The following is a 72,089-nucleotide window of genomic DNA, read 5'->3' as shown; positions in this document are numbered from 1 at the left end:
ATGTTAAGACCAAACAAGCAAATCACATTATGACTCACATGTGGTCTCAGTCTAGTTCCCTTCTTGTTCTAATCTTGATGCAATTTGCTTAATTTTGATTTGGTATGTTGGGGTTTGTAAAACCATATTTTATGGCTAATCCTTAGGTGCCTAAAAGCATAGTTTATGGCCCAGCACAATATTTGAATGCAGTCTTTTCTGGCTTATTCAATAAACTATGCAAATAACTTAAGCAAGGTAAATCACTAGCCAGTGAAACTACTGTGGAGTTAAGAAGTCTGAATTTTATTCTCAGCTAGAAGAAAATAAGAAATTGATTCCTTCTGTTTTAATATAGTATTGTTATCATGTAACACAAGTAACAATTAATGCAGAATGCTTTCTGATGCTGCAACTAACCAAAGTTAATCCCGAGGCAAGAAATGTGTAGCAAGGACACTTTACTGAAATAAACAGAATGTTCAGTCAGAAACAAAATTACCTTCGCTGATATATGGTGCAGATTAGAGAAAACAAAAAAACAAACATCAGTCACAAGGTTCTGATCTAAGAATTTGCCTCATTAGTGACATAAGAGGTAAGCCTTTACACAATTAATTATGCACTATGGATTAGCATAATTTCTCTCTGTTTCTAGATACTTCTCACTGACCTAAATTCAGGCCTCTCAGTTCATTTTGGCTGAGGCCCAGAAATCATTATACAGATATCTTAATAAAATCAAACTGAGATGGCAATTGCTCTGATTCTCATTTTAGTGATTTTTTTCCCCACACTACTTTAACAAGGAAAAAAAAAAGATCCATGATATTGTATTACTTCATATCACATGTTGGCACTAATTCACACTTGCATGATAATTGGACAATAACTTATCACTCAATAATTTATGACTGAAGGCATGAACTAGTCCAGTGTTTCCCAAACTTGACAATTTTAAGGCATGAGGACTTCAACTCCCAGAATTCCACAGCAACGCTGGCTGTGGAATTCTGGGAGTTGAAGTCCACATGCCTTAAAATTGTCAAGTTTGGGAAACACTGAACTAGTCCTATGGTGCTGAAGAGAGAGTTAGATGATGACTGGCTGGTTGGGACTATTTCAAATATGCAAATTGATGGATGCTATAATAATCCAACTGATGAATAGTTAAATGTGAACTCGTCCCAACTTGCAGTGCTCTGTATTACACTTAAATGCACCAAAAATTATAAATTACATTTATAATAATGTAATCCAAATTAGTCAGAGAGAAGCTGACTAATGTTGTGACAATAATGTTGGCCCAGCTGATTCTATTGCATGCATCCTCCTTATCTATGTTGCCCCCAGCTGTTTTCTGTCAGTAGGTATATCTGAGTTGTTGAGAACATGTTATAGAAATTCTGTGCAAAATGGACACTATGCTTGATTACAATCAGAAAGAAAACATGAAATGGCAAATTGGTATGGCTGCTTTCTGTCACCCTCTCTTTTTTCAATGAATGCTATCTATTAAAGTTTTGTCCTTTTTGAGAAGCCAAGAAGACAAACTGGTAGATTAGTTTTATTTTCTGTGAATTCCTGAAGAGTCTACCCAGCAGCATTCCTAAAGATAAAGAAGCCTGAGTTAGTGTTTTCTTTGCAGTGTGCCAACTTTCTACTTGATTATGTTAATTAAAATCCATTTTAAAATAATATAATCAGATAGGACATGGAACAGATGTGATAAAGCAGAGTGAAAAATGTGATTTTCCAAATGTTGCTAGTGTGCAATTTTCCTAAGTAATGACCTTAGTGACTAGAGGTGGCCATATCTTGTCATTCCAAAATAAAGGAAAATTGATTTTATTCCATATAAAATATTTATATAGAGGCTCCAAAGTGCTATCTGAGAAAATCTGTAAAGATTTTCAAATATTTTCCATTTTAAACCTGTTTTATTGACTGATTTTTTGTTTCTTTGTTTATTTTGGTCGTGATATTGAAAAGGACCAGAGTCCCTAGTTTGAGAAAATGGTATCTGGAAAGTTCATGAAAGCCAGATGTGTAAATGTTACTTGTAAAAATGATCATTATCAGTAGCCTGGCTACAAATACTGGGAGATAGACTTGTTCTTGCCAGCATTTTGCTTAAGCATATTATGAGATAAGCAGATAATAGTTTGTTTTGGCCGTTACTTGTGCCCTAGTATTGGCTCTGCATCTCAGGCAAATGATCGCCTAATTTTTTTTTTTTGTCAGATTGCCTGCATTTTTTGTTTCCCTTTTTGTTATCAAAATACTTAAAAGGGTTGTAAAGATTTTTGGCATTTATGTTATGAAAATGTTTGTTTAGTGGTTCATGGATTTAGTTCACAATTTAGTTCACAGTGAGATTTTCAGTTTGAGTTTGATTTACATCATACCAACCTCCTGTCAAGCAAATTACTGCATATAGAAACTGAGATTTTAGAATTATCAAGGGTTGTGGAGCAAAGTGCCATATCTACATAGATGAGACCCAAGCCTATTGTTTTCCATCCTCAACAGATGAGATAGCCTCAAGGTTAGCTTCTGCATGGGCCAGATTGTATCCTGGATGATGTGCAACACATTGGAGCTGAATCCAGAAAAGCTTCAGTATCTGGTGATCAAGGGAGAATTTGTCCAATGGAAAAGGAATGGTCTGATTAATAAATTTGTATGGCTAGGTAAAAAAAGCACGAATAAATGTTAAAGCGTTACAGGATAGTAGAAGTAGAGGTGGCCTTGGACTCCCAAAATGGGAAATGTACTACCAAGCAGTGGGATTGCTTTGGATCAGTGACTGGATAAACCTAGAAAACAAAAGGGTCTTAACAATTGAAAGTCATGATTTACAGGCTGGATGGCATGCTTTCCTATGGGGAAAAGATAAGAAAACTCATACATATTTCCTCCAACATCAAATAAGGGATGCATTAACTTGGATATGGGAAAAAGTAAAAAAAAAAATACTATACTAAAATCCCAATTTGGATCTCACCAATGGAGGCAATGATTCATCCAAACACATTAGATAAAACTACTGTATGGCAGCATCTCCAGTGGAAGTTGTCAGACTTGATGGTAATAATCTTTTGGATTGTTACTGACTACCCCACAGTTATATGCTTTAGAAAACTTTCTAAGGCAGAAGAAACTTCCTTGGGGAAAGGGGAAGATCTGGAAATTAACCCTTTTGCTTCCCCAGACAACTGGGTGCTCTCAGATAGCTTCTGGAAAAGAGGAAGTGATCAGGTGAGTCTCTGGCTGGGGGCTGAGCAACCAAGAAACAAGTTCACTGTGGAGGAACCAGCCATTCTTAAATGGACATTAAAGTCAGTCACTGCATCTTAGATACTAGCTGTTCCATATTTACTTTTCCTTCTTAAAAGAGGCTTCCTCTGGCTGCAGCCTGCCTTTTACTTTTTGTGGAATCGTCATCATTTCTGAGGCTTTGGGACTTTAAGATGGCGAGAGGGAGGAGTTGTTTTATCTGAGTCAAATTAAAGAAGTTGGTAAACAGTGTGGAAACTATTTTTGAAACTTTTGGATTTAAATTTCTTAGAGGACTTTGTATTCTCAACAGACTCTGCTGAACTTTTTTTATTCTTCAATCAAAGCTTCCATGAACAGTGCTTTGTTTTGGCTGGAAGGAGGGGGAGAAACAGTTTCAGTTTCTTTTACTTCTGATTGGTCTAGCACAGTGGTGGCGAACCTATGGCATGGGTGCCAGAGGCGATACTCGGAGCCCTCTTTGTGGGCACATGTGCCATTGCCCCAGCCTCACCTCCCCCTGCGGCCCCCTCCTCTCCAGTAGTCCCCCTGAAGGAGAGTCGCCCCTGAGCGTGACCCACGCAAAGCAGCACAGCCAAGGACATGGCAGCCAGGCAGCATAGAGAAGACTCTGCCTTCACACCCCATTGCGCGCAGTTGATGCTGCAGGGCGTGGGCAGAGGGTGTGACCGCCATAGCACTGCTGGGCTGCCTAAACAATCTGCGGCAGGCCCTGGAGGTGGTATGTGGCCCTGCGGGCAGGCAGGACAGGAGATGGGTGGCGAAGTGGGGACAGAGCAGGGAGTGGAGTGGGGGCGGGGCCAATTTATGGGCACTCTGTCTCTAAAAGGTTCTCCATCACTGGTCTAGCAGCAGAGAAAAGGGACATAGACTAGGTCTTTTCTATTATAGTGGTGCTGTTTGACCACACGAGGGAGCCAAAGACTGCAGAATTGTGATTCCCCTTTCAATTTTTTAGTGGCACTATTCAAGCTATGGGACTTAATGTTACAAATTAACTAACTTAAAATTTTGACTTTAAATTTAAATTTTAGTCATATTCTGAAGGCATGGCTACCTGTAAGAGAACAGAGAAGATACTGGAAGATGCAGAATCCTTAAGATCCAAAAACATAAAGTTATATAGGCTATGAGAGCTAAACTTGAATTAAAAATTGACACATTGGCAAAGGAACTTCGTGAGGAGATACAATGTTTGACAAGAGACATTAAATAGGTGAAGGACAGAATTGATTTTTTGGAGCATAAACAGGGAAAACAAGACAATTTGTTTGAAGCTGAGCTGGATGAGAGGACGCTCTTGGAAGCCCAAGATAAAGCGTTTCAATTAAGATTTAAAGCAATTCCTGAATGAACTGGAGAGAATAGTAGATTAAGGATGATTAAAGCTTTGGCTCTGTTAATTAATTGTGAAGAAAAATTCCTCAATCTTGAGGTGGATAAGATTTACAGAGTAAACTCAAGATTTGCCACTATGAGGAAATTACCAAGGGATGTCCTAGTTCACTTCATAAGAAAAATAATGAGAGACCGTGTTCTGAATTGCCACTTCAAATCCAAATTATGAATGAAAAATGTAGACACAATTATTTTGAAGGAAATTCCTGTAAGAATTCTGAGAAAAAGAAAAGGTTACTCATTCTTTACAGATATTTTGAAGAAGAGAAAAATTCCCTTCCATTGGGATAAGCTTGAGGGAATGATACTCAGAAACAATGAGCAAAGATTTTGGTTGAATTCTATAGATAAAGCCAAGGATTTCTTGTCCAGACATAAATTAATTTCAGAGCCAGTTGAAGAGATGGAAATATATAAGACTTTGGAGGTAGACCAACTTTAAAAAACTGACACTGCAGAAGAAGAGACGGCTGAGGTGTCCATACAGGAATTTGCCATTTCATCCAACGATGGAAAGTAAATTTATTACATGGAACATTAGTGGGGCCAATGCCCCATCTAAACGTAAAAAAGTATTTCATTATTTGAGAAAACTTAATGCTGATATAATTTGCCTTCAAGAAACACATATCAAGAAACAAGATGAGAAATATTTAATAAATAAAAGATATGAGGAGGAATTTATATCTGCTGGGCTAAAAAAGATTAATGGAGTGGTTTTATATATAAAATCCCAATTTAAACCCAAGCTACTATTATTAGATGAATGGGGCAGATTTGTAATAGTGTGAATTGAATTTAATGGAATAAAACCAATAATAATTGATCTCTATATGCCAAATGAGGGAAAAAGCAGTTTTTTTGAGTACCTTATGGGCCAACTCCTGCCTTTTCCATATGAAAATTAGTTTATGTTGGAGGATTGGAATGGAGTGACTTTGTCACCTTGGGATAGAACATCTATTAAGGGGATCAAACCCTCCCGGGGTAAATTACCGAAGACATTTTTTGAGATAATGGAACTATTTAATGTTAATAGACTCATGGAGACAAAAAAAAATGGCTCTACAAGAGAATATACTTTATTTTCAGAAAGACAAATCTTTTTCAAGGATTGGCATGATATGGACCTCTAAAAATTTAGAAAATAGAATTTTGGAAGCTCATATCCAAATCTTTTTCTGACCATAATCCAGTTGTTCTGGCATTTACAAAAAAAGAGTTTGCATTATAGATGGTGATTAAATGAATCTATTTTGCAAAAGGATACAATTATAAAGGACTGTAAAAAGAAATTACACAAATATTTTCATAATAATTCAGCTAAAGGGGCAGATCTAACAACTGTGTTGGAGGCCAGTAAAGCAGTTGTGACGGGTTATTTTATACAATAAAACTCTCTAGAAAAGAAAAAAATCTTTGAAAAAGACTCAAAAGATACTGGATGCAATCAGACAGAAAGAAATTAAATTTCAAAAGACACCTACGAACTCTAAAATTCTACATCAAATTAATTTGTTACACCATCAATTGTCTATGTCAACAGTTCAAGAAATAGAAACAAAATTGAATTATGTGAAGCAAAGATATTTTGAGTTTGCAGATAAGGCAGGAAGATGGTTGGCATATAGACTAAGAAAGGAAAGGAAAAAGAGAATGATTGAAAAAAAATGTGAATGCAACAATGTAATAACAGATAATGAGCAGATTAAAAAGTCTTTTCACAATTTTAACTGGGCATGCTGTAATTTGAGTGTGTGTCTTACATCAGAGTATAGTTCTTTCTTACTTCCTTTCTGTGTTCCATCGCACGTATCCCTTTCACTAATCTTGAAATTGGCCGGAGTTCCTTCACTTCCCTCGTGGGTAGTGATTGTCTCCCTCCCACCAACCTTCTGTCCATAGTTCTGCTTGCTGGGGTGTGTGTATGTTATCCCCCATTTCTTTTTGCTTCCTCCGGTTGTCCTAGTCAAGTTACGGTTCAATCCCCCCATCTTTTGCAATTGCGATTCAAGTATTCCATTCCGTTTTATACTGTTCTCCTTCCCATCCCTTTCTATAGGTGTCATTTCAATTTTTGCTTTACCGGGTCCATCGCTATTCTCCCTCCCTCGTTCCTGGGAGCAACTGCTTGGGGGTGCCTGAGTGATGGTCCATTGCTGCCTAGTTCATGACTGGGCAGACCCCCATTCACGTTCTCCGCATCCAGATCTTCCATCCTCACCCCCCACTGGGAGGTCTTTTCTGCTCGCAATTCCATGACACTGAGAACCATTTCAGAAACAATTTGGAATTCAGTTAGGAGTCCAAATAAGCATAGATGGAATTGAGGTCTTAGTGGATCTAGAGCAAGGGTTCCCAACTGGAGGTATGAGATAATATTCCAAGGGGTGTGAAAACTTGGGTTTTCAAAATTATAGTGTATATGCATAATTTGTTGCCATCACTTTGAACTTTTGCGAGAATATATTAAAAGTGTTCTAGGAGTATGAGGTATAGAAAAGGTTGGGAACCATTGACCTAGAGCAGACATGTCAAACTTATGACATCACGTGACATCACGCAACGTATCGGGACTGTTTTGCCATTGCCGGCAATGGGGTGGATGCAGTTTCCACATAACGCGTCCGGCCCTCAGGCTGGCAGTTTGACATCCCTGATCTAGAGAGTACCAAGTTGGAGAAGGCAGATCAAATAAGGAGGAAAGATTGTCTTTGTACTGCTTTTGGACTGTTCAGATACATCTGGTTGACCATTGTAAGAAGCTAGGCACTAGACTATTAGACTACTCTAATAGAAAATTGTTATTTATACCTAGGTGGTTATGTCCTGTTGCTACATTAATCAAATATCTCCCTTCAGATTTCTTCCAGTGGTTTTATACTAAAACAGTACAAAAACCTTTATACTTCTCTCAGCCTTTTTCTGAGATGAAAGTCAGCAGCAATTAGAGTCCGTTTTTTAATCCCCCACCACCCAAATGCCACTTTCACATTTTAAAGAAGTATTTTTAAAGGAATCCTTAGCTTTCTACAACAATAGTAATAAGTTTAATTTTTCCCTGATTGCTTAAAGACAATTTCATGCTAACTTATTTCCAATTGCAACGTGTCCCTGGGAAGAAACACTTAGCTTTATACCTCAATAAAGCCTATTGCATGCAAATTAGCAGGGATCTTTCTAGAAAAACAAAATTTGTTTATAAGGGATACAATTTATTATTGTAAAATAAACTCTCTTAGAAGAAAGAGCTATCCAAACACATTATTTCTGCAACTAGACCATTTGAAATTGTCCCATTCAGTGCTGGGAAACATTATTTAAAATCTTTAATGTAACATTAATTTAAAATTTAAACTTCTGTTACATTTACATATCTTTTTCATTTCAAAAATGTTTTATTCTTTATACTAGTTCTTAACTAGATCAACTGAAAAATCAGAATACTTGACTATAACCTGACAATGAATTTTAGTTACAAGAAAAAAAAATCCTGTCCTAACAGCTTTTCAAGAGAACTGAAGATCTGAATCCAATGTCCACTAAATTTTCAAGATGAGTTTTGGAATTTATTAGGCTCCAGAATGTTCCAAGTTCTGAAATGGAACTACCTGCTGCTAGGTATCATCTTGCATGTGGATTGGTAGTAATATTGTCAGGAGCCCACATGATGTGGGCTAAAGCCTAAAAGCTCCTGGGGATGTTCTCAGCCAGTGGTGGGATTCAAATAGGTCAACAACTGGTTCTGTGTGGATGCCGCTTCCGGAAGTCCATTCTGGGCCTAGGCAACAAAAAATTAGCTACCGGTTCTGCTGAAGTGGTGTGAACCAGTTGAATCCTACCACTGTCCTCAGCCCTTCCTTTTTGAAGTAATACAACAAAACTGCCAGATTTGAGATAGCTACACATATCTTTAGGTACACAGAATTGTCAGTGAATTAGTATTGGTATGTAAATAACTTGAATACCAACTTCTAACAGGAACCGCCTGTATATCTGACATCACCAATATGACATCTATTGGAATTACTGTTTCTGTTAGGACATGCTAAGGTCCTCATCATACATTTGCTTCCCTGTGCAAATAACTGTAGTACTAGGCAACCATTTTCCCAGCATGAAAGTATTTTGCTCTATTGAAAATGAAGTGAACAACTTTCTCAGTTTCCTTGAATTAAGAGAAAATTTGAGCTCTAAAACAAATTGAAGGAACTCAAATCTCACCACCATAAGGGACAAGGCTTTAGGACAAGCCTCTTTTTTGGACAAAAAGATTGGAATTTCAATCAAAAATATTGGGGCGGGGGTGAGGAATATCTGTCATTAAAGAGGAAAAAAAAGAAGTTTTTTTACTCATCCTGCATTCCTTTTTCTCCTTGTTCTCTTTGTCCTTTTGTCCAATCCTACAGTGTTTTTTCTTCCCTTCCTCCTCTGTTTTCCCCATTTTTTAATCCTTTTCCCTGTTTTTTTCTCTCACTTCATTGTTTTTAGTTCACTGTCCTACAACCCTCTATTTTTAATCTATTTCTTATCCATCTCTATATGAGAAAAAGCACATCAAGAAAGCATACTCCTAAATGATTAGCTATTCTCCAATTTGTGATTATAACCTCACCATATTTAAATCTCCAGATCACACTCAATTGTTTAAAAAAACATTAGCAATCTATGCATGAAAACTGGCATTATTAGAAAGATTGCACACAAAAGCCAAAGCAAAGTGAGTCACCTAATCTGGACATAATATTAACTGGAATGTGAAAATGTGTCCAATATGCTAAAAGAAACAGGGCTTAATACTGAGGATGGATGCCTCATAATATTTAAAGAGAATAGGCTATCCCTCACGTGAGTTTTTTTTCTGGACATTTTTTCAGGTTGTATATTTCCTGCAATGGCAGTCTTGATAGTTGAGATATTTTATAATATTTTTGTATCCATCTTTTATTCTTTCTGTGGTGTGTATGGAAGGAAAAACTACTTTTCTTATTCCCTTTGTCCTCTTTGCTTTGACACCTGATATATAGCCCTTTTTTTTCAGGACAACAACAATATCAAACTATTTTCCTCATTTCACCTTCATACTACCAGTAGCACTGCATCCAATGAAAGAGAGAAAGAGAGGGAAAGGGAGAGAGAGGAGGGGGGGATGTTGGTAGTATAAATACCAGAGTCACTAGTTTGAGATGGCTTTATAAATTGAAAATAATAAATAATAAAATAAAATAAAATAATAAAAAACAAAACAAAATAAAACTTCCAAAAAATTAACATGAAAATAACTTGGTCTATTACTATGTCAAGATTTGTAAGGTGTTCTGAAGAACATGTGAAATGAAAGACATATTTCTCAACACAAGTTGACCGAGTTGGTTTGGAAAAAAGCAACAATCACGTTTAGCTGAATACTGATTAAATTAATGTGCATGTCTTCTTGATTATGCAACCTAGACTTTTGGATTTCTTATTGCTGCCATCATGTGATAATGTGGACTTCCACAATTCAAAATGTAGTGCTGCTTTAACCATACTAAGATGTTTCTTCTGCAATTATTAAAAATTACAAGATAAAACCTTGAAATGCATTTAGTTCAGATTTTTTTAAGACAAACTTGATTGATACAAGAGAGTATATGTACAACATTAAGTAGAGCCTTATGCAGAAGAGAACAAGAGCAGGATTTAGAGCAGGGGTGTCAAACTGCCTGCCAGTGGGCTGGATGCATCACGTCAAAATCACGCCCACCCCATTGCCGACAATGGAAAAAAAATCGCAATATGACACAACACGTCATATGATGTCATGGGTTTGACACGTTATTTAGAGGAACCATTCTATTCATACATTGGACCATAACTCTTAAAATTCTTGGTTCTTGGAGTTGTAGTTTGTCAAGAAAGCACTTGATGAGAAAAAGCTGATTTAGAGCTTTTCCTCATAATATGTACCACATTGTATGCTTGATTTGATTCTTTAAGCATATAGAATCTCCACATATTGTATAATTGTCCTACTTCAACCTAGTTCCTAATGGAGACTTTTCTGCACCATGGCGTCCACACTATTAGACAATCTAAGTTTCTAAGGAAAGATTGGGCCACTCCTCTATACATGCAGCCCCTCCCAGAGCATCCATTATCCCCGTAGAACACCTTTAGGTTGAATACAGCCAAACCTTGGGTTGTTTGGGGAAGTTTCAGGCAGGGCTAAGGTGAATGATATCACACACACACACACACACACACACACACACACACACACACACACTGCAGGCAATATCCTGACATCATCAGCACATTCACAATGGCCCTAAAACACCAATTTTTTAAAAATGCCTCTGACTACAAGAAAGTTATCTTCGTCTACCTTAAGAATGCATTAAACTTTAATTTGGTCTTTGGGATGCTACTGAGCATTACTATTCCAATATGAGTGTCCTTTACCAGTCAGTGTTTTGGTTGAGTTAACCAAATGATGTTATTTTTTATTTTCTTTCATTTTCAGGTCTCTAAAATCAGGTATCTGAATTTTTACATTTTCTTTTTAAGTTAAGCAATAATATATGTTACCCCCTTGAGAGAACATACCATATCAAACCTATATTTTTAACATGTGAAGCAGATTGTCAACATGGGGTGGGGTATGCAGTGCAGTGCCATGTATAGAGATCTAGTCTGGGTATGGCAAAAAAAATCAAGGTGGAAGTTGCAATTGTGTGTTAAGTTCCCCTGTTTTTTAGGTCCATCACACATAAAATGCACCTAAAAAGCAGCTAGAATTTTGATTGTACAGGCTAGCATCCTTTAACATGGGAAGGAAATTAAACTAGATCTTCCTTAAGGATATTGATGAAAAACTTTTCCTTGTATTCATATATTTATTGTCCAAAGTCTCTGAGATTTGCAATATCCAATCGCAACTGGGTCGGTCACTGGGACCAGAGGCTTTGTCTTCCGAGCTCTTGGACTCATGCTGGAGCCCATCTTCAGGGAAGACTAAACCTCTGGTCCCTGTGATCAACCCAGATTGGATCCTGCAACATTATCCAGGGACACGTATATCCACCTTCCTTTGTCTCTGAGATTTGTTGCAGCCTTTCAGAAGCAATATTCAAATAGGCAATACTTTGAATATAGTAAGGGTGTATCTGGCTCAGACTTTTCCTTAGAACAGTGGCTACACTTGTTGGACAGTTGAAATAAGACTTGTAATTTGAGATCCAGACATCTGTGCTGCAAATATGTGAAGTCTTTTCAGAGTTTCTTGTGCATAAACAGGAAGAAGGAAAAGCTGGTGGGAAGAATACAATATCACAGCAATTGGGATAATTTGATATCTATCCAGGGACACTGGATGCTAATGCTACTGGAAGGATTTATAAGCTCAAATAAATTTGTATCTCTGTTATACACATATATACATAAAGACACATACACAGAGATGAATTCCATTGACAACTAAAAACATTATAGTCTGAAATTGAATTTCTGAATGTCTGTTACAAAATAGCCCCACAGTTTATCAGAATTTTTCAGTTATTACATGGAACTTTAAAGACAAAAGAGTTATCAGCTTTTAGGTGGCAGTGCTTAACTTAAAGTGGACTAACACATTTTTTTATTTTTTATTTTTTGGGATAAACATAATTAATCTTGATGTCTCCACTGGCAGCAACCTCAATGCTTTACTCATTTCCCAGCAAGAAAAAATTTTGGTTGAGTAAGTATTGAATTCTCCTAAGAACTGGGGACTTTGCATCCAGACTAATATGCAAAGATTCTTCCTGGAGATTTGCCAAGTTCATGTAGAAAGGTCTAAAACCACAATTTCATGAAGACAAGTGTCTTGAAGATGGAGCTGACTTCTGGTCCAATACCTTTTCCCGCACATCAATGGAGAATATTTGAACAGAGCTCTTAAAACCCACATAATCATTTCACTTGCTATCCCCCCCTCCCAAGCTTACATTATGATACCATTGTATAATTCTTTTTTTACCCTTGGATACTGCAAGGTTGGCAACAATGGGAGAAGTCTATTTCTTTCATCACTGCTTGTGATTTTCATGTAAACATGTTGGTGTGTGTGAAAAATAATAAAAATAAATGAACTTCAGGTATGAGCCATCAGATTTACATTTAAAAAAGAGGATATTTTATGACTACTACACAGAGCTCAGCAAACTGATCTTTCATACAAGCTAATGGCTTCCATGCCTAATAAAATTGTTAGAGAAAATACATTTTTATTTAGTGCAAAAAGCAACTAATTTTTTGTTTTGTTTGACTGTTACTTTTTATTGAATGTCCTTTGTAATCATAATTATTTTAATTATTTTAGTCTAACTAAAAAGTAAGTTTATGTTTTTCCATTCTAATTATCTTTCTATTCACTCCTTTGCTGCTGAAATAGACATCAAGCCAAGCCATATAGCATCTGCAAGTAGAATCCATTTAACTTGTATGTAATAGACTTGTCTGTACTTCATATACAAAACTCATTTCTATAGGCACAGATGACACAGCTCTGTGATGCAGTACAAGGTTTTGGACACAGGGTGGAGATACATATTCACATAAACAATTTTAAATTCTACTTTAAAAAAAAGGTCTGTAGCTTGTAACTAATCTAAAACATGATTGGAACTAGCATAACAATCAGATCAGTTCACATAAATATTTTTATTGACCTTTATTTGGGAGTAACTAATTATTACATTTAAAAGTGAGGGCACAGGTAGGAAATCTCTACTTAAACTTGAGGATTTTTTTTTTTTTTGCCATATCTAATTATTTGTTAGAAAAGCATCAGGTATACAGTACAAAGCTCTGAAACACTGAAACAATATTCATGAGAATTACTATTTCTTTCAACATTTGGTCCAAGAAATTATTCTCTCTGGGGATAAAGCACACTAAGGAAAGGCCCCATTCATAACCCATCCCATAAATGCTTGGTTTCATATTCCAGTAAAATTTGCTGGCTAGAATCCTTTCTAGGTGTCAAAAAGAATAAATATAAAATAGAAGAGCAATAAATATGATTTTATTCCAGCCACTATAACTATTACTGAATAAAGAAATATTACATTTCACATTTTTTGTTCCCATGAGGGCCAAACCGATGCTTGTGGAGGAGGTCCACTGAAATGTTCTCTCTCATTCTTTCTCTCTCATACACACTCAGACAAACCCCACAACTGGTGTGATAGATTTATACAATATAGACTACCTTCAGTATCAAAGTTGAAGCATTAAATTGGCATTATGAAGGTACTGCTTCCACTCCACAATCAAGTACCGTGCTTCCGATAGATGAGACCAGTAAAAGCAGAACTCCAAGGTAAGAGGTTTCCTTAAAGAACATGTTTATTGGCTACAAAGTACCAGCACAGACAAAAGTGAAACCAAGTCTGGAGTTCCCTCCCAAGCGTTACAATGTTACAAAGTTAAATTTCCTACCCCAGCACTATGTAATTATCCACATTCCCCAATAGAATACTTTGGCAGGCTTGCTAACGGAAGGCTCAACCTGTCAAAAGTCAGGCAGCTATGATCTTGGTTCCCACGGGACAAATTATTGTTTAGTCTAACCTTAAAACCACTCATCCTCCCTCCCAGTACTGTGGCATCCAAAAACGAAGAAAAAATGGCTTCAACCAAAATTGTTGCAGTGTTGACATCAAGTTTAGGATTTATCAGGTGAACTTGGATAAGTCTGTACCTCTGTATTCCTCCCACATTGTGGTATATTAAGTGATCCAATTATGTTGATTTGACATTCATGGACTAAAGGCAAAATAGTAAGATTAATTCATGTTTATCAGATATTTTATTAATTATATATAACATCTTAAAAACTAATTGATATTAGCTGGCATTCGTTTGTAACAAAATAAGCTGAAGTAAGAAAAATTGCCAATGTCTAAAATAAGCTAGTATAGCTAAAAGACTTTGTAATGAAGAAGTAAAATGGCTCATTCATAAGAATCTCTCTGGTGTGGTTCTTACTTGACAATGAGGAGGTGTGGTCATGGAAACACCCAAAAAATACATGAGTCACAGATTATTATCAATGGTCAGCTTGAGCAACATTAGACAAATGTGCCTAGCAACAGGCAAACATTCAATAAATATACAGCAAAGGAAATTCAAAAACTACCCAACAACTTTTCAGTCTTTGGTTGGATACTGACTGAGTCCTTACCTCATGAGCTTCTCTTAATGAAATCTCTTTGGTACGACCAGTGATAGGTTATATTTTAAACACTAGGATTGGGATCTATTTTTAGATTGATAGTAGGCCTTCCTGCCTACTTTGCTGATTAGTACCCTGAACCTCTGCTATAAATATTATCCATCTCCTTTTAAGGAGAGAGGGGGAAATAGTCCTATTTGTCTAAATAGCACTTTTAGCAAAAACAACTCATCTCATGAGTCAAAGGAGGAAATGTTGATGGGAGTAAAGGATTAAACTCCTCCCTACATGCTTCTATTATAATTTATGACTTCCTTATTTAAGAAAAAAGCCTCAATATATTTAAAAATGGGTGCTGAAAGTATGCAATGCTGCTAGAAGAGTTCTCATGGCACATAGCTTGAATGCTTTGCATTGTTGATTACAGTTGCTGAAAATGTATTAAGTCCATTTCATGCTTTAACCTGCCATGATTATTTAGGAATTCACTTGTACAAAAAACAATGCATCATTAAAAAAGAAGTAAAAAGATGTGTGCAAAAAACTGTTTGCATTATAAAATTAAAACATAGGAACAACAACAGTAGTTTAAATAGTAATTCATTATCTCTGATGGGAAAGATTTTTGTTTGCTTGTTTGCCTCTTGATCAATCTATTAACAGGTTCAAAAGTTGATAAAAAGCTTCAGGTCCCCTGTTTTCCTTTCTTATACTTATTGAACAATAAATTGGTCTTGGCCTGGTCAATTTTTCATACAGAGGACTACCTTCCATAACAAAGGATCCAAGGCCACCCACCTCCTATTTTTTTCTTACTCTTCTTCCTTTCGTTCACTTCAAAGATTATTGTTCTGTTTTAGGCTAAATATGCCTGCAGAGTTGAGTTACTAATAGTTTATTTCAAGCTGCAAATAGTTAAGGCTAGCCAAATTAGCAACCTATGCAACCGCACTACACCACACACTAGTAATACAGGTAAGCAAAGTTTTACCTGAGTAACCTTAGTCCAAAGTCAAATCAGCATACAAGTAGAATAGTCCAAAAACAACCTATCATTCATATCTCAGGAAAAAATAAGTCATTCTGGGATCAAAAAGACCAGGTTCAGGAAGTGTAAAGGAATAATGGTCCTGAGAATAATGAAAGCAAGGTTGGAGTGTTGTTCCTAACAGAGGAACTAGCCATGGGTTGTTCTTCTCATATAGACTTGTCTGAGTATGGCTCTGTTAAGGTCATCAACACTTCTGTTTCTCAAGGAGCCTAGCAAAGCATCTCTACTCAACCCTTCACAATTTTTAATGCATTCTTGGACTCAGTTGTCATTCTGAATTTGGACCATTGTCATCTGATTTATCCTACATCTGCTTTGGATTATTGCTAATGAAGTCAGGCTCAGATAGCTGTTTGCACACCCCCACTAAATAAATAACTAATTTCAGCTTAAAGTTGGAAATAGGAGATGAATGAAATCAAAAGAAAAAAGGAAGGTTATTGATTAGCATGACTGGAAGCCAACTCAATCCTCTGACACAAAGATTACTTTATGAGCAGAAGATAAAGGAAAGAAGGCAAGAGATGTTATATAAGGAATTCCAGATAAGTGATTGGCAGCTGAGTCAAAGTGGTATGAAGAGCTTCATTTTCACAACTGAGGAAAACTTCAGAAGCAATTTGGAGGGGCGGAGAAGGAGAAAATTACTCAGACAAAGGAGCATGAAAAAAACCCCCACATTGAACATTTACAATACCTATGAAAGCAACAGTAAACAGTCAGCAACACGAAATGGGCAGACCAAATTAGAGTGAGTGCTTTATGGAAAGCAAAAGAGAAGAAAGATTTGGTTCATTCAACAGTGCAATACTTTTAAAAATTCCTGTGGTACCAGGTCGTATACTGTTTCTAATGATGTAAGTCCATCTTTATGTATGTGTGGATTTGAGAGCAATTGTTGAAAGTATATAGAAAGTTTCATTCTATGTGCAAGCACACGAATTCCAATCCATGTTTGTAAAAGGTGTGTGTGTATACATATATACACCCACATGTATTGTTATTATTCCATGTTTGTAATTGCCAATCACATTAGGGAGAGTTTATTCATGACTGTGTGTTCTTCTAAAAATCTGCATGAGATTCTTTTAAGAAATCTCCACATTTAAAACAAATACTAAGTGTTCAGTTTGTCATGTAGCAAATACTTTTTTAAACTGAATGCAATAAAGGCTTTAGAAAGCGACCCTGTTCAAAGCTAAAGCATTCCCTGATAATCTCCCATCTAAATTCTAATGAGGCCAGTACTGCTTAGCTCCAGAAAAGGATATTGTACTTATCCATAACCTTTTGTAATCCAATATATATTTATCAATGCTATTACTTTGTCCTATCTGCACTTCATCAACTTTTTCAGATTTCTTTTATTCCTCTTATTCTTTCTACTCCCTCTGGAAAAACACAAAAATAACTCTTATTTTTTCTTTCTGATACTTGCCTGTTACTGTCTTTACAATTAAATTAGTATATGTAAGATAGTGTGCCTTCTATTAGCCTATTACTAATAGTAGACTCTTTAGATGGTTGTAATAATACTATCAGTCTAAGCCCAAATGACCAAGCTCAAATTATCATACTTCAGACATATTATGTAAAGATCAAATTCTCTGGAGGAAGCTCTGATGCTGGGAAAAGTGGAAGAAAAGAGAAGACAACCAGAAGCAATGTGGATGGACTCAGTTGCAATGGCAATGGAAGACCCGAGAGACCAGATTAGAGACAGGCCATCATTGTGAAGATCTATCTATGTAGTTGCTAAGTCAACTTGATGGAACATTATAATAATACATTATTCATTATCCATGGCATCACATCAAAATACAAATACAAGACAAAGTATCATACAGAGCAAAATATAATAAAAGCCAAAGCTAGATGAAAGTACAATTCAGATTGCTGTATCACCCCTACAATTTACCCCAATCAGATCCGTATGTGCAACTTTCACTTTTACTTTTTATTCACATAAAGGGTGATATGGTTTGTAATAAATGGATTCTGACCAACCCAAAAAAATATGCTGTTCTAATGTAAGGATCCCAATAGGCTATTCACAATCTCCCTTTATCATACAGTTGGCATTCATTTAGTGTGCTTTGTCCTCAATCTCTGGAGCATCTAAAATACATGTACATTAATGATCGGGAACTTGGTTAAACTTTCCATATTTAATCATTATATTTACAGTAACTGCTAAAATCTCATTCAAATGTCTACCCTCTTGAGCCATTTAGACGTTTTTATATTTAGATGTTTTTTCAGTTTGAAAGTGCATTTATAATGGCTCGTCCATTTCATCATGTCAGTCCTACTGAGGATAGCTATATTAATTTGCGCTTCTAAGATTCTTTGTGCAGATGTCTTTTCACTTGTTGTCCAGAGACAGTTGAGCAACAGACAAGGTGGCCACAACTCCTAAAATAACTTATACAATCCAAGAGATCTCTAATTGAAATTTAGTCTGTTCTATCAAATGCAATTTTGAGTGTCTATCAGTTTCTACATAATTATTTCTGCACTAATAATTCCATTCCATAATTTGCTAAGTACATAAATAAAAATATACTAGCCAAGTATTGAAATGCATGCTGAGTGCCTTAGGCATGTGTACTTCAAGATCCTTCATCTGTCCTGGTAAGGCATTGATTTGTAAATTAAATAGCAAAAATGCAAATATGCATCTGTCTTAAACCTTTGTAAGTATTAATGTCATGGCTCCACTGATCCCCATAATGCACCCTGAAGCAGGTATTTGTATAAAGCAGGGGTGTCAAACTGCCAGCCCATGGGCTGGATGCATCATGGTGAAACCGCACCCACCCCATTACCGGCAATGGAAAAAAAGTCACAATACGTTGCGACACATCACATGACATTGCGAGTTTGACACCCCTGGCATAAAGGGCTTTGATCAGTGCAAGTATTAAGAATACACGAATGAAGGTGAATAGAAATAAGAGTATAAATACTCAATTTCTTACATACTATTCTCTGGTTAACTACTTCAAATACCCCACTATGATTTATAAAGACAGAAAACAATTGCTTCCCTTTGCTGACCTATTTAGTAATTAGTTGATTCAGGAGAAAACAATTATCAATAATAGATTCAGGCTATCTAAATCCAGATTGCTTCTGCTAAAATGCATGTTTCACTTATTCAGCTCTCAACTTTGCTGAAGAGAAATCTGACCTGTATTTTAGCTATTATATGCATTAGATTACCAAGCCTGTAATTACTAAGATTCTTTTTATTCTCTTTTTTATATATAAGAAATACAATTGCCATCTTTCCCTTAACTGGGATATAGCAGGTATTGTTTATATGTGTAAATAACTCCACCAAAAGAGGGAGAATATCAGTAAGAGTATCTTTTAAAAAGCTTAAATAGTAGAAAATCATCCATTACAAGAGGCTTTATTGTTCTTTGGACTTTTTATAATAGATTAAATCTTAGTTTCTAAAACTTGTTGCTAGTGGCGTACGCCTCCTATAGGTGGTAAATCACTGTTTAATAACTGTTTCTCAACAGGTTCGGAGTAAACAAATTGTGATAATAATTTTCCCAACCCACAGATGAAATTATATAGCAAATGCAGATCTTCATTCTTTCAGAATTCCAGTTACAGACTGCCAAAATTTAGCCAAATTATGACTTCTTGCTAATAGATCAAGTCCTGATCAAATTGAAGTAATATAACTTTGTTATTTAATATGTTTCTTATATTCTAAGAGATAGCCTGTTAGTGTTAGATATGCTCGCCATCTGGAGTTATTTGTAGATAATTCAGGAAAATAATTCAGTTGTAAAAAAATATCAGTAGACTGATCTTCCAAATACTTATGTGAGATTTATTACATGGCCCAACAGAATGGTGGTTTTTTTAAAAAATATAAACGCCTTTTTATTTATTGGGGATTTTATCATTGGATATTCTCTACACAATAATACACACCTCTCATGCTATTCTTTGTTAATTGTCAAGCAGTACATAATAAATATTTATTCCCAAGATAAGCTAATCTTGCTAATGAGGTACCTAGTACAGTGGTTAGGATGCTTTTTCTCCCTTATGAGATGTGGATGAAGGTGCAACAAACAGAGGAATTGCCTGTCATTTAGGAATTACAGTGAGAGGTTGTTGAGTTGAAGTATCTCAGGACACACCTTGGAAGATTTCATATGAGTTTAGTTTCCTTCAGAGAATTTATTGGACTGTTAAGCGTATACATACCCCATGTACAATTTATGCATCCATGATTGACTGCAAATATTGTAAACAATCAATAAGATTTCATTGAGCTCCTTTCAAATAAAATAAAAACTGTAGTAACTACAGATTATGCACTCCGCATTATTTAAGGAATTCAGCTGCTTTAATAATTACTATTATGCATCCTCAGACTTCCAGGTTTAGGTAGAAATTGCATTAAAAATCAGTTTCTGGTAGAAAGGCTACAATTTCTACCACAGAGGAGAAATTATTAATACACTGTCCTGTTTTGCCCCCTTCGCAGATTATTGCAGGAATATACATTAACAGCCTCATAACTAAACAAAGTGAATCTGCTGAGAATTCTAGCTGATTTTTTTTTTCTTTCCTTCTTTTGTTCTTTGCACGAGCACTATATAGATTGGTGCCATTGTCAGGTTCTTTTTATTTCTATTATTACTGCTCTGGGTTCAATTATCTAAAAGCTGTCTACTTGGCAAATAACTACAGGGTTGTATTTTGCTGACATTTGAGAAGAAAAGTAGATTGTTCAAAGCACAATCAGTTTGTCAGTTTGATTACCAGAAATGCTTTTGAAACTGATAGGCTTGAAAATTTCATTTAATAAAAAGAAATGGTGCATGTGCGCCACTTCAGGAAGGAGGGAATCAGCAATACTAATTGCAATGCAATTTATTCCTATGCATATACTTATACCATGAAAGGAAGACTGGTCCAGAAAATAGAGGGATTTACCTCCAGTAAGCATCCTGAAAATTATGCTACGTATATGACCATCTGTGATTTAAGTGTTTACTACAGCTTTCTGGATCTGAAGTTGAGCCCTTCAGACCTTAAAAAATGCATATTAAAGAGTATCTTTCATATTGTAGCATAAGGCAATCATTGTGTTTTTAAATTATAAAACTCATGTCAAATACAAATGGATATCTTTTGAAGTATGCTTTCAGGTAAGACAAGTTTACTGACTGAATAACTGAACTGAATGATTCCAAGAAATTGAACATCTGGAGTTTTCTAATTTCATCTACACAACCACCTTTCAAGTCTATCATCGGAAAGGTGTAGTTGCAAAGAAATATGAAACACTGAAAAGAGAGAGTTTGGAATATGTCCTATTAAATTATTAGTAAAATCATTTAAATGATGAACAATATGCTCACTCTATAGCAAGTTGCACACATTGGGTTTAGCGGTTGATCCAATAAGTTAGTAATGTGCTTTGAAAGTACTACTTATATCTGGCATAAAAGTAGTAACACTTTAAACTTAACTCTTATGTGACTATGTTATATGGATTGTTTCACAAAGTAAACGTCCCCTTCAGAGCTTTGCACAATCCAGTTGTTCATTACAATTCCACTTCAAAAATTAACAAAAGATTTGAAGTAGCTCATCAACCATTAGCATGTGAGTGCCAAATAGAATACAGAGATAACCTGCTGACAGCCCCCATATAGCAAAATGTATTTCAATATAAATTGCACTAAATATGTATCTTTATTCATTCATTCATTCATTCATTCAATTTTTATAGCTACCCATCTCAGTCAACGACTCAGTTAAAAAAATACATTGTAATCAAAAATACTAAAATCATTTTAAAACAATAAAAACATCCAAATTAAATATACATAGAAGCCGAGATACTTGGCCAGTTGGCAATACAACCAGGAAATGGGCCCCTTAATACATTCAGTGCCCAACCTCAGGAACATAGGCAGGTTTTTAGATCCTTACAAAAGGCTAATGGGGATGGGACCATTCTAATATCCAAAAGAAGGATGTTCCCTAGAGCAAGGGCCACTGTGGAAAAAGCCGTGCTTCTATTCCTCACCAGCCAACACTCTTTGGCTGATTTGCATAATTCACAGAATATTTGCACATATTTTAGATATCTATACATATCTACACAAGGCAATGTTAATTTTATTCCCTTTATGAATACTGTATTTTCTATTTTGTGATGGTATTCCTTCTGTTCTTTGCATCATTTCTGCCATATTGCAGGATCCACAGTTTAGCATCTCATCCGTCACTTTGTCAGGCCTGCAGCATCTCCCATGTTGGCATTTCAAGTGTTCTGTTGGGTTTGATGCATAATGATGCAATGTTGAAATCTCAGCTGACTTGTCAGAGTCTGATGCCTACCCTCCTTTCTCCTCCAGGCTTTGGACTGGCAATGGTGGAATTATTTTGTAAAGGTATTAAGAATATTTTATTTCTAAATTGGTTTATATAGGATTTCACTTTCCATTTGGATATAACCTAAATATATAAATACAAGCCAAACATCTATCATTTGGAAAAATGGTAGTTCAGTAGAAATGCACACATTTATTCAGACTTTGACATTTCCAGGTGATGCAATGAAATCTGAAACATCACTAATGCCCCAAGAACAAAGTGTCCCAACATAGAATAAAACAACTTCTTATGCATGATTACTATAAATGTTGGGTATAAAAACTGAACTTAAAAAAATGATGCACTTATCCAGAGAATATTATTTCTTCTAGACACATTTCTAATCCATGATTAAGGTACCTTGAAACTCTTTTTAGCTCGAACTCAAACCAGTATCTTTATAGAAATTAAGGTCTCTAAACTTGATTAAGAACCTAATATTCATGCCAATGACATATTTGCTTTTGAACTTGTTTTCATCACTTGAAAGAAATTAAGTCAAAGGGCCTTGGAAGGAATACATTGCTAGCAATAATGAAACCACACATTCATATGAAATAATTTTAAGAAAATTAATTATTGTTTTATTTTTATAATTTGGACAGCAGCAGTGACTTCAGAATATGAAATCATACTTCTGCACATTCTGGAAGATTTCTAATTTCAAAACATCCATTTGTTATGAGTGAAGGATTATATGTTATCATGGCTAAATCCTCAACCTTTCTATCTCAGCTACACGGGCAATAATATTCTTAACTGCATTCTGCTAACAAGTACGTTTTCTTAGAAGCCATAACAAGAATTAAGTCAGGTTCCACACCTTTCTACAGCCCATAGCCAGACATTAATATTCTGACTACTTCTAACTAATCAAATAAATGGCAATGGCAAACCACTTCTGAAAAACTTGCCAAGAAAATTGAAGGGGCTTATCCAGGCAATTTCCAAGAATTGGACAGGGATGAACAGAAGAAAAAAAAATCAAATATAAATATTGGTCTTGAAGAATGTTATCCCCACCCATAATTCAAGAGGGCAGGAGAATGATAAAAACATACAAATAAGTGTGAAATATGAACAGTGTATGCTGTCTATCAGGATATACCAGTCACACTGTTGTGCAAGGGCCTAAGTATCACAAACTAAAAAGCTCCTGACAGCTACAAGCATGCCTGAAAAAGACCTCACTTTAACTATCCTACCATACTCTTAACAAACCATGTTGTTATAGGCAAATCTGGTATCAGGACATTAATACTTAAGGGTGGAGTTTGTGTCATGATATCACTATGACATCATTGGTTTCATTCTGATGCAATTATCATTGGCTGCAAATGTGCATGCTTTTCAATCACAAAAATATTTGACACCTATGATCCTATTATATATGAGTAGATTCATATTTCATACTAAGTTATGGTTTCTTTTTACTATGGCTTCTTAAAAATATAATTGGGTTTACTTTCTTTTTCTTTTTTCTTTTCTTTCTTTCCTTCTTTTTTTCTTCTTTTTCAAGCTTATATCCATCTCATATATGACTCTGGGTGGCTCACAATTAAAACAAATCTAAAAACAAAACAGAAAAACAGTGCAACAATTTAAAAACAAAAGAAACCAATATGTAAGTGCAAAAAAAGAACAACAAAAACATAAAACTCACATCCAAGGTAATCCCATTCATCAAAACAATTAGTACAGTAACTGTACCAATTGTATCTCATTCCTGGATCCCAAATCCTATTAGCAAAACCATATCTTCAGGGCCGTGCAAAAAGTCAGCAGAGTTAAGGTCAATCTAATCTCCAGGGGATGTGGCTCTCAATGTGGGTACCATAACAAAAAAGGTCATCTTTCCGAGCCTCACCAGATGATACTCCGTTTGATGGAACTGAAACATACCACTTGGGTTCCACCTGATAGAATGGGTAGATATAACTGGAGAGAGGTGGTCCCTCAAGTAACTAACTCCCATACCTTAATCAAGAGTTTACTTTTAATAAAAAATAATAGTAATATTTTTAAAAAAATATTTTGATAGAAGAAGAAGAAGAAGAAGAAGAAGAAGAAGAAGAAGAAGAAGAAGAAGAAGAAGAAGAAGAAGAAGAAGAAGAAGAAGAAGAAGATTTGTGAAGTGGCATAATTTCTGAATTTATCCAATGTCCAGCTGGAGGCACAGTTAACTCTGCCTCATTCACTAACTTATTCAGTGGTTACAATAATACCACATGCTGTTTGCACAAGCCCTACATTTGTATATTCAGTTTATCTAGAATTATATTTATTTCACACTAATGATTACTTCTGTTTGATGTCATTTGTATATGTCATTTGTACACAGATGCCTTTTTATTTTGGCATCCAATATATGTCAAAGAAGAAGAAGAAGTTGGAAGGGCCTTTGGAGGTCATCTAGTCCAACCCCCTGCTCAGGCAGGAAACCCTATACCATTTCAGACAAATGGCTGTCCAGTCTCTTCTTAAAAATTTCCAGGGTTGGAGCATTCACAGCTTCTAGAGGCAGGTTGTTCCTCTGATTAACTGTTGTAATTGTCAGGAAATTTCTCCTTCGTTCTAGGTTGCTTCTCTCTTTGGTTAGTTTCCATCCATTGCTTCTTGTCTTGCCTTCAGGTGCTTTGGAGAATAGCGTGACTCCCTCTCCTTTGTGTATTATTATTAATAATAATAATAATAAACCTCAATTTACAAATTGCAAGAGCTAGTGTTAAATGAAAGTTCTGAGTTCAGAACCAGGCTGGGTCATCCAAAGAATACACAGGCAAGTTGCTTGGAGCAGAACCAAAGTTTATTCAAGAGCATAAGTAGAGGGATCAAAGGTTGCAACAGAGTTAGAGTTATCAAATGATTACCTTTATACTTTTTCTTTTGTTCCTCCCAGAAACAGATCCCGCCCACTAGGAATTATTGGAAGCTATAATTAACTGGATGGCACCTTGCTGAGCTTGTGAGATTTTACCATATCAACTGGTTTCCTGATTACTTTACATTGCAGCTGGAGGAGAGAGTCACACAGAGGTATTAATAATTTAATATCTGATGTCCGAAAAGGAATGTTTACCTGGATGGGCTGTCACCTTTGGCCAGTCTCCACCTCTTTGTTATCTTTTGTTTAGTGCAATTTCTCACCTTTTGCCCAGGAAATAGCTGTGAGTTTCGGGATGCAAGGAAAAAGGGAAGATTGAATGGCAGTTTCTTTCCCACACTGTTACAGAATATGCTAAGCAAAAGCAAAGAACCTGACATTATGATTTAATGGGAACGTATGCACATAACACAATCTAGGTTCTGTCCAAAATATGGAAGTCTTGACAACATGATCTGCACCCCCAAAATGATACAATTTTTCTAGCATTTCTTCAGTAAAAAGCAATGTCATTTTATCCAACAGCAGATCTTACCTTATCAGGTATGAAATATTTAAAAAATGATCTCAATTACAATTCAATCTACGTAGGATTAAGATGACTTACCATTCAAGCAACCTTGAAAAGGCATTCCATCAGTGCAATAGGAGTGCATAGATTCTATATATGTCAAAGGGAAGCCCAAATTATCAGATTCCCATTCATCATTTTGAATTAAAAGAGAATACACTGAAATTGCTGCCCATGCACCATTGGCATCCAGTACTTTGGAGATAGCTGGAAAAACACCAGTTGTTTGGGAGTTTTTATGCTGGCTTTCTGAAAACGAATCAACACAAATGCACACTGAAGAGGGGAGTAAGCCCTGCTCTAGTCCAGGGCTTTTCAACCAATGATATGGGTACCACCTGTGGTACATTGGACCTGGCAGGTGGTACACGACCATCCTAGAAAAGTGGTAGTGGGAGAAGGGAATGAGAGCACCGCTTGGCGAGCAGGCAGGTGTCTTGCTCAGCTATGGCTTGGGAGGCACTTTTTTCAGTGCCATTGTAACTTCGAACAGTCACTAAGCGAACTGTTCTAAGTCGAGGACTACATGTGCTTTATCACTTTTTTCCTTTTTTTGGTCATCATGTTTTTGACACCTTGCTAGGCGATTGGTGGTACTCGGATATTGCCATATCCTAAAAGTGGTACAATGGGTAAAAAGGTTGAAAAGCCCTGCGCTAGTCTACATCAGTACCTCTGCTAACATACTTTAGCTCTGTAGTTTAACATCACTTCCAGATATTTTTCCTTAGTTATCAGCATGATAAATGAGACCGTTATAGGACATGAACTAGATACACTGATTTTTTAAATCCACGTTTTAAATAACTTGCTCAAAAATAAAGTGGAACCACCAGCAGGCACCCAACGAAAAGCCCAGACCTCTCAACAAAAGGAATAAAAGTTGCACGACATCATCCCGCTTCACTGGCATTTATCTCGACAGCAAAATTTCAAAGACATCTAAAGATAACGTCCGTCCGAACGTCTGAAACACCCTAAACCCATTTCAGCTAATTTGGCTGCGCGAAAACCTTTCTCCGGAAGTGACGTCTCAATCAGAACTTCGCTCTATCTATTACTTCAACCACCGCGAACAAAAGGGATTTTCAAGCCCGTTCGGAGACCGATGTACACACCCTCCGCAACAACCACCGGTCTCGGCTTCTGATTGGCTAGGAAAAACGTTTAAGGGACTGACTATTTTATCGTCCCCGCCCTTTCATTTCCCGATTGGCCAAGTGCCTGGGCTTCGCTCCACATCGGTTGGCGGTGGAAGACGTCAATCTCGAACTGCTTGAGAAAGCTGGATGGAGAGTGGGGCCGAGTGGGGACGTTGGCTTTGGCTGCGACGGAGGCGGTGGCGGCGAGGACGACGGCTGAGGGCGTTTGGCCGAGCTCCTGGGTAGGTCGGCGTGAGATCGGACCTGGCGATCTGGCGGCTTTGGGCCTTCTGCGGGGAATGGCGCGCCGGGGCATCCTCGCGCGTGTGTGTCTTTGGGAACCGGCAAGGGGGAGGGAGAGGCGGGAGCCACCTGGAGGCCCGTTTGCGTGAGGGCCGTCTGCCTGGGAGCCGTGGGACGCGAGGGAGGGACAGCCGACGTGCTTCAGACCCGAGAGGACCGCGGGCCATTGTCGCGGTGGCCGCCGTCGCAGCTCTGAGAGCTGGAGTTTTGTCAGGGAGGCTGCTGCGTTAAGAGTGAAGGCGATGGGGCTCCAGGCCCTGGGCGGGTAGAGAGAACGTCAGGGACTTGACGGAGCAGATGACCGAGGAGATTCAAAGGAAGCGTGTTGAGGTTCGCGGACGGCGGCAAGTGCTCCGTTCATTTTTTCCATGAAGAAAAAAAAGGCTTACATGGGTACCTCTGCTGTACAGAAACAGGGCTAGGAAATGTTACGCTAGAATAACCGAGCGTTTAAGTAGCCGTATAAGCTGTGAAGTGGCCATGAGAATCTAATATTTGGGATATAAGGGCGGGGATTGAGTAGAGTAATTTCTTAGGCTTGGCTTGCTTTCACAATTCATTCTGGAAATTAGATAGGGAAATGCTGCTAAACCTGTTTACCCCTGGTACATGCATTGTTAAGACCTAAGGATGCTGTAGTGCAAAATACTTCTCTCTTGATCAAGAGGTATGGTGTGGCTGGGCAGTTTTTAAGATGCCTCTGGAAATGGAGAAGTATATTTAGTTATTAAGGGCAACAGTTGAACAGTGAAAGATGGATAGATACAACTGAAAAACATCAGAAGATGGGTTAGAGTAAGAGAAAAGTAGTATTTATACAACTATTGATCAGTCTGGAAAATAGTCTGGACCAAGGAAATAATGTCTTTGTTTATTTCATTTTTAACTATTTTATGAGATGACTGCTTTGGATTTCTATGGTTCTTAGTCTGTATGACCAATGTCTGTTCAAGATTTGAGAAATGCCATGGTTATTTTTTTAATAGGTTCGTGGTATGCTGTTTTTAAGAAATAATAAAATCTCTAAACGTTTCATATATAATAGTCATATACCATTATAGGGATATATAAAAATTAGCTTGCTTAAAACTATTACATCAATGCTGAAAATTACCTTCCTGTTGTTACAGAATAGCAAATTTTCAGTCATATATTAAAAATAAAATATTTGCACTGATTAAACAATAGTGATTGCTTTTGTCAATTTGTCGTCATGAAGTCCAGTATCTTTGCCCATAGTGATACATCGTAGTAGTTGTTGAAAATGTGCTGAGTAGCCAGAGAAGCACAGAAAATAAAAATCAGAAAATGTTTTTTCTGAATTCCTGTAAATCAATATGCTTCTGGAATAAAATGTAGTATATTGAATGTTTTTAATTTGAAATAATAAAATTAACTGCTAATAGGGAACTAGCTACGTATTTTAAATATGTATTCTGTGTTCTGATGAAATGTTTGATATTAATGTTGATACAGTCTTTTACAGTATGTCTAAAATCAGTTCCACCCAATACTTTATTTAATCATGCATTTTGTAACTCATGGATCTTCTCTAGTGTCTGATTTTTAGCACTGACATTCTGAAATGATTATATGCCTATGTCTATAGACATGTAGAGGAACTTCAAATAGACAGAATAATTTGTTTTATGTCAGACATAATCTTTAATTCAAGAATTTAGGGATACCTTAATAGAATAGTGTTATTTTTAGTATTAAGGTCATCTCTAAATAACCATGAACGTGTCATTTCTTCATGTTTCTTTCAGCTTTCAATGTTGTTGTTTCCATGTGTCCTGCCTCACACTGACTATGAAGGGGATTTCCAAAAGGAGCAATTTAGTTTATGTCAAATAGAGATTTAGTTACAGATCTCAGATGTAATGCTAAAGAGTGTATTGATATGAAATAACTGTAAATTTTATTTCTATGTTTTTCTCAGCCTGTTAGAAACAGATTCAATTTCCATAATAAAGATAACTTTTTTCTATTACCAAAGGTATATTTGTAGGTGGAGAATAAGAATGTTCTTCTGTCAGTATAGATAAAAAAGTAGATTCATATATAGTCCTAGTAAATATGTACAATATGGGATACTAAAAGCCCTTGAAAGGCAAGCTTGATTCTCAAAAGGCATCAAATCTAGATTTTTTAATATAAACATAATATCAAGATTTGATTTGATTTGATTTGGGATGGCAAGTAAGAGGTGAAATTAATGTTTAGATTGCAAGGAATGATTGCTCTAGCATTACACTAACAATATACAAGTATTTATACAGTTGGTATCCACTCATATTAAGTAGTAAATTAGGATAAGATTTTCCATAAAGATACTATGTTAGCCATCAGATGGGAAGAAACTTGCTTCTGTTTATTAATGCTTGAAAAAAATTGTATCTTATTACTGCCATGAAACACATGGAAGAAAGGTAAATCAGCAACAAATAGCACAGATTTCTAAGGAATGTGAATAATTAGGTATTTGGAGAGAGAATAAAACAAGAGTGCAGTAGGTCAGGGATCCCCTAATCCCAGTCTATGGACCGGAACCAGGCATGCCAAAAACTGGGCTGTGCAAACAAGTGAAACCCCATCTGTGGGATGCAGGCAGCAAGAAAAACCTCTCTACAGAACCGATCCCTGGTGGCCAAAAGGTTGGGGGCCACTGCATAGGTCATTCCACCAAATCACTGCAGTTTTATTCTCTCAATTTATGTTATATTTTTTTGGCATATAGAAAACACTAATTTTATATACATATATACATATACATACACACGTGTGTGTGTGTGTGAATCATAGTTATAGTTATCTTTGTGTGTGTGTGTCTGTAATTTCATTAGTATCTGGATCACAGGCTTGTGATAATGGGACCTATCAACATACTACTTCATGCTGTGTTATTGTTTAAATCATAACAATTTAGAATCCTTAAGTTCTTCAAATTCTTTTCCATCATACTTAGTATAAACAGACAAAAATAAAAATCTGATACTTTGAACCAGGATGGATATGTCATAAAATTCAAGTAGTTCATCATTTCAGCATCAACTTGTTATTTGTAGAAAGTTTAGGCACTTCTAAACTGTACCATTTAGCCTGTGTTCAGAGTATTCATGAATTAGTGTTTGGTTTCTTGGAGAACAGTCACTAATTCAAAGACTGCATAGATGTGCAGTCTCTGTCTCCAATGGCTTTGTTGTTTGGTATCACTGCTGGCTATTTCCCAAAACAACTGAAATATCATGGGGGGGGGAGAACAAATGGGGAGAATGAATGATAGAAGAAGAAAAAAAACCTGTCTGTGGCTAGAATGTTTATCAAATACCTTACCTAATTTTATAGTTCTTAACTATAAACATAATCCATGAGAAATAGTATATGTGATTACTGTCTCTGAAACTTTTGGAAAAATTTCAAGTAGTAAAACTATCAAAAGTGTGTGCAAAAGCGGAAATATGAAAAATGTGTCTCTAAAACTGGATGTGCATGCATACACACACACAAACATGTGTATATTGGGGGCCTGGCCTTGGCCAAACTGTTGACAACTTTAGCCCAACTTCATTGTTTTTGAGATCACTAAGAAACCACACAATTCAATTCCCAGTGGAAGGTAATGGCAACTCACTTCCATATTGTATCCCAGAAGACAATATCATCATATCCATGAAGCCACCAGAAGTTCTAAGTTAACACTTATATCTCCTAGTTGATAGATATTTTAATTTTTTGCCTTATGTCAGTGGTTCTCAACCTTTTTAATGCCGTGACCCACAACCAGTCATAAGTCGAGGACTACTCAACCGGTCGTAAGTCGAGGACTACTCAACTGGTGCAGCACCGTTTGCAGAATGGGACTTTTGGCGGGCTCAGCAGGGCAGAGACAGCCTGGACAATTCCTATTGGCTTTTGAAAGCCAATAGAATTAGACTCTATTCAAGAGAGTCTATTCTATTGGCTTTCAAAAGCCAATAGAATAAAAGAGAGTAGCACAGCTAAGGAAAAGGGGGAAAAATGGCGGACTGCGTTGTTTGGCAACCCCCGTGAAATGGTCGTTCGACCCCAAATGGGGTCCCGACCCACAGGTTGAGAACCACTGCCTTATGTGTATGTAATGCTTAACAAACAAATATTTAATATTAATTTTCTGAAGCATCATTTAATCAGGGGTTTTCAAATATGTCCTGGGGTTGATATTTCATTTTTCTAATATCAGTTAAGAACTGATTTTTTTCTGCTTTTGATACAGAATTTGTATGTTTATACTTCTTGCATAGAAAAGATACTTTGTTTTGCTCTATATGTGTATGTGTGGGGGGGGGGGAATAAAATGCACAGTATTGATACTGTGTGTTTGCATACCACAAGATGCAAATGCTATCATTCTGAAAAGAAATCACCCAGTATTTTAACATACGTGAATATTTACTCTTTCTAAGAATTTTTCCCAGAATGAAACAATCTAAAAATGTATTAATTTGTTGATTTAAATTACTTGGCAATTGATTGCTTAATGAAAAATAATGTAGTTTCTTATTTTTAATTATCTGCTAGTAATTTTAAAAACTTTTGTAACAGTTTTTAAAAAGGTCATATCACTTTTTTAACAATAACTCTCTTGGAACATAGTTTCTAAAAACTAAAAGAAACCCCTTTCCTGCTGAAAAGTAAAAATTTAGTTTTTTTAAAAAAAGTACAGTTTTTTAAAAAAAAAGTAGTTTGTATTGCTATTTATTTTATAGAGAAATGATTTCATTATAGAATGTGTTTGAATTATAGTAACTTTAAAATGAGTATATGAAAGGGTTTCATAGAAAAGTTGAGTTTTCCAACTATATCTAGACAATCTATTCGTTTATTAATATTTGAAATAATAATAATAATATAAAGTTGGAAGGGACCTTGGATGTCATCTAGTCCATCCCCCTGCTCAGGCAGGAAACCCTATACCATTTCAGACAAATGGCTGTCCGGTCTCTTCTTAAAAACTTCAGTGTTGGAGCATTCACCACTAATGACAGTTTAAATGTGCTGTTACAGTGGATTTTACATAGGCATAATAGTAAAAAGAATCATAATTGTGCTTCATTTGAAGAATCTCTGCTAAGACCATCAATAATTCTTTTACTCTCCCTGCCTTTCAGAATTTGAAATTTGAGTTAATATTTTACTATAACTTCTGTATGGTAATCCATTTAATTCATTGAAACTCAATAAAATAATACTTTTAATGTTCTTATATACTCAGTGCTTATGTTTAAAAGCACCACAACTAGAAAAGTATTGCACCTCAAGCAAACACAACTGCCTTTTCATTTTTTTCAAGGTCTGTGTGGAACAATACAAATATTTGCAAAAAGGTGATGGTATCTGTGGAGCAGTTTAAATGCAATAAACTCTTTCTGAGATAATCTGCTGTAGCAAAGACTATTTTTCTAAAATACAAAATAGCTTTTAGAAACCTTGAAGTGGAATAAGAATCAGTTTATCTTGTCTACTTTATATTACTTTAAATATTTTAAATTATTTGTGTAAATGTAGATTGAGTCCACTGTGCATATGAATGCATGTGTTCTATCCAAACCAGCTAGGTATACATTTCTTTGTGAGCATATGAGAAAAGATGGGGGTTCTCTTTCCCCCCACCCCCCCATTCCTTTGTAATGAAAAAGGAAAAGTACTTAGAAAAGGTTAAAATGTCATTGTTGCAATTATGGGTATTGTGTTGCATTCTTTAAAAAGCTTGATATACAAACAGTATTTGGCTAAACTTCCAATTTTTTTTTCCAGGTATTCAAGATGAATCTTGAAAAACTCAACAAAGCTGAATTACTGACACTTTTTAGTATCCTTGAAGGTGAATTAGAAGCCAGAGATCTTGTCATAGAAGCTTTAAAGGTAACCCATAGATATTAGGAGAGATGAAATACAGCAGTTCTGTTATATAAATATTATGTAACAAATCCTGTAGTAAGCATCTGTACCCTGGCATTTGATTGACAGCAAAAATAAATAATGTAATGAATGAGCATTTTGATGATTATGGAAAATAAGGACATCATATTTTAATCAAAAATATTCTCCCTTCATCATACTTAAATAGTAAGACTTGGAACTTCTTGTTCTCAATGCCATCAATGAGTTTCTGTTAAAGAGAAGATTTGGTAAAAAAAAACCAACATGTTTCTCAACAGGCAGGAATAATAATATAGATTCCTGTTCTACTTCCATTTAAAAATGGTTTCTGTTTATCTTCTTCTAACAGTATTTTTGTAATTCAGTTGATGAGTTTAGGGCTGAATATTGAAATATATGGATAGTCCTCATAATGATCTAGCTTGGCTTTTGCTGGAGTCTATTGAAATTTTAATTACAGTATTTGCTTTAAATGTGGATTAATATCCAAATTGTATGGATATTCACTAAAATGGATTAATATTCATGTTTAATAGATATCCATACAATTTGTGTATCCCCTCTCTCTCTCTCTCTCTCTCTCTCTCTCTCTCTCTCTCTCTCTCTCTCTCTCTCCCTCCCTCCTCCCTCCCTCCCTCCCTTCCTCTCCCTCTCTCTCTCTCTCATATTATTGTGATAAAGACTTTACAAATTGCTGATGACTGCATTTCATCAGTGCTGTTTACTATCTATTTCAAGACTACTAGATCTTGGTTGAGCAAACAACTATCACTTGGTGGCAACTGAGACATACAGAACATCTATCTCTTAGCTGCCATTTAGTAATCAAGAATTTGGGGGCTCAGATCTAAAGCTGAGATATTGTATGGATATCTATTACATCATATCAGTTTCCTCATTTTTTTATATGTTTCCTTTTTTCAAAATTAATGTCTATGAACTGAATTTCCTTTGCCTTGGAAAGAATGACAGTGAAATCATTAGAAGTGTTCTGTGATCATCTTTTTTTTAGCAAAATTGTTTATGGTATATACTGCCTCCCCTTTTTCTGTACTCTTATTTATCCAATCAAAAATGTTAATTTGAAGTCTTTTATAACTTTATGCTTCTTCTTTGGATGTTTTCCTAATAACATTTTTGATGTTAAGATCAGCTTCAGTGTTCTAATATAGGTGGTTCCTTGCTCAACAGTAGTAATTGTGAGAAGGATCTTGGAGTCTTAGTGGACAATCACTTAAATATGAGCCAGCAGTGTGCTGCAGCTGCCAAAAAAGCCAACACAGTGCTAGGCTGCATTAACAGAGGGACAGAATCAAGATCATGTGAAGTATTAATACCACTTTACAATGCCTTGGTAAGGCCACACTTGGAATACTGCATCCAGTTTTGGTCACCATGATGTAAAAAAGATGTTGAGACTCTAGAAAGAATACAGAGAAGAACAACAAAGATGATTAGGGGACTGGAGGCTAAAACATATAAGGAATGGTTGGTGGAATTGGGTATGTCTAGTTTAATGAAGAGAAGGGGGTGACATGACAGCAGTGTTCCAATATCTCAGGAGTTGCCACAAAGAGGAAGTCAAGCTATTGTCCAAAATACCTGAAGGCAGAACAAGAAGCAATGGATCAAAATTAATCAAAGAGAGAAGCAACCTAGAACTAAGAAGAAATTTCCTGACAGTTAGAACAATTCATCAGTGGAACAACCTGCCTCCAGAAGCTGTGAATGCTCCAACACTGGAAGTTTTTAAGAAGAGACTGGACAGCCATTTGTCTGTAATAGTATAGGGTTTCCTGCCTGAGCAGGGGGTTGTACTAGATGACCTCCAAGGTTCCTCCCAACATCATCATCATCATCATCATCATTATTACTATTATTATTATTTTATGACCTTAACACACTTCTAGTGCTTTTATTGTGCTTAAGGACTGGTATTTATCACTACCATATCTGTCAAAAACTCCTTCTTTTAAGATTTCAAGTTTGGGTTGTTTTTTAAAATCTCTGCACATTTTGACTTACAGAAAAACATTTTCCTCCCTAAGTTTCTATCATAGGTATTGAGGAGATTATATGTTGTCATTTCTAATGTTTGTTGCCTGGCATTTTTAGCTATAATCCTTTGTCTTTTCAATTGGCTATTTTCCTGGTTTTTTTTTTTTTTTTTTTTTTTTTTTTTTTTCTTGTCCTGTTCCCTTTTGGATGATTAGCAGCATTTTCTGTCTCATTCCCTTTGAATGATTCATCCTAAAGTTAATATTCCCCAATGCATGCTGGCTTTTTCCTAGAGGCGTTTTAGCATGAATTGGACTTATTAAGATATGTTGATCCTCTCAAAATGTTTCTGTATGTTATTCCTGGAACTGTGGGTAAACATTAGAAGTCTAAACAAAGCAAGAATTCTGAATCTTGTCTCCAGCTACAGAATTAAAGATAACTTTCACAATGCTTAAGGATATAATGTTTTCTTATTGGCTTTTTACAATGTCTATTTATGGACAATTTCATTTGACAGTACAAAATAAATATTTGTGTATGATAATGATAAAATTGTGGTAGAAATACATTTTGTCTACCTATTAAATCCTTCCGAAGGACCTGATATAGGCAGATATAGTTTAAAAGTATTAAAGATACCGTTGCAGGATGTAAGTTGTTCCAAATAAAAATGCCTTTATTGATAGTGATTTTGTCAATGCTGATGGTGTTCAAGTGGTGATCCAAATGTTTTGGGATGGCACCCTATTACTATTAATACTATCTTTGCTCTTTTTTTTTGTTCTAGTTGCAGGTATTTGTATTTTGTAATTTTCTCTAGTTCTTTATATTCTTAAAAGTATTTTGAATCCTCAGTGTCACCAATGGGGAATGAGGGATGACAGCTTGAAGCTGCTGAAAATTAAATGGACTGTAAACAGCAACTAATGTTAGAAGGATATAGCCTTATTTACCAATTGTTATTTGATTTTAACTCGGTAGTCTTTTAAAGCAAAAGAAAAATACAATAGAGAAAACTAAAATAATGCTGATGGTATGACTATAGGCATTGTAGGTTTGGTCTTATCATATCCAGCAATATTATCTGGTTTACCAGAACACTCTTTTAACTGTGGAATCTTAGTGTGTGCACAGATAGAATACGGAAATGTGGTCATCTTCTTAACTTCAAAGAAAATGAAGAAAGACAAGATACTGCATGAATCTGGCTGTTTTTTGTTTTATTTGTTTTTGTTTGCTTCTGCTTAGCACTATGAAGATCAGCTAGATATGAAATTAATTGTTGAATGCAATTAATTTTTGTATTTATAGTGTACAAATAGTAGTCTGGAGACTTTATTTTTTTCCTGTATTATCCACCAAATCTCTCTGAAGATTCTGTTTCAAGGGAAAACAGAAACTTTTATTGTAAATATTCTGTAATATAGTATAAAGCTACAGAGTAGGTTTAATCATTGCTTTAATATAAGTTCAGATATTGTTTCAGTTATTAATAAGACTGAACTTCATAAACAGTTTAAATGCTACATAATCAATGCTTTTACATTACAGTATTCTTTAACAAGAAAAAATTGGAATTTAAGTAACCGTCTTTATAAAAACTGTTTCAGTATTTAAGATGTAATAATAAAATAAGTGTAAATAACTTTATTTTTGTAACAACAGTTCAAAATATAGTACCATAAGGTGTTACAGAAAAGTTGAGAAAAGAAAGAAAAAAATCTCAGGATTTATGTAGAAATGGGTCTCAAATTAATATTTTCAGCAATATCAGGAGTAATAACACCTGTAATACAGAGTTGCACTTTTATGACAGGACTTCAGAAATGAAGAAATGCATTGATGTGGAGATTTGCATTGTTACTGCTTTGAAGGGCTTCTGATTTGATCTCCAAAAGATGCTTTAGAATCCATGGAGCACAAATATAGTACCTGTTTCCAGCTTCTCGTCTTTTTCCTGCACTCCCATGAGTGATGGGATTTTTGGAGATCAACTCCAAAGCACTTCATTGTTTTCCTGCTTTGCTAAGAATGTAACCAGATGTTCAGATTCAACTTTATTATTATTTTAATAGAACAAGGGAACACTCCCAGTATTGTATTTGATAAGCTTGACTAGAGTAGGAAACTAGCCAGTGGTGAAATGGAGTTAAAAGTGATGGTATGGAAGGGGGTGAGTCCAAGATTCTATGTCTTCCAAATATAATGGTGTTCATGTTAAAGTTTTTATATATTATGAAGTTTCTTTATGCAAAAGTGTAAGATGCTCTGCCAGTTCTTGTCTGTAATTTGGCTAGATCAGATTTTATTCAGTTGATTAAGAATGTACCGTATTCAGATACATTTTAGATATCTTTATTTTCCTTAAAAATATTAGTAATCCCCCCTTTAGAATAAAAATCATTTCTTTGGATCTGGATTATCTGTGGTCCAGTTATAAGTGCTTCAGCCTCTTGTTGTTTTTAAATTTAATCTAGCCAGTCAGTAAACACAGTTTTGTTTTCTCACTCCCCTCTTGTTATGTTCACAGATTGTATTTATTTTCAAACATCTGTCTCAAGGGAAATCTAGGAACTGAGGAAGTTCGAGATTATGCAGCAAGCTATTTAAAGGAGATTCTGTTTTAGAAGAGGAACCTTTCTACAAAACTGTTTGAGAAATGTAGAATATAATGCAATTTTGAAACCCACAGTAGCTTGTTTATATAAAGTCAGATTGAAAAAATATAACTGCTGTAGAATTTTGTTTCATAGTCAAGATTTTATTTTTCAACTGATGTAGATGTATTACATATTAAAAATATTCCTTTAAGTCTTTTTTTTAACCCATGGGTTAAGCAGGGAAAAGGAGGAAATCTATTGTTTCTTTAAGACATAGAGTAGTTTGTTTTACCCAAATAAGCTAAACATCTCTTAATTTTGTATTTGCAGTAGCTTCAGTCTTTAGCCTCCATGTTCTGATTTGATGCTTATTATTGCTCTTCAAGCTGCTTGCAGGTTTTGTCCAACTAATTTGATGAAAACTATCTAGGAGATCCTCTTACGATTCACCTATACCTCTAGAATTGAATCAGCTTCTTGGTCAGGGAAAATGCAATTATAGAAAATCAAAAGGAAATAGGTTTTCCTTATTATGGATTAAATCAGGCTGATAGACAGAATAAAACTAACCTAAAACGCTAGCAGTTATCCAAAATATAATGTTACCAGAATTAGTTTCTCTGAGCTTTTGGCTTCTACATTTGCCTTTTAGCTTCTAGTCCAACATGAAGTAGAGATAATTTCATTTCCATTTTGGATTAATCACAATATCCTTTATCACACATATTTTTTAAAAAAATATTGGTTAATTTATCATTGAATATTAAAATATCTGCTTTATACTATAAAACTAGATACTTTTTAATCAGTTTTATGTTCTGATATGAAAATATATCTCAGCATTTTACATGAACTTCTGAGCTTATGAGATATTGGCAACAGCATGTCAGTGTGCAGGGTATTCTCTAGATTAGAGAGCTTACTTAGCACAGAATAAAGTGAGTGTGCTTGTAGAAAAACCTGATCTGGATCATGCTTTCGGCATCTTGATTAGAAGCTGCCCAAACTGATTTTGAAATTAGTTTTATTTCATGATTTCAAAAATTGGATATTAGAAGGTGCAAGAAAGTGCAAAACATTCTCGCAATAAACATACTAAAGGAGACCTTTGAAGAATGAAATCAAAATAGTCATAATATTAATAATGTGAGTAATTATGTCTGCTTCAATGGATAGACTATGTCCAGAAGATGCTATTGAAGAAATGTCAGATGTAGAATAAATGTAGAAATGATTTCAACAATGAATTTATTACTGATAGGCCAATAAAATGCTTTAAAAAAGAATGTTTCATTGGATTTACAAAAGAAATTGGCTGAGCTTTTAAAATTTAAAAGGGAAATACAAATAAGAGAGTGACCTGGATAATTTTTTCCTATTTGATTTCCGGTGAGGCTTCTTAAAGCTTTGAAGTAGTCTGTGTGATGGGACAAAGAAGAAATTAAGAGAAATCAAATCCTATGACAATATTTGAATCAATTAAAGGTTATGACTATTAGAAATAAAAGGAAGGAATACAAAGTTGGTTTATTTAATCAAATAAGAGATATTGTAATTTTTAGCTAGTTTTTGGATTTTCTGCTGACACTAGGACTGAAAAGTTTAGCAATCAGCATCTTGAATTTCACCCAGAAGCAAACCAGTGCAGCTTGCAAAAGTGAAGTAATAAGCTTATTAAGTCAAACCCATCATTGTCTGTGCCACTGCATTCTGGACCTGCTGAAGCTTCTAGGTAGTCTTCAACAGCAGTCCCATTGCAGTAGTCAAGCTGGGAGTTCACATGGGAGTCCCACAATGTTGGAAAGGGTTCAGCTGGCACATCAGATAAAGTTTTAGGCAAAAGCATTCCTGACCACAACTGCCATCATTGATGTGTACACATGGGCATTGGCTTGTGTGGATTGGCAAATCAATGCATAATGTGAATTGATGTCTAGACCATCAGAAAAGTACTAGATTACAAGTATAGTTAATTTTGCTCTAATTTCTGCTTTCTATTTTCATCAGATTTTAAATACACATAGCAGTAAGTACTAATCCTCTTCTGGATAAATCACTTGTATTATGCAGTATTTCAGAATCATAGGAAAATAATGATTTCTCAGTCTTGTTGGATTTCCTTTCTTTTTAAACCAAGCCAATCTAGTGACAACCAATGAATCAACATTGATAGTTTTCCATTTTCAAATGCAAAAAGTAAGTTAAATACATCTAGTCTTTCTTCCCCTACTTACTGGTAAGAATTCTATATATGTAGAAAGAGAATGGCTCTTCACAAAATCTAGTTTTGTGGCTAAATCACAGAGATTGCTTCAAAGACATAAATGAAAGTGTTTATGGTCTTTTTGGTCTACTTTAGAAAAATATATTCTTTGTTTTATTATAAGAACATTGCCACCTTTGAATCACTTTCACAAAGAGTGATTCTGTAGTACCTCCCAACTCCTGCTTTTTTTAGCAAGTGATATAACTCCTGGAACAATGCATTGCAGATTGTATCGAGGATGTTATTTCCTTCCATAATACAAATTGTTAGCTTGCTTTTCCTGTAGTTTTGACAGCTGTATGTTGTTTAAAAGGATCAGTCAAACTAGTGCTTAATAGAGCCACTGTTTAAAATTAAAGTTTTATTGATGCTGAAAGGCCTACTGTATTTAATTTAGTATGACTTAAAGATGTGTTTGTATTCATAAAACCTCCCAGATGTGAACCACACATGCAAGTAGCAAATAGTTAATACAATTACATTACTAGTCTTGCAGGAGACAAGATTGCAGGAGACAAGATTGCGCTATCAGAGGAACTCATTTTTCCCATTTCACATAGATTCTCTAACCAATAAACCCCCAAACATTGGAATGCATGAACAGTTTTTTGTTGTTGTTTAAAGTAGCTGCTCTTGCTATCAAATAGGATGAAAGAACTTTTCTTTTGTCTCATATCTCTTTCTCTGGGAATAATATGACAAAAATACTGTGGAAACTGTTTTGGTTTTTGTGAATGTCTGCCTTGAAATGATAAAAGACAAATATACATTCTTAGGAAAAGCAGGTATTACTCGTATGGAATGCTGATCACATGAGTGTTATGGAAAACCCCACCAACGTTGCTTTGTAATGTCAGCTTCCCAATACAAGTGTTTGTACAATCAGTGTGAATATTTGCAGGAGAGTAGCTGTAATAGCTAGTGAAAGCTAATGTGCCATGGCTCTTCTGGCAGACATTTTGAGTATGCAAATGTTGCATGGAAGACAGTGTCATTCAAGTAATGTCCATGTATAGAACTAAGTAGAATTTAACAAAGTGTGAATACTTCACTTTAAATAACACTTGAATAATGTTCATAATTATCAGGATTCTAGATATTTGCCCTTTAGACTTCCTTTATAGAAACAAAGTAATGATAAAATTTCTGATGCTTTTCAGTCTGAACTCTTCTCTGTAAGCTAGCTTAAGTATTATTCTCTAGTTATCTTAGTATGTGCAAGCTTAAGTTTCTCTTTATTATTGGTGTATTGCTTATCAGTTTTTCCAGTTCTTTTTAATTGATTGTAATTGTATTAAACAAAAGGAAAAATATAATCATTTCCAAAATATATTTATTTGCCGTGATTCTGTATCTTATTTGTACCAAATACTGTTTATATACATATTCTTCCATGTTGTCTCCATGCTTAGGGACACATGAGACAGTGATATTTAATGCTAGATGCATTGTGTGAGCGTAGATATGATAACATAATGTTGATTGTAACTGTGTGTTTATCAGTTATTAAAATATAACTGAGCATTATGTTTGATGGCATACAGAGGACTTAAGCAATGAACAAGGTTACTATGACCATAATTTTGAATTGCTTCTATTTCTTTAACTTTTTATGCTGCCCACTCATAGTTTCTAGAGTAATTTATCAATATGCCATGCAAGCAGTATTCCCTCTACACTTAGATATGAATCTCTATGAAGATTCTCAGACATCCATGTCGTGGTTGTGCCAAAGGTGCTTGTTTCAAATGGCAACTGGACTAGCTTCTGAGAAGTGAAACATCTTCAAGAAAAATCAAGAATGTCCAGTTGCCATTTGAAAAAAAAAATGCACCTTTGGGACTTAGATCTGAAGCTTCATGGATGTATATTAACTCTGAGGAACTTGCTTATTGCAGTATTAAAGCACCTGATGATCCTTTAAAAACCAGTTATGTGTTTTTCTTCCATTTTGAATTGGAAATGTACAAAAATGGGCTAAAATAAACAGCTCAACCCTCCTAATTTCAAAACCTTCTGTTCAACCTGGAGGGCGGAGGGGGAGAGGAAAGTTCCTCATCTTTATCATGAATGTCAATACTGACAGTCCCGATATCTTTCCATCCTCACCCTGTCTTAAATACAGGTCTTGTCTTCTCAGAAAATATTATTTGGGATTCTAAAGTAAATGAAAAAATTTCCAGTCCTGATATAACTGAAACTGAAATGGATGGAGCTACATCACATATGGACAAAGCAGGATTTCAGGAGAGGGGTTTGGAGTTTTTGTGTTTTTTCATGTGATTTGTCTGTTTTAAATCTTATAGTACATTTTTCATGCTTTGTCCATTTCAGCAGAAAGTAGACTTAGGCTCTACATATTTACATGGCTGTTCTTTATGAATTAGTAGTTGTTACTTTATGTCATTTAGAATAAAGAGTACCGTATTTTCCAGTGTATAAGACGACTTTCTAGAGCCTGAAAATCTTCTCAAAAGTCAGGGGTCGTCTTATACACAGGAATATACGGGTAGCTGTTCTCTGAATTTAAACCCAATCTGCCCCCTAGTGGCCAGCCCTATTTTTTTACAGAAATAAGCACTGACAGGACAAAGCTTTCTAGCAGCAAAGGAGCTCCTATTGTGCTCATCTATAAACAGAAATTCAATATTGTACTGTATTTTCTGACGTATAAGATGACTTTCTAAAGCCTGAAAATCTTCTCAAAAGTTGGGGGTCGTCTTATACGCCCAGTCGCCTTATACGCCGGAATATACGGTACCTCAAATCAAGCTTCATTCCTGGTGAGAAAAGGAATATATCTATGTTTACTTGACATCAGTACCCAAGTGGTACTATTCTTTCTAGTTGGGGATTTTTTCAGTCTAGCCTGCAACCCTGAAATTTCCCAGTGATCTCCCAACTAAATCCTAAGCTGTTTTGATTTAATTTTGGGGATGCTTCCAGCTATTGTGATAAAAGTATTGTAAGCAAGCCTGATCAAGTCAGGTATATTGAAACATTATAACATCAACTGAGTGGAAACTACTACTATGTATCAACATCGTTCTTCAGCTACTGAGGAACAGGTTCTGACAAAATAAACATTAATATTCTGCTTTTATGAAAATAATCAGAGAACTTCTTTATAGGATTAATGTTCCTGCATGGTTCACAAAAATGAAGGCATAGTACGTCAGGAATATAAGTATCCAGATTGAGATTAAATTACTGAACAATAATTCAAAACTGCTTTTTCATTTTAATATTTGTGTGGACTGAGATTGAACAAGCACTTTTTCAATTTCCTGGGGTATTTTTCCTCTACAAGTACAGAGAGTTTTTTTTCCAGTAGCCATTCATAAATTGCCTTATTCAGTACTGAGTAATTCTGAATGAGAATCAGTGTTCTCATCCTAGAATGGGAGTTCTCTGTAATTCAAAACATGCGATTCTACTGATAAATTGACTCTTGTTTAACTTGTATGTAGAGCCTTTGTAGGACTGCTGTGGTGAAAATTTCCAAAATAGATTCACAAAGCAAAACATTTCTAGGCAGTTTCAGTACTTCACAGTTACTGTTTAGCAAAAACACTGTAGAATCAATATCGCTCTAATGCAAAAAGGAAAAGTATTTGCAACATGTACTATTCAATATACAGTACAATTTTTGAAGAATTCTTGGTCTTAAGACAGTGCTAATCGCTTAGACAAAATAAATAAATAATTAATATCATCTGATACCTACGTTCAATTTGGAATGAAGGGGGGGATTTTATGCTGTCAGATGTCTTGAAGTCCAGACATTTTCATTTTAAATGTGATTTCTGTAATTTCACTGAGCTGTTAATGGATATTGCTAGCCAGATTCAGTTTACCATACTTTCTTGTTAGCCATATATTTATATTTTCACCACCATTTAAGGTAGAGTTATTGCATTGTATTAATATGTTATAATCAGAAGGTTCTGGGACAAAGAGGTATTAGAGCAGTCTTCTCAAGAGTATGAATAGCAAACACTCAAGATGCCAAAATCATCACCAGTGTTGTAGCATTTACTGGACTGGGGTATATTATTTGGTACAATAACCAAATAACCAGAGGGTTTTGGGGGTTTTTTTTATACCAATTCTTTATAGTTTAATGCACACATATACATGCACACTTTAAATATTCAAAAGTATTTGATAACTTATGGGAAGTAATCTAATTCACAGTGGTAAATTTTGCAACCACAGGATTATCTTCTCTTCTAGCAGTCCCTGTATTCCTTTAAAACTTACTTCAGTTTGCTAAACTATTATTAACTCTTTTTTTAGAAAATACCAATTTTTTTTAAAAAAAATGAGGTAAAATCCTTTATCTCAGAAGCTGTTTGTATTCTTCCAAAATTCATTCATTTTCATCCTCATATATTGGTCAGGATTTAGATAGTTCTGTTGTTATTCATATATTATTTCAGTCAACTAGAAATGTATGTCCATTCCTGTGCAAAGGTTCTTCCTTCTTCCTGTTTTTCCTTACTTACAGTATATCATCCATTCAGTTAACTGCTTCCTGATATTCGTAAGAGTGAATAAGCCCCAAGTAATAAGTCATGAGTAATTCACAAGTATTTGTGAATAACAGGGTGCAGAAGAGACTTTGCAAAGGAATTCCTGTAGTATTCATCAAATTGCCAGATGCTTTGCTTGTCAGATACATATAATTTTTTTCTCTTAAAAATACCATCTAGAATAGAAGCAACAAACCTAAGCCTGTACTTTCAGGTTCAAAAAGCTAGTAAATTACTGTGTCAAAAAGATGATTTGCTTTAATTTTATACTCATAATAACTGATTCATTTCCTGAGTGAACTGATATACTTCCTAGAAGTGTTCTTCAGTACTACAGTCAAGAAAATACTTATCCAGATTTGTATATTAAAGCAAATTCTAGGGTCATTTGATATCCATCTGTCTTACTATATTGTATTTTTATTTGAACAAATCTGTGTGCTTGTGTATATGTTCTCATAATGCACAGGTATGTGCCCTTGTATTTGCGTATTAGATATCTGTAAAGTAATCTGTAAAGCAATCTTCAAAATCTAAGGGATTGATTTGGACAAAACTCAGCAGCAGTTTTTCGTGCGGCTGCTGATAAAAACAGGATCACCAACATGATCGCCAATGTCCGATAACGGATATGGCACAAGAAGAAGAAGAAAGCAATCTGGTAGACAATGGAAAATGGAAGCAGATTGAAAGATAGCAGATTTTCTAACAATATGTTCCTCAATTCCCATAAACAGGCCTCTGGATTAGGAAGGTAGAGATGCTCCATTAAGTTTTTCTGTTAGTTTCTTCTATCTTGATCTTGGAGTTGCTTGTTTAAAATATCACAGAGCTCTATATTTTGAACTTGAACTTCCCTTTCCTGCATATGGTTTCCTCTTGGGAAAAGTCAGAACACAAAGTGAAAGCTGCTGTGATGATTCTGGAGATCATAATGAAAGAAAAAATATTTTTCAGACTATGGGTATGCTTTGGAATTGGAAGTAAGATATTAATTCTACTATATACGATTTGTTCAGTTGCCATATGTCCCTAAATATATTGTAGTTTTCTGGAAATATATCATCAGTCCCAGGAATTTCACAGCAATTAAATATATGGTGTTAAATCCTGGCTTCAGATCCCTTTTCCTATCTGGTTATATCTGATAGTTTGTAGTTCCATTCAGAAAACCAGACAAGCATGCATTATTTTATTTAGCTGACATAGTAGAAATACATATAAAATCATAACATGATTGTAGAACTAGGTTTTGCTTTCTTTCTCTACACCTGCCCATATTTCTATTCTTGCCTTTTTTCTGCACCTTTCTTCAGTGCGTTCCATTACATGTTACTATTACATGTTTAGTTCTGCTTTTTTCTTAGTATTTCTCTGTTTAGTAACTTTTTTCATCTTCTTCGTCCCTTTTGCAGTGTTCAGTCACTTTCTATACAAACATTAATGTTTTTTAAAGCTTTTGTTAAGTTAAGGCTGTTCCCAATTTCTCAAATATTCCATAGGCCTGTAAAAAAATATCTTTTCTGATACTCATGTATTTAGGCAGCAGGTGCATTGGCATTTGCTTATTTGTTTAGTCTTTCATATGTTCTATTTCAGTGAAATGACAAGATTTTAACTTCTATTTCTTTATTAGCTGCTAATAAATACTTCATAATTTCAGGCCCAGCATAAAGATACCTTTATTGAGGAACGTTATGGAAAATACAACATTAGTGATCCATTGATGGCTCTTCAGAGAGATTTTGAAGCACTGAAGGAAGAAAATTATGGTGAAAAGCAACCTGTTTGTGCCAATCCTTTATCCATCCTGAAGGTAGTAATGAAACATTGCAAGAATATGCAGGAAAAAATGTTGTCTCAACTGGCTGCTGCAGAGAGTAGACACAGAAAGGTGGGTTTCTATCACCTTGAAAGATTGATGAAAGTAATAATTGTTCTTATTTAGGAATTCATAGAACACAGAACACCACAGTATTCTATAATTACCTATTTTTTATTTTAATTATTAAATATGCCATATTATATAATGTTTCAGATTCAAAGAATTGTTTTGGCTAATTAATGAGGAAGATGGACAGTTAAAAAATTAAATAGTTAAATAAATACTCTGATCGTTTTTGTAAATAACCTCAAATTTTAAGCATTTTTTAAAACAAAACAAAAACATTAAAATTGAAATGTACCAAACAGTAAATTTAAAATACTGTAATTTTAAATTTGTATAAAGGAATTACAGCCACCTGTATATTTTGCATCTATTCAGTTGCCCGGTATTTATATTTATGAATCTTTCATATATTTTGTTCATAAGTTCGAAGTTATTTCTATGTCAAAGTCATACTTTTCTTTTATGCTATTATTGTTGAAACTTAGTTATTGTGGTACAGTTTATTGCATTGTTTTATATTTGTATTTTTCTAAAAGTAGTATTTAAATTTAAGTTTCATTATGCTGTTATATAATTATAGGGTACTGTTTCACTCCATTAGGTAAAATTTAAGTTTAAAGCAACATACAGTTCTCTTTATTATAGTCTAAGAAATTAACACTTAAAGAAATAGAATTAAATTTTCTTTAATATAGTATAGAGTGTAAAAGAGCTCTTTAGATGGTTCGTCACGCAAATAGTTGCTTAATTGTTATTTTGCTTTCAAATTACATCACAGAGCCAGTTTAATATAGTGGCTAAAGGCATCACACTAGAAACCAGAGACTGTGAGTACTAGTCTCACCTTGGGCACAAAACCAGCTTTGTGACCTTGGGGCATTTTCTCTCAGCCCTAAGAAGGTGGCAGTGGCAAATCACTTTAGGGAGGGGGGGCATGCCAAGGAAACTACAGGGATTTGCCAGGGAGTCACCTAGAATCAGACACAATTGAAGGGGAAAAAAAAGTGCTCTAACATGACACAGATTCCTATTTGTTATGCAACTCTGGCTAACTTATTTTCTATTGTTTTTTGAAACTTTAAAAACATTTCTATAAAGAAACATCTAATATCAAATACCATTTACACAATAAATATTCAAAATTGCCTACAGTTATATTCTTCACAATTTATCCCAAAATTTTTAAGACACTGTAGATCTCAAAACTCATATAAGCCAGAGATGTCAAACACAAAGTCTGGGGGCCGGATGTGGCCTGCGAAGTGGTTTCATGTGGCCTGCGAAGCCATCCTGGAAACAGTGAGGGAACGGCCCCTGCTGCCTTGGCTCTGGCCTAGGCCTGCCGGGAGCCAATGTACAATTTTGTGGTGGCCATCTATGCTGAAACACATTCAGTCTTAGCTCCACAAGGCCGTCTACAAATAGCGAGGAACCAGCCCCTGCCGTGTCTGCCCACGCCCCCTGGGCACATGCTGGGGAGGTGTCACGCTTTGTGAGGAATTAAGAAATGGACCATGCCTTGGTGCTTGCCCCAGTCCCACCCCCTTCTGCCAGAGACCCTCAGATCTGTCCCACTCCTGCCCAGGCTTCCACAGGCACCCTTGATGCGAACGATGTAGAGCTGGCCATGCCCACCCAGTAGGCCACACCCAATCCATCCACACCCACCCAGTAGGCTGCATCCACACTGGCCACACCCACCCAGCCCCCCGAAGGCAACCACAATGCTGATGTGGCCCTCAATGAAATTGAGTTTGACACCCCTGATATAAGCAAAAGATAAGGTTTTTAAGGGTTTTTTTAAAATTATACAGCAAATTATACAGATAGTCTTTGACTTATTACTAGTCACTTTATTGACCAGTAAAACTTGTGATACACCCTATTTTGAAGTTACGACAGCCTTACACACATACGCAAAAATAGTCTCATGGTCACATTCTGGGCGCTTGGTAACCGGCTCATCCTTACAGACATTTGCAGCATTCTCCAATGTTGCATGGTTTCCAATGTTTTTTGCCAGTTTCCAACATTCACTTCTAATTTCCAGCAAAGAATGTCCATTGGGTGAAATGGATTCATTTAATGACTGTGGTGTTCACTTAATAACTGATGCAAAAATGTCATAAAATAAACCCACTCAACAATGACCAGGATAATTGGCAACCAATTACGGTTGCAAGTAAAGATTAGCTATATAGGACTTCTGATCTTGCGCAGTAGCGCAGCAGCCAAGGGATTTCGGGGCTCCATGCCCTTTGGCTGAATTGTTTCCTGTTAGGAAAAAAACCTAAATGGGCCAGAAGCCGTCCCGAAGACACGGCAAAGAAGGAAGGAAGTCCCGCGGACCACAGAGAGACGGCAGTCAACCTGATCGGTCCAGGAGAAGCCTTCCAGAAACCAATAGGAGAAAGGCTAGCCTAACTCCAGAGTCTAGCCCAAGCTACAAGCAACCAAAGTCAAAAAGCACTATTTTAAGCTGATTGTAAACATGCATTTGAATCGATTTTCTCTATCCTACTTATTAACTTTCCTGGGGAAAAAAATTCCCGAGAAGCAAAAAAACCTCCGAACATGAAGGAGGGGAAATTTTGCCCTACCCTTTTACTAAAGGAAGCGGCAAATTAAACCTTTTATGAAGGATCAAAACATACAGAAATGAAATGAAATGAATTTGGATAAGTTTGGAATTTTTGAATGGTTAAGAATCTCATTTTAAAGGCAATTTTCTATTTTGATAATTTGAAAAATAAACTGATGCTGACATCTAGAGGTGGATAAAGACTATGACAGCTATGACTTTTATACAGGACTTAGCAAAATCTGGAAAAAAATAATCTGTGCTTGTGACCTTTAAAGCTATAACAACAGAGAACAGCTGTGACAAAAAAAGAAAACAATTTGGGTTGCAGACAAAGAGAGGATTATAAACTTCAGGAAACCTTTTTGAACCTTTTTGGATTATAAATATCTAGTAACTGTGACTCTAAAGCTATTTGCAGAGAAAAGAAAACCTCGATTCTTGACCACTATGGAAAATCAGAGACTTGCAGAAAGAACTTATCAAGAAAAAATAAATACCTTTCAAGAGGAGACATATGAGATGCTGCAACTAGTTCAAACAACAATGACTTCAAACAACAAAGAAATCCCAAATAACTTTGAAAACATAAACCAATTCATCTCCAATTTAACTTTACAACAACAAAAAAATCCCAGGAAATAACAATAGAGAAGGAGCTGATAAATCAGATAACTGAACACAAATTTGAGGATAGAGACTCAAAGATGGAACTTAACACAAGAAGTATGATTTAACCCAAGTGGAAAATTTTTTACAAGAAATATTGGTTTTGGAAAAAGCAACTTATACTTTAAGACCACAAGACAAATTTGAGGATAAGAAAAAAGACTGGTCAGAATGGATTGCAGAGATGTCGAAAACACCACTAGAACTTGAGAGACAAAAAATGTTAAGAGATACAGAGACAAAAAGAAAAAAGAAAAAGATTTTCAACAAACATGAAAGAGGAAATGCCTCTTACAAAGATATTGTACTTGACTTATTTTTTATATCTACACTGACACCTACAAGAATATGGAAAGACTCTTTAATTCAGCAGAATATTAAAGATATTGGGCAAAAGAAGAAGGCCAAAGTGAAAATTAAGAAAATAGATGATGGGACTTATCAGAGAGAATATTTTAAAAAGAAACACCTATTTGAATATGGTTAAAGTAATAGAAAGATTTTGGATATGAATTTTACTTTAAGAAGGAGGAGTCCCTCAAATAACATAGTACTCTCTCTTTCTTCTCTTTTCTTATCTTATTTCTTGATATGAGTAGAAGAGTTAGAATGGCTTATATATAAGGACATATTTTAGATATTTAAATGTGATTGATTTTAAGAAAATTACAATAGATTGAAAAAAATGTTTTGAATAAGAGTTAAAAGACCAGATGACTATATTTATTAAATGGAATATTTAAAGATTAAATATATTCTTAATTATGGTAAAAAAAATAATGGAAACATTTTGGAAATAAATATGTATTAGCTTAGGGGAAACCTGGATTTTAAGTAGTATATTATCTTTTTATCCCTCTTTACTCTTGTTCTTTTTTTCTCTTTTTTTAGTCTTACTTATTCCTTAAGTAAGGTAAAAGTTATGGGATGGTTTACGTGAGAAAAAATAGAATCTAATATCTAAATATAATTAACTTTGAGAAAATCTTAACCAGTAAGAATGTCTTGAATATTGTCGGAAAAACAAATGTAAATATAACTGTAAACGGGATTTATGACTAGAATGACTAAATAGAAAAGAAATATTATATTGATGTGATTATTATTTGCAGAAATATTAGAAAAAAATGTTATATTCAATTGTTATCTATCAAAACAATAATTGTATTAAGGTTGGTAAAAGACATTATGGGAAGAAGAGGAAATCAAATAAAGCTATTATGTGGATTATAGATCATAGAAACCAATTGTTAGCAAATGTTTTTTAAATGTAAACCCAGACAACACACTCTTTACCGAATATTAAGGCGACAATGTTAAAAAATTAATAAAATATATTATAAAAAAACAAAGATTAGCTGTATAATTTAATTATGAGGATAAGTTTGAAGAATATTAAAAGGGGTGCTGGGGGTGATAGATGTCTGTTTTACCATTGCCCTGGATCCTTTCAAAAAGATCTCTTCATTAGCAAAAGTTAAGGAGTATTTGTGTCTGACGTGTTTGCTTTAAATTTGGCTTTGGGCAGATAGGTATCTTTCTTTACATTTGGATACAGTAGTAATTATTTCTCTAAATGGGATTGATAATGTTCCTTTTGGTTTGAAAGGTAATCTTGGATCTTGAAGAAGAAAGGCAGCGACACGCCCAAGATACTGCTGAAGGCGATGATGTCACTTATATGCTGGAAAAAGAACGAGAACGACTGACACAACAGGTATGTCTTCTTCCTAAGTAGCAGTCAGAGGGAAATGATTAATTAATGTTTAACACAAGAGAACATGCCTTCTTTGGGTGGGGGAGCTTATGTTGGTCTCTTAAATTCTGAGTTTTTACTTTTTCCCTCAAGCAGAAAATTAGACTTCTAAGAAAGGGATATTGTTCAGAGCTACACATTTTGTTTAGTAGGAATAGAATTCAGTCTTTTAAGATATAAGTAAGCTGGGTTAATGAAAGAAACATCAGATCCTTGAGACCAAAACGTAACAGTGTTTCAAAATCTAGCAAATATACCTTGTGACCTGCAGTGTACATGTTAAACAGTAAGAAAATATCTCTCTTGTGTAGATATTATAAGCAGCTGGGATTATATATGTCATTCCATGTTGTATTTACTTTATCATTTATTGTTCTATTTACTCTATAACCTTTTACTTACTTGAATTCAAATACAAGCTATTAAAAACTTCAATTTTTTTCTCTGAAAAATCTTTATATCCATTGTCTCATTGATTTATTTATTCTTATTTATTTATTTTAGTTTGACTGGATGTTAAAACTTTAACATTTTAAAAAATATACTTTTGTTTTAGTTGGAATTTGAAAAATCTCAGGTGAAGAAGTTTGAGAGAGAACAAAAAAAGTTGGCTAGCCAACTGGAGGAAGAGCGTGCACACCACAAGCAACTTTCTTCTATGCTTGTGTTGGAATGTAAGAAAGCCACAACTAAAGCTACAGAGGAGGGGCAAAAGCTTGGAGACTTAAATACTAAGTTGGAAAAGGAAAGAAGCAAAGTAAACCAGCTGGAGGAGGAGCTGGTAGCCAAGAAGAAAAGAGGCTTGCAAATGGAAGCACAAGTTGAAAAACAGTTATCTGAGTTTGACATTGAACGAGAGCAGTTGAAAGCCAAACTTAACCGGGAAGAAAACCGTACCAGAGTCCTAAAAGAAGAAATAGAGGATCTGGAAAAAAAATTAAAACAACTAGAAGCTTCTTTGAAAACTGGCAGCAACAAAGTTGATGGCACATACCCACATGTCTCAGTGGTATCCACAGCAACTATTACAGAAATCTCCTTAGGTAGGTCAGTGGCTTCTCAGACTAGTAATCACTTGACAGAAAACATGAACCAGGAGTCTTCAGTCAAATTGGCACACATGTTACCACTGGCCACAGCTCTCCATCCCTATGCCAAGGCAAATGGACATTGTGATGCTGATACACTAACAGGTGTTGAGGCAACTCAACCTAGTGTAGAGAATCTATACAAGGATAGGTCTGTTGGGCCAGCTGCTGAGAATACTGCAGAAAGTAGCACCTCCCCAGTAAGAACAGAGTCTCTTTCCGCTTCACTTCCACCACTTCCTTCCAATGGAATTTCCTTATCTCCCAGCAACACTGCTTCTTCTTCTCTGACATCTTCACCATGTTCCTCCCCAGTCATGACTAAGCGTCTACTTGGAGCATCAACCAGCAACCCTAGCTATCAATCTTCCTACCAAGTGGGAATCAATCAGCGCTTCCATGCTGCTCGTCACAAATTCCAAGCTCAGGCTGATCAAGATCATCAATCGAGTGGTCTCCAAAGTCCTCCATCCAGAGATTTGTCACCAACTTTTGCCGATAATTCTGCAGCAAAACAGCTTGCCCGCAATACAGTCACTCAGGTTCTCTCCAGATTCACCAGTCAGCAGGGACCTATCAAACCAGTCTCCCCTAACAGTTCACCTTTTGGCACAGACTACCGAAATCTCGCCAATGCTATGAGCCCCAAAAGTGAAACTAGCCCAGGTAAGGTCTCTAGCCCTTTAAGTCCCCTTTCACCTGGAATTAAATCACCCACTATACCCAGAGCAGAAAGAGGAAATCCTCCACCAATTCCTCCAAAGAAACCTGGTCTGGCTCCTTCTCCAGCTGCTACCACGCCACCAGTGAAAACCTCAAATCAGGCATCCCTGGGTTCCCCTATGGACATGGCAACTAGTTGTTCAAGCAACACTGTTGTAACCAATGGGAAAGATATTGAGATTTTATTGCCAACCAATAGCTAGTCTTAAAAAGAGTAACATTCCAAGTGTTTGCAATTCCTAGAGCTGAAACTCAGTCTTATTCACTCCATGTTATTTATTTAAGTACTAACAGAATCTTCTTGTATAACACATTTGTTTCTTTGTTTTATACAGTGTAGAAAATAATACAACTTATACAATTTTTTGAACATTCAGAGCCTCAAGGCATTTCATGGCAGCAGGGAAATCAAACAAAAAGAGAAGCAGTTGTTCTGTTCTGGGAGCTGACCTATGGACAGTATGACAACAGAATACTCATTTTTAAATTATGCAGAAAAACACTCCATGCAAATTTCTGTTCCTTTTGTAAGAAGTGCCTGAGCTAAAGCCTGCAGATATGAATGTGATTCTCTATAATACCAATAGGCATTATCCAATGTAGAAAATAACAGTTTTTGAATCATGAATGTTTGAAATCAATATGGTTCTTAATCCTTCCCAGTATATTTATTAGTAATGTGCTATGAATAGGAAATGTCCAAAGGTGAACATTAGACTGGTTTTCTCTGTTATGAACAAAAAAATTAACGTAACTGTTGTCAGGTACACTTTGGCCCTGTTGCTAAATTTTAAGCAACCTATGTTTTTCCTTTGATACAAACTTTGAAGAGTTGTTAGCTTTAAGCAACCAAGTTACCAGTCTTTACAAAATATTGTCGATTCCTTACAAGTTTCTCTCCATAGAGCAAAATAAGTAAAATTTTAATAAGCATTCTACTGTTGTGTGTAGAACTTCTGACAGTAAGGCCTTTGCTGTTTCTTGAGAAAAAAATTAAATACTACTTGAAATCAGAAATGACTAATCAGGATTTTCAGATGTTGATATATATATAAAAGATAGGATCAGTACTACAAGATCCAAAGCAATAAGTAAAGAATTGCTTAATATGTAATAATGCTGTAACTCAAGCAGGCATAGGTCTCTCTAGATAAGTTTTATTGTCTTAGAGAAGAGAATTGCCCATTTGGCAGCAATATGGAAACCAAATTCTTAAGTTTTCAAAGATGCAGTTTATATGGAGAGACGTATACATACTCAGACACAACACTTTTAATCTTAACAGTGATCACATTGACATTATTTATACCTCAGATCACTTGTACAATTACTTTTAAGTCTTTATGTATTTGTGAAAATCCATTTTCTTAAGAAAAATAATAAGCTGGGACCCATACAAGGCTGAATAAGCAGTTTTCTTTATAATAATTTTTCCAATAATGCAAACTTTAGGGCAAAAGTTTATGCCTTGATCATGTCAGTGGGGCCAATATACTTATATAGCTGTTCATGTTTGAAATTGTTTCAGGAGTATCTCATATTACTGGTATAATCAAGATCAAGGTTAATGATAAACTGGGTGTCTTTAATTTGACCTTAAGGGAAAATATGTGAATGCCTCACCAAACTCAGTGTGCACTAATAATAAGAATCACAACATGATTTTTTGAAACTATTGCTGCTTTGACATTCAGTGATCAGGTTTGGGAAACCCTTGAATTGTGGGTGGCATTGTTGTGAAATTTAGGAGCAAATATTTGGGTTTAGATGATGCCATTTTTTTTCCAGTGCTTTTAAAGCAAATAAGGGCTGGAATTGGTGCATACTTCTTTGCCTGTTTTTGTCACCTTTTAAAAACAAAAATAAGCCAAAAAAAAATCTTGTCTCATTTCAGCAATTATAAGTGCCACATATCCAGTTGCCATGACAAAATTGCCCATTCCTGCATTAGACCAAAGTTCTTCATTACAATTAAAAAAAAAAAATACTTCAGGATGCCACAATATATGGTCAAGACATTGTTCTCCCCTTCCTTTTTTTTTCTTTTTTCTTTTGGTATGGAGTTACTAGATTATTGTATTTTAACAAAGTGTCAAATATTTCTGAGGTTGCATTATATTCCACAGTATATTGATACAGGAAATCATACAAACCTAATGCTATTCTTCACATATTATGGTCTATATTAAATTTTTCCTAAGTGTTTGGCTATAGATGCATAGAAACAATCCTGATAAGCACATAAACAATTTAGTTTTATAGTGTAACCATTATTGGAAAGGCTATATAACTGAATTCAAGTAAACATTTTGATGGTATTGTGTCTTATCTTAAAAGAGGTTATTGTAGCAGCCCTTAAAATATTTCTATATGTTTACTAACTTGTATCCTTTCTTTATAACATGACACTATAGAATTTTATACACAGCAATGAATTTCATTAGGAGATGCACTGAGTACTATAATCTACAGAAATATTGGGGACAGTGTAGAAGGAAATGTATTTTGTTGCTAATAGTTAATATCCTGAGATTAAGCACAACTATGAAAATGATTCCAGCTAATCCCCTAAGATTTTAGGGTTAGTATTTCAGTTTTCTGTATAGTTAAAACATGGAATTAAAATGTTTTAATATTCTTTTGATTGTGTATTGAGAAGTGTCATGGACTAGATTATAATGAAGTTCAAACTGTATAACCTAGTATTAATTGTTCATTAACATCTGTATATTTGTAAAGTCAAATGTATGAAACAGAAGTCTTTTTATCATTTTTATAGATGGCAGCATTAAACATGTTAAATGTTCGTACTATCAATAAAGGGTTTTATTTTTATGTGGAGTGTTATGTGCTATATAGTGTAAAAGTCAAGTAGACTATGTTCATTGATAGTAAATATTTCACTGCCAGTAGCCTAAAATTAGTAATTCAGGAAAATACATAAACGCATCCATTACTTGGCATTATAAAGTCAATGATTTTAAAAGCAGAGTTATAGAATTAGTGGTGCTGATGATACTCAGTGATACAGAGCATGATCATCATTTAAAAAAATATTTTAAGGGCTTTATCAATGGTCAGCTATCCTAGGGCTGAATAGCCTGGATGCATATTGGTCTTTGTTACAGAGCATAACATTTTAATTGTTACTATGATACTTATCTTAACACAATTGGATTGAGATCACAATCATTCACTTTCTCCATTTTCTGATTAAAATAAGCTTTTCTCCTACAATATAAGTAGTTTCCTTCTATGCTGGTTATTTTTCTGGGATGGGAAATACATATTCATTATTAGGGGTGTGTTTTGTAGGTGTGTCTTTAGTTAGTACAATTTATCTTCAATATGGATGTGTCTGGAAGGGCAACAAATGAAACCAAGCATGGCATTCAACTTGATTAAGATAAGATTACCTTTATTGTCATTTTTTTACTGTGGGCACAACAGCATACATCAAAAATGAAATTTAGTTACCCGCTCTCAAAGTGAAACATACATGACACACACCTAAACATACTATAGATATTACATAGATATACCAGATAATAAATATATTAAATATAAATGAGGAACATTTAGCCATTTTTGTGCATCATGATTCTGTAATTCACCTGGTTTATTTGTTTTCCCCATCCTTTGTTGGCATGGCAATAGAGTTGTTTTATGCAAAGCCCTCACCCTAGACTGGAATGCTGCAAAATGTACTTTACAACATTAAAAGCCTATTAAAATTCCACCCACTACTTTCTACATCTTGTGCTCAAGTCAGAAAAGATAATCTCAATGGCACCAATCTGCTCAGTGTACTTTTTTAGGACTCTGATTCACGATAGCCCAGAAAATAGTTCTGTAATCTGTTTTGCATCTGCAGAAATAGAAGCAGAGAGATAGTTGTATCAAAAAGCTCCATCAAATGCACTGTATTTTGTTTGAGTTCTTATCTATCACCTTCCCTTCCAAGAATGTAGAAAATAACTAGTGCCATCTTGTGTTGGAAGTTACACTCTGCCTTTATTTTGTTTTTTTAAAAAAATATTAAAAAAGTTCTTGCATTGAAGCTATGATATTTGAACTTCCTTTTTCATAATACCATCCATAGAGTTATAGTTGAATTTTGCTTTTTAATTAGTAGAATTTCTACTTGGGCTCAACTTTTTCTTCTCCAATGAAAAGCCATTAATGTGGAAGGCACTGCACAATTGCTGCAATTAATGATTCTGCTCAGCAAGACATAATCAAGGTGGAAATCAGTTATATAGACAATAAAGTCAATAGTCAAATCGAGAATAATATAGGATATTCAAAATGTATACATGCCGATGGACTTGCTTCAATTCTCAAAGTTGGAGGTGGGCAACAGTATATCAAAAATGCGTTAAAACAGTGGTTCTCAACCTTTTTAATGCCGCGACCCCCAACCGGTCGTAAGTCGAGGACTAAACTGGTTGTAAGTCGAGGACTAAACCAGTCATAAGTCGAGGACTACCCAACCGGTCGTAAGTTGAGGACTTTCCCTGCCCGGGAGCGCCACGCATGCGTGGTGCCCCCTGCGCCGGCCGAGGCGTAGCTGGCAAGTGGCAGAGACGGAGCAAGCCGACCACCGGCTGGGCCACCAGCTGGCCCAGCCCAAGGGAGGTAAGGCACCCGACGGAAAAGGGGAAAGAATGGCGGACAGCCTTGTGTCAACACTGCAAATATTGTATATTCTTGCTTTTGACAATATGCAGAATTGTCTGGTAACTATGGGGTTAATAAAGAGCAGAAGGTGCGTTGGGGGTAAAGCCCGGGAAAGAAAGAGGAAGAAAACATTTGACCTTCAAACTAATTGGATAATGTGAGATATGACAGCTAATTTAGGGAGGGAACATGCTGATAATTTAACTGCTCAGAGGAAGAGAACTTAGATCCTACCATCCCTCCGTTGTGCCTGTGCCGACATTTTGTAACAATAAAAGACTTTTAGGAAAATAAATGCCTGGAAGTTCTTTGGAATGTTTCATTAGCCGAAACCACATCACCTTGCTTGGCGACCCCCGTGAAATGGTCGATCGACCCCAAATGGGGTTGCAACCCATTTTTAGAATGTGCTTTAATAGGTACTTTTCTGTTATTTTAACCCCTTTCTAGGGTAAACAAACTGGGGGACACAAATCTAAGAAACCCCTTACCAACAAAACAAAATATGCTGTGAGAATTCTGACCCTGTTCACTGATTATACCATCATGTCAGTCTTTCCATCAGACCCATTTCCTACATTTCTTGTTATAAAAATGCAGAAAGGTTGCCTACTTTTGATACACTATAACAGGCATATCAAACTGCTGGCCCGCGGGCTGGATGCATCACGCCGAAACCGTACCCACCCTGTTGCCAGCAATAGGGGAAAAGTCACAATACGTCACAACATTATGTGACGTTGCGAGTTTGACATGCCTGCACTAGAATGTTTGGTTCAGAGTGGAAACCCAGTTAAGAAATTAGAATGAGGGCAGGAATGAACAGAAAATGCTGGACAGCAGACCTTAGAAAGGTAACAAGGGAAAAGGGTAGAGCTATGTACCTTGTGGCTTTGGGACATATCTTACTTGAATTGATTAGGAACTTGACTAATCAAATTTTGTACTTCATATTACACTATAAACCAGAATCAGTCACAACAGATGGCAGCAGATTGTGACAACACTTGCTCTCAAAAAAGGTTGCAGTGGGTTGAATCAGGTTAATACTTGATTTGGAGAGTATGAGGAAATTTTAGAGCTGTAAGCTTGGCTGCGAAGTCAAGCATCTAGAATTAGTCAATGGCAAACCATGTCTGTGTTTCTATTGTCAAGAAAACTACATAAATTGTTTGTGTAATCACTCAGGAATTGAGTTTGACTTGAAGGGATTTTAAAACCAAAATAATAAAATGTTATTTCTTGGAAGCCCTTTCCATTCTCTTCAAGGATATTTCTTGGGCCATTGTGACTTAGATTACTGTATCAATATGTTAACAGAGATATGTGAAGACTGGAATAGGAATATTACTAATTAGTTTTCCAATACTATTTTTTCTGGTAACATTTACACAATAGATCCACTAGGGAGCAATCTATCCATAAATTTTATTTACTTCTATGATCTAGCAATACTTCTTGGCTAAATGAGCTTTTAAGATAACTTTCCCAATTGGTGTCTTTCAGATGTGCCAGGTTCAGTTCTCATAATCCATATCCAGGATGCTCAAAGCCTGTATAGATCAGGATATGAATTTCAGCCTGTTAAATTTCAAGGATTATATTACCTTTAAGGCTGGATAAATACATAATGCAGGGTTCCCCATTTTCTGTAAAGTGAGTGGACATAATGAATTTTCAAGGGATGTTACTGTTATTCTCCCAGAATAGCAGCTGGATCTGATATTTTTTGTATTTTTTTTCCTTCCATTCAACCATGTCTGGACACTGGACAAGTTCCTGCAGTTTTCTTGGCAAGATTTTTCAGGAATGATTTCCTACTGTCTCCTTCCTAGGGCTGTGAGAAAGTGACTAGCTCTAGATCACCCAGCTGGCTTTGTGCCTAAGGCAGTTTTCAGGTTTCTAATTTGATGCCTTCAGCTCTACACCAAACTGTCTTTCACACAGATATGATATAGCGAGACACAGAATTGCCTTTTACTAGAAGGCAAATAGTCCAGTAGCTCTCCAACAGCATCTTTGTCCTCCAGGATGAACTTTATTACCTATCATGATATAATTTCCAGGTTATTGCAATAATCATTTCTCTTGAACTTGGGAATCTGCAGAGGGAGGCAAACTTCTAGAACGGCAGGTCCAGACTTTTGCCCACATATCTGAATTCAAGACTTCAAGTTCTACTTTGTTTTTTTTTACAGATGCAAGCAACCTTAATAAGATAGTTTCTTATTGAAACCTTAATAACAGCTTCTGTCACACTAAAGTTCTAATGCTATATTTATGTATGTTCCAAAGTTTAAATGTTAAATTCCTCTGCCACCCACTAACCTTTTCTCTGCCTTTCCTGGAAAGCTGGGCACTCTTCCAAAGAAAGTATCAGGCTCTTATCCCACATTATTTTATTTTCTAAGTATGTGAAGATAATATATGTAAGACCAGAAACATTCAAGTAAAAATCAAGAATATTTTAGAAAATACAAAGCTAGCATTCTAGTTTTCTGTTTTTCTTTATTTTTATTTTTTTATAACAAATTTTCTTGGTTTTTTAACTTTTACAACAGAATGCTCAAGACACCGTGGTGGTTAGGGGATCAATCATCCAAAAACAAAATCATAATAGCTCAAGTAAATACATTAAATGTTCCCTCTCTATTTCCCTCAAATAATATAACCTATTTAACATAATCCATTTCTACATTGCACATCTATAAATCCTAATCCTGTTTTGAAATTTATTAATTTACAGTTACCATAGTCCAATTTAATCTTAGATAAATGTATTATCACTTCGGGTATCCCTTCTAAAATACTAATCCAGATATATTCTAATTCATAATTTCATAAATCATTGTTTTTATCACAAATCTCTCTTATTTCTTCAGATTGTTTTTCTTTATTTTTTGATTATTAAAATATTTCTTTAAGAATAATTATGTGAATCATGGTATTTCCAGAAAAAAAATTGGGTTCACACAAATACTTCCAAGAATAATAATAAAAAATGCGTTTCAATTTGATCAGTGACCAAGAAGTTGAAAACTATTTGATGACACATAATCAATGGCTATCTGGGTTTTCCCCTGATACAATGGTAACAAGAGTAAGATTGCCTTCGACCAAATTCCAAATGTTTCCTCAATCTCAAAAGGTTATTTGGTCCATCTACTCAGCTATAAATTATTTCAATTGATCTTCATGATGAGTTCAGGTCACTAACTTGAACTTTCAGATGCTCCAACAGTGCCTCATTGCCACTGTAACTGAGCCACTCACTTTGCTGCTGGTCATGGTCTTCTCATTCTTTCTACCCTTCCCAGCTCTAAAGCCTCCAGAGAACCTGGTCGTTGCATAATACATCCTAAAAAACCATAAAAATCTCACAATGGAATAACATCATAATTGAATTCACACATACATTGAACCACAAATTGCCCAGCCCTATGCTAGCCTTAGTCTAGCCCGGGGGTAGGCAACCTTGGCTCTTTTATGACTCGTGGACTTCAACTCCCAGAATTCCTGAGTCAGTCAGGCTGGCTCAGAAATTCTGGGAGTTGAAGTCCATGAGTCATAAAAGAGCCAAGGTTGTCTATCCCTGGTCTAGCCTGTTGTCAGCCCAGCTCTCTTGTTTCAGATGCAATTCTAGATGCCCCCATTTCTTCCTGATATAAAGTTATGGCAGCCTAAATATGTGACCAGTAGATGGCAGCTTTGCCTGTTGCATATTGTTAATTTTTTTCTTTGGCCAAGAGGAAGTACAGTACAATATTCTGTCCCAAATCTGAGCAGGAAAAAAAAAGATTGCTATGCTTGCCATCTTTACCTTTAAATCTCTAATTCATGAGGGCATAAGCTTATAGTTTCTCAAGGTTATTGCTGAAAATCTTATCTTTCACCAAAATTATTTGTACAGGCTGCGCAACTTCAAAATTACTCTGAATGGCTTACAGCTAAGGATTGACAAATATATAAAAGCATATAAATATACAATTGTTCAGAAAAATGGAATATGCAAAACAAGATTAAAACAAATTATAACAAAATAAAATAAAACAGGGAAAAGGAAAAAGAGAGTCTCCACAGCCAACCTATCCCCCAAGAATAATCAGGTCTTCAATTGCTTCCTGAACAGTATAAGGATAAGACCACACAAATTTCTGGGAAGAGATCTTTCCAGAGGGCAGGAATTGTAACACTGTAAGTGCACTACCTGGGTCCCACTTTCTTTAATTAATAAGATCTGCAATGCACCCAGTTTGCTGGACTATATCAGAGGAACAGACATAACTGATTTTAAGATGGTAACTGCTCATAATGCTCATTGCATTATATATAATAAGCAATAGACTGTGCTCTAGTTCTTTGCCCCACTGTGTAATATTATAGAAATGCATATTCTTCAAGTAAGACCCAGGAACTAATACCCTTCCTGTCCTGCACAAAGAAATGAGTGTAAGCAATATGGGGGGAGCAGATGATTGTAGAAGAATGGGCATAGATGGTTTCAAATCCACTTTATTTTTGAAATGTGAGTCCCACTGTATTATCTGCAGATGTCAATGTTACATATCAGATCCCTGTATACTTTATGTTAAATTTATTTGTATTTGGGTCACCATTTTCTCTTTTTTTTGTACACCATTTTTTTCTTCTTTGTTGTTAGTGATGAATGCATGCTTTTGTTTCAGTTTGTTTCTTTTTCTGTTTTGTATTTTACCTTTAATGATAAAACAATAAATAGATAAATATACATAAACATAAATAAATAAATAAAATATCCCTGTATATGTCAAATTATCATCGCAACCAACTTTAAAAGATTATTTTTTAAGTATTATCTGTAGCATGATGCACCTAAAACCAATTATATAATTCCCATAATTGCACAATAATATCATAATACATTATCATGTCATTATGACCAAATGTTAAAGCTCACGGCAGGCAATTTTCCTCAGTGTTATCATCATTCCAAAAACATGATCTTAAATAATTATTGGTATGGAGAAAGAGAAAAAGTATTTTTATTTAACTACCCAGAAATTGCATTCACCGCAAAGTGCAGTACAGATATATTTTATTGGTTCAGGCCAAGGATTAAAATGTCCAGCTGGTTTTTATACCTCTCATCTTCAGTGTTATCATGAACAATGAGTGTTGAAGATGATAGAAAAGCAACATGAGGGTGGGATATTATTTTTCCCCAAGTGGAGCTTCCCAATAACCTTTGATGTGCTGGCAGTACAGATTCTTCAAGCTGAAGTTTAAAGAAGAGCGGGAGGTCTGGAATATTGCCAAGAGGGAATTGAAATTCTCATCTAAAATTCTCTCTAGTCTGTATCCCAAATAAATCTCATTAATGTTTCTGATACTGATTTGTCATATTCTAAAATATAAACACAAATTGGAGTATCTGGAAGAGGGAGAGTAAGAAAAATTAGTGAAAAAGATGTATAAACCATAGAGTACCATTGTGGCAGAAAGTAACTGATGAGGAGAATTAGACTGAACCAAGTTTCCCATAAAGATGGGTAGATTTTACTGTATGTGTCTCAGCCTGTTTTCTTAAACTTGCTGTTTGCAGAGCTGGTCCTCTTGTTTGGTAGATAGTGGGTGGTAGACATTGCATTTGGATGAAACACTAAGGAGCAAAGCTTTGGAAGAGGAGCTTGAACTCAGTCTACTGCATTAAAATGCTCTCCCTACCCTCAAGTTGTTGTCTTATTGCCAGGTTGGAAGTAGCAGTCAGTCCAGTCAGCAGCTGTACTTAGAATTGGGTGAAATGAAACTTGCCCTTTGCTTGGAAAGCTCAGTTGGGATATGGGAGGGAGGCGGAAGGTTTGCATGCTTAGAAGTAAGCTCCACCAAACCTAGTGGGCAAAGACTGGACTTTACATTAGGATTAAAAGTTGAAATGAACTAAAAAAAATCTATGCAGCTGGGTGTCATTGATTTATAAAAGCAAAGTGAGAATATTTTTGGAGTTGTTTAGCGTCAGATCTCAGATGCCTGAGTTTATAAATCCCAGCAATTCTATCATAATTAAATTCTACCCTTTCCTCCACAATCAAGACCCAATGCTGATAGCAATTCTTCCCTTGAACCCCACATCTGCATTCAGTGGCACCAGTATGCTTCCTATTCAATTGCTGTGAAATAAAACATTAGGGGTACATATTCATAATGTTAGCTGCCAAGTGCTAACCCAGTGGTGTGGCTATTTATAGAGGATGCTCGAGCGCTCACAGGTAAGACCACAGGGACCGTGCTGTGGTCCAATAACATTCTATGAACGACACAATAGCACCGGCAGAATCACATCAGTGGTCGCTCACCTCCTGAGACTTGCCTTGTCTAGTGCATCTTTTTGTTTCCTATCTGCTGTTGGTTCACATGAAATATGCTTGGAGAGCCCTTAAAACAGACATATCAAACTTGCGACGTCACGTCACATCACACAACTTATTGGAGCTTTTTTGCCATTGCCGCCAATGGGGTCGGCGCGGCTCTGGTATGATGAAACCGGCCCATGGGCCGGCAGTTTGACACCCCTGCCGTAAAAGAACAGAAATGCGTTCACTTGTCATTTCCTAGGTACTGTGTATTTTTTGTATTCTCCAAAATTCCTTTGACCATGAATGCTGAAAATTGGTGAAGAAATTGTCTGCTACTTGAAAGCAGGAAGCAAGAAAAGAGTATTTATTGGGCTTAAAAGCAAAGAAAGAGAAAGCTGAAAGGCTTCGTCTAAACTCAGGAAAAGTACAAGCAAACTTTTGGTTCTGTACATATTATCTACCCATTGCAAATCATGAGTTACCCTTGGTCTGTATAACACAGGAACATGCAACTTTGTGGTGGGTCAGGGCCCATATTTGACTACATTTGGCCTTAAATGTGGAGACACGAGTAGACAGAACATAGCCAAAACAAAAGTTATTTTAGCTAAATTAATTGAAATTGCGGTGGTACATATAATTATCAGTTTGGTAGAAACGTTTGGAGACATTTGGGGGGAGTTGCACCAAAAACTTAGGAGGCATATATGGCACTTGAGGTGCCAGTTATTCCTCCCTGCTACAGTGATTTTATTACATCATACAAAAGTATGTCATGCAATTTCACTAAGTGCTACTCTAAAATAGTGTTAACTAGTTAGTTTTTTCCCACATTATTCTTTTTTCTTCTTACTTTTCCCATTAAGTTGGGAATCTCCTACAACCTGCTATTTTAATATCCCAATTAAGAAGCAGGATTTTTTTACTCAAAGTTGCCTTACAGGTTGATGGGCCCAATAGGACTAGAATTAAAATTATCAGGATTTTTTTTCTCCACAGAAATAATTTCCAATTAAGGATATTGAACCCAATTCTTTAAAATGATTGTGAAAATTAAAGCAATGAATCTTACAGCATAATTTTCCATAGTTCAGTTTTTGGTGATCTGGCGGAAAAACCCAAATTCAGGCAAAATTTTGAATGCATCGGTATTGGAAAAACCATGAGCCAAATATTTTGAAGGGCTTAATGTATATTGCCCCTTATTTCCAATAAAGGCAATAAAAAGAGGTGAATGAGTTTTTACTGCCTTGGCAAAGAACATTCAAGTAGGATTTGTGAATGGAAGGTCCCGTTTTACTGCATTCCAATTCTTCTACAAGCTCTTTCCAGGTCAGCTTTTTTTGGTTCAGCCGACCAAGTTTTTCTACACACAGCTGCTTCTCGTCTGCCTCACAGATTGTGTGTGTGTGCAGTGTGTGTGTGTGTGTCGTGCCAGATGATTAATCTCTCGCACTTGAATAATTGGCTAAGGCAGCAATTAATAAACCCCCAACCTAGACAGTGCTGCCTGGTAAACATTTCCCTTTTTTACTAACTGTGACTGGGGATAGTCCGACTGTCAGATGCACAGAGCAGAACAAATGTTATGGTAAAGGCTGCCAGGCTCAGAGCCACTGAGGCAAGGAGAGTGTGAGGATCTGGGGTCAAATGTGTTTGACGGGGAAGGGTCACCATGGCGGGAGGTTTGTTTGTGGAGGGGCTGCCTATATAAGAGAAGGGGGGTACGAAGGGAATGTCTGCTGTCACTAGGAGGCTGAAGGGAAGGTGGCCAGCCTGAGGATAAAATGCTTGACAGGTTTGGACTGGAAGGCGAGTTGATGAGCTGAGAGATGAAAATTCACAGCTCAGCACATAGGCCTGTTACTGAAGAGGTGTTTATTTCAGGGGCAAACAGAGAGATATACCTACACACACACACAGACACACAGACACAACTGCAATTACAATGTAAACACAAAATATAAATACAACCATGCACTTTACAGAACTGTCATGTGGAATTAAAAGTATTACATAGACCAAAAATAGCTTAGAATGTTCTGAAACTTACATTAAGAATATCTTTTAAATCTGTAATTGCAAAATATGTGAAAAAAATTAATTTACAGCTCCAATGGAAAATAAATATGCAACATTCAAATGATAGCCCTGAAGATATTTGCATTATTTGAAATTCAGATGCCATTAGTTCCTATAGAAGAGTGTTTTTCAAACTTGGCAACTTTAAGATGTATGAATTTTAATCTCCAGTATTCCCAGCCAGTGGGCCTGAGCTAATTAATAGTACTCTTATTAGTCAGTGGTCTGATTTTATCTCACTTCATATTGAAATCTTTGTTTTTCTTTCAGCCCATGATATTCTTAATCATTTTCTCCAACACTCCAGCATCCATTTTATTTCATTCAGGATTTCTAATGATCCAGTTTTCACAGCCATGTTACACCTGGAAAACATCCTCACAATATCTTTGAGGTCAATGTGGAATTCTTGCACTTTAATATTTTGTCTATCACCACTTGTGTTACCAAATAACAGGCAACTCTATTTCATGGCTGTAATCATCATCCTATTAAAGTAAAACAGGAGGACCTATGCTGAAAGTTTACACACACATACACACACACACACACACACTAATGGTGGGGTTGGGAGGAATTTCAAAAGGTTGTTGAATAAAACCTGTTGGCAAATCATACAGATTTGATCCAAAAGATAAATGCAGGTAGATGAAGGCAGTATTGATACAATACATTATATAATTGCCTTGCAAAGAAACTAATAATTGAGCTCAGAGAATGCTTTGACATATTGAAGTAGCAAAGCAATACATTAATGGTTTCACTTACATCTGTGGAATGAAGTTAATTTTGTCTCCTGGATGCGGTTTTTTAATGAAGTGGACCATAGGTCTCAAATGCTTTTGGAATAGATTTATAATTTTATATATGGTTGTATATGTCACACCATTATAGAATTGGAATTATACTTTCCCTGGCCTAAAAGATCAGGCAACCTAGCTTCTTCCTATAGGAAAAAATGAAGCTACATTGTAAATTATGTTTGATGATGTTTGTGCAAAGCAGCTGTGTATAAAAAAATATTTAGATCTCTGATGGCTTGACTGTATGAAAAAATTGTTAATGAAGCCCAATTCCTAGAGGCTTTTTCTACGTGCATGATTAATGTGTATTTATTTATAAATGCAGGCTATAAATAAATCTAGATCACCACCCTAGAGGTCATTTGCTTGCATACAAAAAACACCCTTTCAAAATTAGTACTCCAGTATGTCAAAAACAGAACTTTTATAGGTCACAGCAATTGTTTGAAACAACTATATTATGAGATTTATTATCTAAGTGCTCGAGGAAGTACATTCCACTGCAAGAATGGACATTTCCCCAATCATGGTCATCACATTATTACGCCTCTCTCTCTCTCTCTCTCTCTCTGAAAATCCTGTTTCATGCAGGAATTGCTAAGTGGAATTTGGTGGCTGCGGAGAAATAAACCATCAATATATATTAGTTTGATTGTCTCTTCTCATTATTATCTCAGTATCTCTATATAAATGCTCATACTTAGAATAATCTAACTCTGGCCATAAAAGGAAGATGCATTAGGTCTCTCACATGGATAGCTCCTCAGAAGGTAGCTGTACAGAAATTATTGGATATGAGATTGGAAATTTTTTTAGCAATATTTGCATCACTGAAGTTAAACAGATAAGAATATAAAATGAAAAACATTTGATTCTGAATATATATTGTAAAATTAAAAGAGCTTTGTTTAAGAAAAATAAAAAAACAGCTGCATATTTTACCAAAGATGTTAACTGCAATTTATTACAATTTATGGTTGTTTCAATGTATGTAAAGATATATCTATGAAGTGACAAAGCAACTCTAGAAGTTCATAGTATATTTAATGGATGTTGACTGTATGGTTAAATCTGGTCCAAAGCCGTCTTTAAATTCACATGCACATATGAAAACTGGATAAAGACTAATTCATTCATTTGAATGAAAGAAACAACCTCAGTGTGAATGCAAGAATTCACACACCAATCAACTTGCTTAATTAAGGTTTCCTAGCATACACACTATGAAATACAATAAAGCTGGGGACATCTATAATACTATGATTACCACCTACATGAGCATTTATTGGAGGTACTTTTTTCCCTCTTGGAATGGCTGCTAAGAAGACATTGCACACTTCCACTTCTGTTTTGGATAACTCAATTTAGTGCAGAAGTGGTGAATCCATATCCTCCAGATTCTCTTAAAATGAATCCTGATTGTTGACATTGCTTAATATGTAATTCAGTGTCATCTGGATAGCCACAAGTCCTCTTCACTTTGTTTAGTATGTCATCTAAAGCCTCAAATGTGATTATTCTTAATTATAGTTAATGAAAACAATCCAGTTTAATTAGCCATAATTTGAATTTGGCTTTCTCTTTCTAACCACAATGTTGAAATATGGAATGGAAAATAATTTTCTTTCAGTTATCTTTTTTAGCTACTCTATCTTTGAATCTGAAGCATTATAATAAACATAATACATTTCAGTAAGCAATTGGTAGATTCACCCATCGTCGTTTCCTTCCCCACCAACCATTACCTGCCTACAAAAAAAAACCAGCACCTGTCATAGAATTAGGAGGTATTGGAACAAGTGTAGAATGGCCTGTTCAGCAACTTGCCAATTTGCCCAATATGGCACTGGCACAGAGACATTTCATACTTGTCACTTATCTTTCTGAACATAGGACTACTGATGAGGGTTGATGTTCATTCTCCAAGCATGTGGGTTGGTTTCTGAACGTTTCATTACCAGGCTAGGTAACATTTTTAGCAGAATTTAGGGGATGTCAATGTCAGTATTCTTCTGTTTGTAAGAGCTTTGTGTGGTCAGTAGGTCTTGTGATGGTGAGATCACATCACGTCAGGGTCACATCAGATCAGGGTCTTGTGATAGGTTTTGTGATGGATCTTGTGGTGGGTCAGATGTAGGTGTGTCAAGTGAGGGTTGTTGGTGGGTCTTTTGGAGAAGTGCTGGTTGGAGAGGCTTGTGTGGGTTGGTTGAGGGTCAGTACTGTCTCTGATTGGCTGTGTGGCTGATTTGAATTCTGAGGGGTTCATAGGCTGGTTGTAGGTTGATGTGTCTGTTGATGGAATTGCCTGTGGAGTGCCAGGCTTCGATGAAGTCACAAGCGTGGTGGGTGGTAGTGTGGCTGATTCTTGCATTGCTCCAATCAAAATGGTGCTGTTTAGTGTCAGTGTGGGTAGAGATAATCTACTTATGCAAGACCCCTCCCCCAACCAGCACCTCACCTCCCAATGACCTTCACCTGACGTAACTTCCCCATCACAATACCCATCACAAGTCTCTCACTGGTGACCCACACCAGACTCACCACAAGACCCTGACCTGATGTGACCCTCACCTGACATGACTTCAACATCACAAGACCTACTTATAAACAGAAGAACACTGACACTGACATCCCCTAAATTTCACTGAAGATGTTACCTAGCCTGATAATGATGTGTTCAGAAACTAACCCACAAGCTTGGAGAATGAACCTCTACCCTCATCCCACCCAGGCTACAGATATTTGCCACTATTGCAAACAGAAATACTGCTCTTCTGAAACAGTCCTAGACTATATCCAAAAGTTACCTGGCTGACAGGGTGCAATGCAAAAGAGACAGTTGGCTAAATTAGTAGGGAACAATCCAGAACAAGGTAGTCCTCAATTATTTCTGCAATAAAATAACAGTGCAAGCAATGGATTTTCTGCTGTTCCATGAGCACAACAACTGAAATTACTCTCCCCACCCTTGCTCTCCCCAGGAAATAAAAAATACTAAATACTAAAGCATTCAGCAACACAAAAAAATCCTATTGGCAAAAACAGTAGAAAACCTGCAATACACCCAATGGTGACAGAACCTACCATTTGCAACCAACCAAATCTAGTTCTCTTTCCTAATTAAAATGAAGCACAAGACTAGCATGCTAGCTTTTTTAAAGAATACTAAAACCATGTTTAACAAGTGAATTTAACTCTTTCTAAAGCATGCTAAACTCACCCTTTAAAGAGCCTGTGTAAGACCTTACAGGAGCACTTTGGACAAAGCAGTCAGGTACTAACTGGTTAGTTGACCTTGAGAAAGCCAGGTGGTGGTGGTAGTGGTGGTGGTGGTGGTGGTGGTGCTGGAGATGATGATGATGATGATGATGATGATGATGATGATTCACTCACAATAACCTAACATGGTCAGCATTAGCTGGCTAAATCATACCTCAGATTTGCCCTCAGAAAATATATGATGAGTGAAGAGGGCTAGATCATGTCCATGGCAAAAATTATGCTAGAAAATAAATGGAAATTGCTAATTCCAAATGTGCTGGATTTCAGCTCCCAAAATTTGCATCAAGCTTTAACAGAAGACTGGTCTAATAACTGTTTCATTATGTTAAATTAAGAAGGGAATGGTGTTAGATTATTCAGCAGACTTAATAAATGAATAGATTACTACAACTTATTTCAGCAAGACAATTATTTAGTAGATTCATTTGCACAAGTATTGGGGGAGGACATTTTAGGTAGCTTACTGTGTGATCCCAGTCTATTTTGGTAAATTTATGATTCAAAATCCAGAAATATTACACATTCAATCTGTTTGAGACCCAGCCAGTGGGACTCTAACTTATTCTATCTCATCAGGAATATCCATAGAGTATGGTCATCCAAGTTTTTATATATGCCACATGCAATACCCATTAAAATAAAAGTGGAGTTTTAATTGCATCATTGTGGGCCAGCGTCTTAATTTTGTGGGCCACAGGTTGTATCCCACAGAAGTTTAGTAGAAGCAATATTGTGCCAGTATTATTATCAGCATGATGCCCGCATGGTTAATTAGAATTATTAAGGTAACTACTATTGTTCATTAATCTCAGAATATTTATAGGCTAAAAAACAGAATTTGCAAATTTCTGTTACATTTTTAAGTACCTTTACAGCAAAACCTCCAAGCAGTATGCAGTTAGAAACAGTAATACAATTCAGTGTGACAATATCACATTACAGTGTAACAAATTTGTACATTTACATTCCTGAAGATAATTTGAAGAATATCGTAGAAAAAAATTCAAATTTTTGAAGTCATAAATTCTGTTTCCTGTAGTTTTCCATTTACTAGTCAAAAGGTCTTTTATTGTCAACTCAATACAGTTTTAAAAATACTTAAGAGGTATGATTTTCTCTAATGTTTTTAATAAGCTTATGTATCTATTCAAAATTTTCTTTACTTCCTATGGGATTTTTTTCAGTAGAATATGGAAAAGAACTCATCATATTTTTAAATGCACTTTTTATGCTATGAAATCCATTAGGTTTACAGCTCCCAAAAGTTTATTTTTTGAAATTTGCTCCTTTGGACAAATGTTGGAAAACCTCTTTGATTGCTAGCCCTCTTTGTTGACAAGTCAATGACAATAAAGGCTAACCAGGAGAACAATTAAATGTATGGATTTTCAGCAATGTTTCAAATAATTCATTAATATTCATGAACATTTGTATGTCGGTAAGATACTGATTACTTATGTAGTGTACATATATAGTAAACAGTATGTGTGTGTGTGTATGTATACATATAGACACATACACACACACACACACACACACACACACACACACAGAGAGAGAGAGAGAGAGAGAGAGAAAGAGAGAGAGAAAGAGACATTTCTGACAAACTCCACGCTTCAGCTGCAAGAC

The 72,089-nt window shown here is 35.7% G+C and overlaps 1 protein-coding gene across 3 annotated transcripts; it reads left to right on the top strand.

Annotated features, from left to right (window-relative positions):
- Positions 1–27,061: 27,061 nt before the first annotated feature.
- On the top strand, positions 27,062–56,116 carry CTTNBP2NL (CTTNBP2 N-terminal like). Of its 3 annotated transcripts, XM_039337398.1 has the most exons (6): positions 27,062–27,188; positions 33,046–33,153; positions 46,237–46,467; positions 51,324–51,431; positions 52,027–53,224; positions 53,617–56,116. In XM_039337398.1, exons 2-6 carry the CDS (start codon positions 33,055–33,057, stop codon positions 53,619–53,621), a joined length of 1,641 nt encoding a protein of 546 aa, XP_039193332.1. In that variant the 5' UTR covers positions 27,062–27,188; positions 33,046–33,054; the 3' UTR covers positions 53,622–56,116. The 3 variants fall into 3 exon arrangements, with proteins under 3 accessions (XP_039193332.1, XP_039193330.1, XP_039193331.1); XM_039337396.1 differs by having other exon boundaries at positions 52,027–56,116; XM_039337397.1 differs by lacking the exon at positions 27,062–27,188 and adding an exon at positions 27,291–27,593 and having other exon boundaries at positions 52,027–56,116.
- Positions 56,117–72,089: the final 15,973 nt, after the last annotated feature.

The sequence above is a fragment of the Crotalus tigris genome, unplaced genomic scaffold, assembly GCF_016545835.1.
Source record: "Crotalus tigris isolate CLP2741 ecotype Arizona unplaced genomic scaffold, ASM1654583v1 scf7180000017677.1119895, whole genome shotgun sequence".
In the NCBI taxonomy this organism is placed as follows: Eukaryota; Metazoa; Chordata; class Lepidosauria; order Squamata; family Viperidae; genus Crotalus; species Crotalus tigris.
Note: the sequence above shows the minus strand (reverse complement) of the source record. Positions and strands in the feature narration are given on the sequence as shown.

Excerpts from the sequence above, each read along its gene's own strand:
- CTTNBP2NL (XM_039337396.1), top strand. The coding sequence starts at position 33,055 with ATGAATCTTGAAAAACTCAACAAAGCTGAATTACTGACACTTTTTAGT. Across the intron at positions 46,468-51,323 it reads CAGAGAGTAGACACAGAAAG|GTAATCTTGGATCTTGAAGA; the intron begins GTGGGTTTCTAT and ends TTGGTTTGAAAG. Across the intron at positions 51,432-52,026 it reads GAGAACGACTGACACAACAG|TTGGAATTTGAAAAATCTCA; the intron begins GTATGTCTTCTT and ends CTTTTGTTTTAG.